The sequence below is a fragment of the Pseudophryne corroboree genome, chromosome 6 (assembly GCF_028390025.1).
Source record: "Pseudophryne corroboree isolate aPseCor3 chromosome 6, aPseCor3.hap2, whole genome shotgun sequence".
Classification (NCBI taxonomy): Eukaryota; Metazoa; Chordata; class Amphibia; order Anura; family Myobatrachidae; genus Pseudophryne; species Pseudophryne corroboree.
The window spans coordinates 682,140,369-682,212,457 of NC_086449.1; the positions used below are offsets into that span (position 1 = coordinate 682,140,369).

The 72,089-nt window shown below is 47.5% G+C and overlaps 1 protein-coding gene and 1 long non-coding RNA gene across 2 annotated transcripts; one reads left to right on the forward strand and one right to left on the reverse strand.

Moving 5' to 3' along the window:
• The first annotated feature begins 6,196 nt into the window (after positions 1 to 6,196).
• On the forward strand, positions 6,197 to 16,231 carry LOC134933234 (uncharacterized). The gene is made up of 2 exons (XM_063928291.1): positions 6,197 to 6,505; positions 8,114 to 16,231. The coding sequence occupies exon 2, from the start codon at positions 8,422 to 8,424 to the stop codon at positions 11,869 to 11,871; it is 3,450 nt and encodes a 1,149-aa protein (XP_063784361.1). The 5' UTR covers positions 6,197 to 6,505; positions 8,114 to 8,421; the 3' UTR covers positions 11,872 to 16,231.
• On the reverse strand, positions 8,107 to 40,665 carry LOC134933235 (uncharacterized). The gene is made up of 3 exons (XR_010179647.1): positions 40,547 to 40,665; positions 16,001 to 16,045; positions 8,107 to 8,152 (listed from the first exon to the last, which is right to left on the reverse strand). It is a non-coding gene; the product is annotated as an uncharacterized LOC134933235 (long non-coding RNA).
• Between the last annotated feature and the right edge of the window lie 31,424 nt (positions 40,666 to 72,089).

Here is a 72,089-nt window from a genome sequence, read left to right on the forward strand (position 1 = left end):
TTTAACCTGGTTGTCATGGTCACACCTTCGGGTAATCTTACCACACTTACATGTCCAGGGGTCTGATTAAACCTCCCAGGTTTAAGGTCATTTCAGCCCCTACAACTGAGGCTTCCTCCTGTCAGCCAAAACCCTCAGTTGTGACATGCTGCATATATCTATGCTCACACTGCTTTATTGTGGGCACTGGGGACCACCAGTATATTATATAGGAGGAGTACAGTGCAGAGTTTTGCTGACAGTGACCACCAGTATATATAGCAGTACGGTCCGGAAGGCCACTGCTCTACCTACCTCTGTGTCGTCAAGTATACTATCCATCCATACCTGTGGCGCATTTCAGTTGTGCGCAGTATATATAGTAGTAGGCCATTGCTATTGATACTGGCATATAATTCCACACATTAAAAAATGGAGAACAAAAATGTGGAGGTTAAAATAGGGAAAGATCAAGATCCACTTCCACCTCGTGCTGAAGCTGCTGCCACTAGTCATGACCAAGACAATGAAATGCCATCAACGTCGTCTGCCAAGGCAGATGCCCAATGTCATAGTAGAGAGCATGTAAAATCCAAAAAACAAAAGATCAGTAAAATGACCCAAAAATCAAAATTGAAAGCGTCTGATGAGAAGCGTAAACTTGCCAATATGCCATTTACGACACGGAGTGGCAAGGAACGGCATATTGGCAAGTGGTTCAGATTCACATGAGGATGGAAGCACTCATCCTCTCGCTAGAAAAATGAAAAGACTTAAGTTGGCAAAAGCACAGCAAACAACTGTGCGTTCTTCTAAATCACAAATCCCCAAGGAGAGTCCAATTGTGTCGGTTGCGATGCCTGACCTTCCCAACACTGGACGGGAACTGCTTGGGCCTTCCACCATTTGCACGACCCCTGCAAGTGCTGGAAGGCGCACCCGCAGTCCAGTTCCTGATAGTCAAATTGAAGATGTCACTGTTGAAGTACACCAGGATGAGTATATGGGTGTTTCTGGCGCTGGGGAGGAAATTGACAAGGAGGATTATGATGGTGAGGTGGTTTGTTTAAGTCAGGCACCCGGGGAGACACCTGTTGTCCATGGGACGAATATGGCCATTGACATGCCTACTCAAAATACAAAAAAAAAAAAATCACCTCTTCGGTGTGGAATTATTTCAACACAAATGCGGACAACAGGTGTCAAGCCGTGTGTTGCCTTTGTCAAGCTGTAATAAGTAGGGGTAAGGACGTTTACCACCTCGGAACATCCTCCCTTATACGTCACCTGCAGCACATTCATCATAAGTCAGTGACAAGTTCAAAAACTTTGGATGACAGCGGAAGCAGTCCACTGACCACTAAATCCCTTCCTCTTGTAACCAAGCTCCTGCAAACCACACCACCAAATCCCTCAGTGTCAATTTCCACCTTACACAGGAAAGCCAATAGTCCTGCAGGCCATGTCACTGGCAATTCTGACGAGTCCTCTCCTGCCTGGGATTCCTCCGATGCATCCTTGAGTGTAACGCCTACTGCTGCTGGCGCTGCTGTTGTTGCTGCTAGGAGTCGATCGGCATCCCAGAGGGGAAGTCGGAAGACCACTTGTACTACTTCCAATAAGCAATTGACTGTCCAACAGTCCTTTGCGAGGAAGATGAAATATCACAGCAGTCATCCTGCTGCAAAGCGGATAACTCAGGTCTTGTCAGCCTGGGTGGTGAGAAACGTTAATTCAGAGGCAACTAGAGACTTGATTGAGGTACTGTGTCCCCGGTACCAAATACCATCTAGGTTCCATTTCTCTAGGAAGGCGATACCAAAAATGTACACAGACCTCAGAAAAAGAGTCACCAGTGTCCTAAAAAATGCAGTTGTACCCAATGTCCACTTAACCACGGACATGTGGACAAGTGGAGCAGGGCAGACTCAGGACTATACGACTGTGACAGCCCACTGGGTAGATGTATTGCCTCCCGCAGCAAGAACAGCAGCGGCGGCACCAGTAGCAGCATCTTGCAAACGCCAACTCGTTCCTAGGCAGGCTACGCTTTGTATCATTGCTTTCCATAAGAGGCACACAGCTGACAACCTCTTACGGAAACTGAGGAACATCATAGCAGAATAGCTTACCCCAATTGGACTCTCCTGGGGATTTGTGGCATCGGACAACGCCAGCAATATTGTGTGTGCATTACATCTGGGCAAATTCCAGCACGTCCCATGTTTTGCACATACCTTGAATTTGGTGGTGCAGAATTATTTAAAAAACGACAGGGGCGTGCAAGAGATGCTGTCGGTGGCCCGAAGAATTGAGGGCCACTTTCGGCATTCAGCCACCGCGTGCCGAAGACTGGAGCACCACCAAACACTCCTGAACCGGCCCTGCCATCATCTGAAGCAAGAGGTGGTAACGAGGTGGAATTCAACCCTCTATATGCATCAGTGGATGGAGGAGCAGCAAAAGACCATTCAAGCCTATACATCTGCCCACGATATAGGCAAAGGAGGGGGAATGCACCTGACTCAAGCGCAGTGGAGAATGATTTACACGTCGTGCAAGGTTCTGCAACCCTTTGAACTTGCCACACGTGAAGTCAGTTCAGACACTGCCAGCCTGAGTCAGGTCATTCCCCTCATCAGGCTTTTGCAGAAGAAGCTGGAGACATTGAAGGAGGAGCTAAAACAGAGCGATTCCGCTAGGCATGTGGGACTTGTGGATGGAGCCCTTAATTCGCTTAACCAGGATTCACGGGTGGTCAATCTGTTGAAATCAGAGCACTACATTTTGGCCACCGTGCTCGATCCTACATTTAAAACCTATGTTGGATATCTCTTTCCGGCAGACACAAGTCTGCAGAGGTTCAAAGACCTGCTGGTTAGAAAATTGTCAAGTCAAGCGGAAAGTGACCCGTCAACAGCCCCTCCTTCACATTCTCCCGCAACTGGGGGTGCGAGGAAAAGGCTAAGAATTCCGAGCCCACCCGCTGGCGGTGATGCAGGGCAGTCTGGAGCGAGTGCTGACATCTGGTCCGGACTGAAGGACCTGCCAACGATTACTGACATGTCGTCTACTGTCACTGCATATGATTCTGTCACCATTGAAAGAATGGTGGAGGATTATATGAGTGACCGCATCTATGTTTATATGTAAGTAGGCATGTCAGACAGTCCATACGTATACTGGCAGGAAAAAGAGGCAATTTGGAGGCCCTTGCAGAAACTGGCTTTATTTTACCTAAGTTTCCCACCCTCCAGTGTGTACTCCGAAAGAGTGTTTAGTGCAGCCGCTTACCTTGTCAGCAATCGGCGTACGAGGTTACTTCCAGAAAATGTGGAGAACATGATGTTCATCAAAATGAATTATAATCAATTCCTCCGTGGAGACATTCACCAGCAATTGCCTCCAGAAAGTACACAGGGACCTGAGATGGTGGATTCCAGTGGGGACGAATTAATAATCTGTGAGGAGGGGGATGTACACAGTGAAAGGGGTGAGGAATCGGAGGATGATGATCAGGTGGACATCTTGCCTCTGTAGAGCCAGTTTGTGCAAGGAGAGATTGATTGCTTCTTTTTTGGTTGGGGCCCAAACCAACCAGTCATTTCAGGCAGTCGTGTGGCAGACCCTGTCGCTGAAATGATGGGTTCGTTAAAGTGTGCATGTCCTGTTTATACAACCTCTTTTTTCTTTCATTTTTCTTTGCATCATGTGCTGTTTGGGGACAATTTTTTTGAAGTGCCATCCTGTCTGACACTGCAGTGCCACTCCTAGATGGGCCAGGTGTTTGTGTCGGCCACTTGTGTCGCTTAGCTTAGTCACACAGCGACCTTGGTGCGCCTCTTTTTTTCTTTGCATCATGTGCTGTTTGGGGACTATTTTTTTGAAGTGCCATCCTGTCTGACACTGCAGTGCCACTCCTAGATGGGCCAGGTGTTTGTGTCGGCCACTTGTGTCGCTTAGCTTAGCCATCCAGCGACCTCGGTGCAAATTTTAGGACTAAAAATAATATTGTGAGGTGTTCAGTGTTCAGAATAGACTGGAAATGAGTGGAAATTATGGTTATGGAGGTTAATAATACTATGGGATCAAAATGACCCCCAAATTCTATGATTTAAGCTGTTTTTGAGGGTTTTTTGTAAAAAAACACCCGAATCCAAAACACACCCGAATCCGACAAAAAATTTTCAGGGAGGTTTTGCCAAAACGCGTCCGAATCCAAAACATGGCCGGGGAACCGAATCCAAAACACAAAACCCGAAAAATGTCCGGTGCACATCACATTGCTAACATTAGAGCTAGAAAGGAATAAACCAGCCGTTGTACTGAGATGTTGAAAAAAAAGAGAAATACAAATATGCATGTTTATTTTACATGTAATCAATGTTGAAGAAGTGACTTTAAATATAGGATAAATACAGTTTCCATAGCTGAAAACCGTAGCATATTGAAACCATCATTTGTTCTAATCTCAAGAACATTATTGCTCCATACATACTGTACATAACACAAATAATAGATTAATGGTACAAGTGGGAATGTAATGAAGAACTAAAACTCATTTGAAGTTTTTCTTTATAATGCTGCCATTTCAGATTGGAATCAGTGTTGTTGTTTTATGCATTTTATCAGCATGAGAAGAATGCTGACTCCAGCTGATTGGTTAGCTGTATTCAGAAAACCACACATTTCTTTCTTTCCATTTTAGATTTAGGGTCTGATTCAGATATTTTGGGAACTCTGATGTTCACATAAATCTTCAATGGTTTTTGGTCTGTGCATGCGCGGAAGCCACATGTGCAAGAGCCAAACTATGCATGTGCATATCAGTTTCTGTAATGCAGTGCCCCCAAAAGCCACAGCATGATTGACATGCTACTGGCATTTGGGGGGAGAGATGGGCAGCATTCCAGAAATGGGGGCATGTAGTCCTATTTTCTGGGCATGTTGAAGCCAGGGCTGTCTTAACAGCAATGTAGGGTAAAGCAATGCACTGGGGCCCCTCACCATTCTCCAGTGGTAGGGGTGGGGGGTGCTTTCAGCAGCAGCCTTGATGGTGGTAGGGGGTGTTCTATCTTCCGTTAAGCATGTAGGACCTGGAGCAGTCATTTTTGCTAATTGTTCCTTTACTGCACAGATAGGAGAAGATGAGGCCGTCGGGAAACACTAAACTGTAGAAGGGGCATTGGGCTGAATGAAGGGGCCCCAGTACATGACTTCCAGGGAGCTAGGGGGTGTTTAATATGCAGGGGCGGGGTCAGTGTCGGACTGAGGCATGAAGGGCCCACCGGGGGGATGCAGTTGTAGGTGCCCATGCTTAGAGGCTTGGCTAACCATTAGAGAGTGTATGGTAAATACTGCTAGTGCATGCATGATAATGTAACAGATTAATAACCTGAATGCACTGTAGAAAATACACCATAGTCTTGTGCAATAAATGTAACATGCATAATCTAGAATCTGATTCCCAGAGGAAAGAGTGGGCCCCTAGGCAGTGGGGCTCACCGGTGGTTTCCCCTGTACTCCTGTGGGCCAGTCCAACTATGGGAGGGGTGCATAGTAGAGTGGGATAAATATTAATCATTTTCCGGTTGGGGGGGCAGATTGCTTGACTGCATATATCTCCAGTTCCTGGAAGTAGATTTCTTAGCTTTCAATGGGATAAAAAAACTAGAGTGTTCCTCCTTTCATGTACTGGGGACTTGGGGATCAGAGTTCAGTAGCAAGAGCAATCCACCAATGAAAATATAAAACTGCGTATCAGGCGTGTGGAGCTGAAGCAGGCACCAACTGCTGGAGGGCTGATATCACTGGGTCTGGGCATAGTAGAGACAAGCTGCTAGTTTCCACCAAAAGGGAAGAGTCCCAGTTTTTGAAGTATACCCTGAGAAAAACTCTAAGTCAGATAAAACCTGACATATGTGGGTGGGAAGAGCAATTAAAAGGCTCTCATGGGGGCCAGTGCTTTGAAGTCGGATATCTCCGGTTCCCCAGTGCAAATGTAGCGCCCTAACATAGGAAGACCATGGGAGTTTATTTAGAGGTATGACAAGTTACTATGACCCATTGAATTATACTATGTAATGGTGTATATAAATGAATTCCTGTATTTTCCATTATATATATATATATTTAACTATGTATGTGGCTGGTAACAATTACATGGTGTACAGGGCTGATACTACTTATAGGACAGCTGGAGAGATTGTTCCAGAAACTGACCCTCACGCTGCTATAACGGTCAAATGGCAGAGACCGCATGAGGAGGAGAGCAGGTGCACAAAAGTCAGTTGGTGCCGGTGACTCAGGAGACTGGATGCAGCTGGGAACTGCTGAACACAGCCAGCCCCGGGAGCAGTGAGAGGAGACAAGTGACAGCCGCTAGGGAGAACCAGCAGATCTTTACAAGGGGGAGCGCGGTGAGAGTGTGACGCAGCCCAGAGAAGATGTGGTCGGGAGCCCGGAGTCTGCACGGTACCTGCCAGCTATCCTTCCAGGCATTGGGAGGAGAGGAGATCACACTGAGGTATTGTGCCGCTGCACGCTGCCCCCGCAGAGTCTTCCAAGCAGGCAGGGGAAGGTGGTGTGACCCGGCGGAGAGCCATCTTAGAGTCCTCTGAGCGGCAGAAGCAGCGGGAGGGGAAGCGGAGGTGGCCAGCGCTATAACAACATAGACGCCAGTAGCAGCCTAGCAACAGCCACACACACCCTAACCCCAGGCCGAGCCACAGAGTGAGGCACCTATAAGCAGTGAAGAAGCGGCCTATGCAAATGGGAGAGGAGGAGTAGGGAGAGCCCCTTACTGCAGCATCAATTGGCGGAGGTGTAAGTGTATTTAAGCAGATATTCATCGTACACTGTACACCAGCAGTACTATCGCTCTAGTCTATGACAGGAGTGGGACTGATTATACTAGCGCTAGACAACAGATATAGAGGAGCCGACTATAGTACAGAGGAATCAAATTTTATTGCATCATTAGTCCAGTGTGGATTGTACAGTATCGGTTCCTGCTCCGTCATAAGAAATTAAGAAAGCTGGAAAGTGCTAGAGGGCTATGTATATGTACCTGTGGAACTGTGCCCAAGGACTATAGTAGCGCTGCATAAATATTTCTAGCAGTGTCAGTTACCAGTGTTTCACAGCATCAAATTAGCACTGGTGCAGGCGAATCGGAACATTAAGCAACCCTGAGGATTAATTTTTGAAGGATAGGACCTGCTAGGTATACAAAGGGTGTCGTTCTGCTTAGGAAACAGTAAGAGCGGAGACCAAGACATTAAGCGCAGCATTTTTTAAAGACAGCAAATAAAAGCAGAGTCAATAGTAAAGAGATAGTCCAAATTAGTCTGCATTTTATAAATAGTTGCTGAACAATTCACCTGTTCCATAAGTACAAGGTGAAGAGACTGGTAGTCAGCATATAAAGAATCTACTGTTATGAGCCAAACTACTTCAAGTACCCCAAGACTGTGATTATATTTCATATATTGCTTCTAACCCGGATATCGCCTAAGGGACAGCTTAAACACTTAAACTCTGCAGGAACATAGAGGACCCCTGTGTTACGAAATACACAGGAATACAGTTGGTTAAGGAGGTACAGCCGCCAGGGATCAGATATACTAACATCCCAAGGAGTACCATGTAAAATACACATCTACTGTGAAGGGAAAAAGCCGATTGTTAGTGTTTGATACATATAAGTTAAGAAGTACCTTCTACTCAGCAGACCACAGAGAAACATTTGTAACATTATATAGGATAGTAACTGTTGCAATAATTTTCCAGACTGAGCCAAGAGGCCTGTCACTAGCTAAAGGGAGAATTGAAGGTTATGGTTTAGTAACGATGTTACATAGTCTGTACTAAATGCTGATGTTTTCATAGGTTTATGGGCCCTATAGTGCACTATCACCCTAAGAGTACCCGGGTCACTCAAACACCTATAGGTGTTATTTCAAAGAGTATTTTTTTTTGTAATGCATGCAGTTGGAAATGTATAGTATAGAGTATATAGGATATTCTATGATATAAAGAGATAAGCTGAGATAAAGATTTATTACAATATAATTGCAAAGTTATAAGTGAGAGAAGTGGTTGTGTTTTATTTGCCATAAATACTTACCAATAGGGTTAATCGAGAATCCAGTTGATGACCGTTGGAGTGAATCTGAAACACAAGGAAGAACAGACAGTTGTGAAGGTACAAGTCAAAGTGCAACCTAGGGGAAGGGTATTAATACATGCTCTTCATTGGCTTTCCCAAGCAAGCCTAAACTACATAAGTGCTTGGGTGGAGGCACGCCTTAGTAGTCACTGATAGTAACCCCCTCACTGCAGGGAAATAGTGGGTAGGAAAGGGTTACATATGGAGGCACTGCTGAGATCCCAGTAGAACGATGCGTTTCGGATCTCTCTGGTCTATAATACAGGTGAACAATGGAAGAGGTAACATTGACCGATCTTTATCGATGGTGTAGGGAGAAGGGGGTGGAGCCCCTCTGTAGTTTCGGCATCAGGGGAGCATTGGCCACTGTAGATGATGACTCTGTGTTACGAGCAGTGGGAAATCTTTACGGTATAAGTGAGCCTTGTATAATTGACCGGTGGAAAGGACAGTATGGTGATACATATGCCATGCTGATCAGTAATCGGAATCTGTTGGATAAGACCTTAATCCCCATTATGTTGGTAGTGGAAGGAGTAGCTGGGCGGAAAGTATATGTATTGTGGCCCGAAGCGGGTGAGACTACGGGAGAAGAGGCCACATCTGGGGGAGAGGATGGCATGGAACCATTTGCCTGTGGGGAGGGACCATGCCACCCCAGTGCCCATGAGGTACCTGGTAATAATGAGTACGACACTAGCACAGGAGTTGACGCAGTTGTGGGGAAGATGGTCAGCCAACTGGAACGTTGGCATTATGAAGGTGGCTATAGACGTCTACGGATATTCTCAGGAATCACCCCAGTACCAGCAGGAGAGGAAACGTATGACACATGGCGGGAAGCCGCCATCCAACATTCGGAGGAATGGCAATGCCCGGAACACATCAAAAAACAGCGTATTGTGGAGAGTTTACGAGGGCCCGCTATGAGAGTAATTCAGGCCACCCGGCGAAGTAAAGTGACAGCTAGCTTGAAAGATTACATTGAGGCTTTGGATTTCTCTTACGGTACTATAGAGGATGTCGGAGATTTACTAGCCCGCTTGAATCGGACTTATCAGGAGCCGGGGGAGACGTTGACCCACTATATATATAGGATGGATCGACTGATCTACAAGATTGTAGACAAGGGAGGAATTGCCAAGGAGGCAGTGGATGAGAATCGCCGGAGACAGATATTAAAAGGGGCCATGACTAATAATCCGGTGGCGCAGAGATTGAGGTGCACCATGACTACAGGACCTCCTCCTACGCTGACTGAACTAGTCAAAGAAGTCAAGCTGGAGGAAGTGCAAATCGAAACTAGGGAAAAGAGTATAAAAAAGGTGAAAGTCGTATTACCAACTCCGACCACTCCCACCATGGATGACCGGTTGCTAAAATTGTTAGAAGAGCAAAATAAAAAAATAGACCAGCTGATTGCGCTGCAGACAAGCTCTCAGTCTAGCCCATACTGGCATCCAAGGGGGAGGAATCAGGGAAGTAGGCCCCGGAATCCAATCATATGCTACAGTTGTGGGCAAGCCGGGCATAGATCATTTGAATGTCCTGGTAATGCAGTCAGAAGGAGGGGAAATAGTAGCAGCCCGCGCAGGAGAACTACTAACCTGGAAAACTCCAATGGGAGTGCTGTGACCCCCCTCACAGGCTACCCAATTATAAATATTAGAGCAATGGGGAGTGCCCAGTGGTCGTCCACCATACCAGATAGCCTAATGGGACCCGCGCCACTGGTTAAAGCCTTGATCAATGGACAAGACTGTACTATTCTAATGGACAGTGGGTCACAGGTATCTATTGTATTTGAATCTTGGTACCGGGAGCACCTGCCGGATGTACCCATCCACCCTCTAAGTGGTCTTACTGTGTGGGGTTTGAGCGAACAGAAGTATCCCTATTTAGGGTATATCATCACCCAAATCACGTTTGAACCCGGACTGATCACCCCTAATGAGACTGTACCCTTGATAGCATTAGTATGCCCTGATTCTCCGGGGGATAATGGACAGCTACCCGCCATAGTGGGAACTAACACCAACATGTTTCGAAATCTCAGTCGATGGTGTGAAAGACAAGAGAAGGAAAGTCGTCTGACGGGGGGTGTTCGCATATGTGAAGGAGGTTATATATGTCCACTGGTAGGAAACCAGTCTGTCCCTGCTGATGCTTCCCTCAGTTTCAAGACCACTATCCAAGGGGACATTGACCTATCACCATGTTTCCGGGGCAGCGATATTGACAATGACAGTAGGCAACGACTGATCGAACAACTGCAGTTGAGGGAATCTGTATTCTCCAGGAGCGACTGGGATCTAGGTACTGCGAGTGGGGTAGAACATCACATCAACTTGTTGGATAACACCCCGTTCAGGGAAAGGTCACGGCGGCTAGCCCCAGCTGATTTCGAAGATGTCAGGGAGCACTTACGCAATTTATTAGAGAACAATGTCATTGCAGACTCAGAAAGTCCCTATGCCTCTCCGATAGTGGTCGCTCGTAAGAAAAGTGGGGAGATCAGGCTATGTATAGACTATCGCACCTTGAATAGTCGGACGGTGCCGGATCAGTACACGGTTCCAAAAGTAGATGAAGCACTCGATTGTTTGCAGGGGAGCCAATGGTTTTCTGTCCTCGATCTTCGATGCGGGTATTACCAGATTCCGATGAGCCCGAGGGACAGAGCCAAGACCGCCTTTATATGCCCCATTGGGTTCTTTGAGTTCATAAAGATGCCCCAAGGTATAAAAGGAGCTCCGGCCACATTCCAACGAACAATGGAAAAGACGGTAGGGGATATGTGCTACCGGGAGGTATTGGTGTACCTCGACGATATTATCGTCTTTGGAAAAGATCTGAACGAACACAATGAGAGGCTACTCAAGGTGTTAGATCGACTGCAGGCTAGAGGATTGAAATTATCCATTGAGAAGTGTCAGTTTTGTCGTTCTTCAGTCAAATACCTAGGGCATATTGTGAGTAGACAAGGCATCGCAACTGATCCAGAGAAGGTGTCAACTGTGAAGAACTGGCCCCGACCAGGCAACCTTAAAGAGTTAAGATCCTTCCTCGGATTCTGCGGTTACTACCGTAAGTTCGTGCCACAGTATGCTGCACTTGCCAAACCTCTGACTGACTTGACCAAAGGCTATCCCCCGGTTAAGATGCGGCTGCCCCAAAATCGATTGGATCGAGAAAGACTCTATTATAAGCCCCAGGAGCCTTTCAGGGAAAGATGGACAGTACAGTGTGTAGAGGCTTTTAACAATCTTAAAGACAGTTTGACAAAATCTCCGGTACTGGCATATGTACAACCCGAACTTCCCTACGAGGTGCATATAGATGCCTCCTTTGATGGCCTTGGGGGAGTACTATACCAAGTACATGATCAACAGTTGCGACCCATTGCATATATTAGCCGGGGACTGTCCAATAGTGAGAAAAATTACCCCGTTCATAAGTTAGAATTTTTGGCCCTTAAATGGGCTGTAAGTGAAAAGTTTCATGATTATTTATATGGGGTCCAGTTCACAGTACAGACAGATAATAACCCCTTGACATATATCCAGTCCTCTGCGAAGCTAGACGCCACTGGACATCGGTGGTTGGCGGCGCTGACCAACTACGACTTCACCATCAAATACCGTCCAGGAGCTAACAATCAGGATGCAGATGCACTGTCACGTTTGCCCAATAAAAATGGTAGTGGGTTAGTGGATGAATAGGTGGAAGTACCTGCAGCGGCTGTTAAAGGGCTATGTCAGCATATAAGTACCAATAGACACAGTGAAACAGCTGCCATTCTGACCACTGGGGCATCATCATCAGCTATTCCACTTTCCTACTGTTGGCTGAGTCGCATAGAGCTGGAGGGGTTAGATATCATAACCAGGGAGCAGATGGCCCAAGCTCAACGGGAGGACTCTGATATCCTTGCCGTTATGAAGTTAGTGGAGAATCCCAAACTCCCAGTTGCTCGGAAACAAATGTCTAAATTGTCGAAAGTCCTCTGGCGTCAGCGACACAGATTGAGAATGATGAAAGGCGTACTGTATAGGACGGTTAAGAAAGATGATGGAGAGGTTAGGCTCCAGTTGATATTGCCCAACATATATAAGTATATAGCATTAGAAGCATTACACGATCGACATGGTCTTTTAGGGTATGATAAGACCCAGGGTTTGGTAGCTGACCGGTTTTTCTGGCCCTTTATGAACCACGACATAGAACAGTTTTGTCGAACCTGTGGAAATTGCATCCTCCGGAAAACCTTACCTGCAAGAGCTGCTTCCCTAGTGAATATCAGCAGCGCTGGTCCAATGGACCTAATCTGCATTGATTTCTTGACGTTTGAAGGCCCAGACGGACAGGATGGGCACATATTGGTTGTGACGGATCATTTCACACGGTATGCCCAAGCCTATATCACTAACAATCAGCGAGCTAGCACCGTTGCTACCACATTGTGGGAAAAGTTTTTTATTCATTATGGACTACCAGCGCGGATACATTCCGATCAAGGGAGGGAATTCTAAAGCCGGTTGATTAAAGAGTTATGCAGGTGTTGTGGCATTCAAAAATCTCGGACCACACCCTACCATCCCCAAGGTGATCTTCAACCCGAGCGATTCAACCGAACCCTGCTTAACATGCTAGGCACCCTGGAGTCCAAGAAAAAGTACCAATGGAAACGTCATGCATCACCCTTGGTTCATGCTTAGAACTGTACGCGAAATGAGGCAACCGGATTCACCCCATATTATCTAATGTTTGGTAGAGAAGCCAGACTACCCATTGATGTATGCTTCAGCACTCAAATTAATTAAACGGCCGCAACATCACATTCACAGTATGTAACACAACTCAGGCGACAGCTGCGGGAAGCATATCAGTTAGCACAAGTGTCTGCTCACAAGATGGGGGAAAAGAACAGAGCTCAAGTTGATCGAGGTGTCAAAGAGCATTGTTTAAAGCCGGGAGATAAAGTTCTGATACGAGCATTAGGGCTGCCCAAGAAACAAAAATTGCATAATAGGTGGAGGATGGAGCCTTACATAGTAGTGAAGCAATTACCTAATATACCGGCCTATCAACTGGTGCGTGCTGATGGACAGGGATCTATTCTAACATACCATAGGCAGCATTTGCTCCCCATTGTTCAAGACATCCGGTGGGAGAATTCTGGAGAAGACAGTCTCCCAGAGGAAAGTATGGCAAAGGGTATGACACCGCCCCGGGGGAGTAGTATCGCGATGGAAGAGGAGAATGGAAACAATGATAATGAATATGCTCCAGGATATTACTATCATGATCGAGGGTTGGAGTCAGAGGAGTCTACGTTGGGGCAGGATCATCAGGCCCAGGAAATACTATCCCCACCCCACCATTGTGACCAGGACGAAAGGGAAGAGGATAGGGAAATGATACCTAATGCGGATTGGGAAGAAGGTGGTGAACCTGAGTCACGCGTTAATGTACAGAGGGGACCTGAGATTGTGTCAGAAAGACAGAGTATGTCTCCTAGGCCTCAAAGGGTTCGAAAACCTCCAAGAATTCTTACTTATGAGCAATTGGGAACTCCCACAGAGATCCCACTGATGTTACATCCTAACATTATGATGGCATGGCCATATTTTGGGTATCAGTCAAGAGGTTAGCGAATGAAATGGTAGGGCGCAAGAGAAGGTGGTGATGTCCACTAGAATCTATGTGTACTCACCAGGGGGAGAATATAGCGCCCTAACATAGGAAGACCATGGGAGTTTATTTAGAGGTATGACAAGTTACTATGACCCATTGAATTATACTATGTAATGGTGTATATAAATGAATTCCTGTATTTTCCATTATATATATATTTAACTATGTAGGTGGCTGGTAACAATTACATGGTGTACAGGGCTGATACTACTTATGGGACAGCTGGAGAGATTGTTCCAGAAACTGACCCTCACGCTGCTATAACGGTCAAATGGCAGAGACCGCATGAGGAGGAGAGCAGGTGCACAAAAGTCAGTTGGTGCCGGTGACTCAGGAGACTGGATGCAGCTGGGAACTGCTGAACACAGCCAGCCCCGGGAGCAGTGAGAGGAGACAAGTGACAGCCGCTAGGGAGAACCAGCAGATCTTTACAAGGGGGAGCGCGGTGAGAGTGTGACGCAGCCCAGAGAAGATGTGGTCGGGAGCCCGGAGTCTGCACGGTACCTGCCAGCTATCCTTCCAGGCATTGGGGGGAGAGGAGATCACACTGAGGTATTGTGCCGCTGCACGCTGCCCCCGCAGAGTCTTACAGGCAGGCAGGGGAAGGTGGTGTGACCCGGCGGAGAGCCATCTTAGAGTCCTCTGAGCGGCAGAAGCAGCGGGAGGGGAAGCGGAGGTGGCCAGCGCTATAACAACATAGATGCCAGTAGCAGCCTAGCAACAGCCACACACACCCTAACCCCAGGCCGAGCCACAGAGTGAGGCACCTATAAGCAGTGAAGAAGCGGCCTATGCAAATGGGAGAGGAGGAGTAGGGAGAGCCCCTTACTGCAGCATCAATGGGCGGAGGTGTAAGTGTATTTAAGCAGATATTCATCGTACACTGTACACCAGCAGTACTATCGCTCTAGTCTATGACAGGAGTGGGACTGATTATACTAGCGCTAGACAACAGATATAGAGGAGCCGACTATAGTACAGAGGAATCAAATTTTATTGCATCATTAGTCCAGTGTGGATTGTACAGTATCGGTTCCTGCTCCGTCATAAGAAATTAAGAAAGCTGGAAAGTGCTAGAGGGCTATGTATATGTACCTGTGGAACTGTGCCCAAGGACTATAGTAGCGCTGCATAAATATTTCTAGCAGTGTCAGTTACCAGTGTTTCACAGCATCAAATTAGCACTGGTGCAGGCGAATCGGAACATTAAGCAACCCTGAGGATTAATTTTTGAAGGATAGGACCTGCTAGGTATACAAAGGGTGTCGTTCTGCTTAGGAAACAGTAAGAGCGGAGACCAAGACATTAAGCGCAGCATTTTTTAAAGACAGCAAATAAAAGCAGAGTCAATAGTAAAGAGATAGTCCAAATTAGTCTGCATTTTATAAATAGTTGCTGAACAATTCACCTGTTCCATAAGTACAAGGTGAAGAGACTGGTAGTCAGCATATAAAGAATCTACTGTTATGAGCCAAACTACTTCAAGTACCCCAAGACTGTGATTATATTTCATATATTGCTTCTAACCCGGATATCGCCTAAGGGACAGCTTAAACACTTAAACTCTGCAGGAACATAGAGGACCCCTGTGTTACGAAATACACAGGAATACAGTTGGTTAAGGAGGTACAGCCGCCAGGGATCAGATATACTAACATCCCAAGGAGTACCATGTAAAATACACATCTACTGTGAAGGGAAAAAGCCGATTGTTAGTGTTTGATACATATAAGTTAAGAAGTACCTTCTACTCAGCAGACCACAGAGAAACATTTGTAACATTATATAGGATAGTAACTGTTGCAATAATTTTCCAGACTGAGCCAAGAGGCCTGTCACTAGCTAAAGGGAGAATTGAAGGTTATGGTTTAGTAACGATGTTACATAGTCTGTACTAAATGCTGATGTTTTCATAGGTTTATGGGCCCTATAGTGCACTATCACCCTAAGAGTACCCGGGTCACTCAAACACCTATAGGTGTTATTTCAAAGAGTATTTTTTTTTGTAATGCATGCAGTTGGAAATGTATAGTATAGAGTATATAGGATATTCTATGATATAAAGAGATAAGCTGAGATAAAGATTTATTACAATATAATTGCAAAGTTATAAGTGAGAGAAGTGGTTGTGTTTTATTTGCCATAAATACTTACCAATAGGGTTAATCGAGAATTCAGTTGATGACCGTTGGAGTGAATCTGAAACACAAGGAAGAACAGACAGTTGTGAAGGTACAGGTCAAAGTGCAACCTAGGGGAAGGGTATTAATACATGCTCTTCATTGGCTTTCCCAAGCAAGCCTAAACTACATAAGTGCTTGGGTGGAGGCACGCCTTAGTAGTCACTGATAGTAACCCCCTCACTGCAGGGAAATAGTGGGTAGGAAAGGGTTACACAAATTTTCAAAAATCTAGTACCCCTGAAAAAAGGGGACCCTCAGCTATCGTCCTAAGACCCATTGTTCAACTCCCCATTGAGATCATATGAAAAGACGGCCCTGGTTGAAGCCAGTGGCTGCTTCCTCAGATACAGCTTCAATTCCCCATGGCAGCATGTTATTTCTGGCCATTTGAGAAACCTGAGGGTTACTCAAATGACCAATGGTAATGCAGTTGCACTGATGCTGCATCCATGGACACACTAGTGGATCACAAAAGCCAGAATTGGACATCTTTTTACTTAAGTTGTTTCCTGTGGCTTTTACATACAGTATTTTAGCACAGCCACTTTGTGCAATGACGCAGCTGCTGTGTTTTTTGCATCCACCTATGAATCTGCCTCTTAGGCCTGTGATTTTCAAAACTGTGCATCGCTGCACTAACCCGGCAGGTCGATCTGGCCGCTGCAGGACCTGGGAACTGTGCTGCCTTCCCTGCTGCCTCCCAGCATGCAACGCACTGGACCCTTCATCACCTCCTGTCACCTGCCACCACTCTGCACCCTGGCTGCTTCATGTGGCCAGGCATGAGCAGGGCCATATTCCCCCACAGCACAGGGAGCCAAACGTAAGTATAAAAGACAAATACACACACTCACTCTCTCTGTCATTGTTAAACAGGGGCATTACCTGGCATAATGTGTATAAGGGGCTCTGCCTGGCATAATGTGAAAAAGGGACCTCTGCCTGGTGTAATGTGTAAAAGGGGGCTCTGCCTGGCATAATGTGTATAAGGGGGCTCTGCCTGGCATAATCTGTAAAAGCGGGCACTACCTAGCATATTATGTAAAAAAGGCTCTGCCTAGCATAATGTGTAAAAGGGGCTCTATCTGGCATAATGTGTAAAAGGGACTCTACCCGGTGTAATGTGTAAAAGAGGGATTTAGCTGCATAATGTGTAAAAGGGGCTCTGACTCACAGAATGTGTAAAAGGGGCTGTGTCTGGTGTAATGCCTAAAAGGGGGCTCTATCTGGCGTAAAGGGTAAAAGGGAGCTCTGCCTGGCATAATGTGTAAAATTGGTCTCTACCTGACATAATGTGTAAAAGGGGATTGAACTGGCATACTGTGTAAAAAGGGGATCTACCTGGCATTGTGTGTGTAAGGGCTCTGCGTGGCGTAATTTGTGTAAAAGTGGACTCTACCTGGCATAATGTGTAACGGGGGACTCTATCTGGTGTACTGTGTAAAAGGGGGCTCTACTTAGAGTAATGTGTAAAAGTGGTTCTGACTGGCGTAATGTGTAAAAGGAGGCTCTGCCTGACTATTTTAAAAAAAAAAAAAAAAAGAGAAAAAGGTTCACTGCACTGGAATAATCAAATTCTGAATAATTACCACCAGATAATATAACCTCTTTGATTGTATGCGTAGGGTATATTCATCTTAACATCTCTTAACATCTCAGCACAAAGTTTCTCAGAAGATTGGAAGAAAATAAAACTGTTAGAAAATAAAACTCAAACTTTTATTAGTATTAATAAAGAACTTTATGTTATATGATGAAAACATAAAATATAACATAATAAATCATCACATAAAATAAAGTGTTTTAATAATACTAATAAAAGTTAGATATTTTTTTCTAACAGATAGCATTATTGTGCACCAAAAACTGAACTTTTTCTTCCAATCTTTTTTGGAAAGTTTCTGCTGTATAAGGGGATCTTCCTGGAGTAATGTGTATACGTGTCACTACTGTGTGGTATAATTTAAATAATGGAGATTACTGTGCAGGGCAATATGAATATTGGTATTATTTTGTGACCATGCCCTTTCCCCATGAAGCCATGCCCCTAATTTTTGCACGTGCCTTAAGCACGCACTGTGCCTTATTTAGATATGGGGGGTCACCAATCCTCTTTCTGGCACAGAGCGCCAAAATGCTTAATTACAGCTCTGGTGCACACACACACACACTGACACAATTTTTTTTGTTACTTTAGGGAAAAATTTTTTTTTCTAATCATACATTTTTTATATGTAGGACCACTGACCAGTTTAACATATGGGCTGATGTATCTGCAACTCCAGGGTCCCTTAGGAAATAGGCAAATGAGGGGAACAGTGAACTTCTTTCACCGCCCCAATTCTAAAGCTAACTGGTTTGGACAGAGACAAAGTATGCAGAGTTCTTTGTTGCAAATGCAAACCTACAATTAAACAGCTCTTCGTCTCTACCCACTAACCCTGCTCAGATGGTTTAGTTGTGTGACAAGAAAAGAAAAAATGTATAACCCACCTCTGCGCTACTTAAACATGGAGTGAGATGGTGAGCAGCGAATCAATGTTCACAAGTCCTTAATACATCTTGGTGTCGATCAAATCTTGTGGAGTGATTGGATCTAAAAGGATAATCTTGGCATGTCCGAGTTCCACAGTCCTCAAAATAATAAAGGGGGGGGGGGGGGGGAAGAGATCAGGAAAATATCCTTATACAGGATCACCATTCATGTAAATAGTCCCACCATGTGATGGGTTCTGAGGTAAGTAATTGGATATCTAGATGTGCGTACCATATTCACGTGAAAAACGTGCTGTGGAACACTCATAAAGGTATCTTTTCCCTTCCGATTTTCATGAAGATTGTCTTATGATCATAGGTCTGGATTGCTTCTAAGCCGATATACCTCATAAAAGGGAAAAAGAGAAGGGACCAATAGTATAGTATGTTTGCAACTATTAAGCAGATTCTCTAACGAGGAAGAGTGTGGTAATCCTCCTCTAGGGGGTAGTGATTAGTGTAGCATACTCACGTAGGTATGTGTCGTGATCCTCATATAAAGGTATCTTTACACGGTGACTGAACTTATATTATATATAGTAGTAGTTCCAAAAAGATTGGGCGTACCCAAACCCCCTTCCTCAAACAAACCATAGCATTATATTTTTGTTTCTGATTTATGCCCCTTACATTATTTGTTGGTTTTCCTCTTTATATTCAACTTCTTAAAGCTTTAAACATTACAGGTAACAATATTGTCTATGATTGGTAAGCAACAGATAAACTAGGAATACGCTTTACACTAGTAAAACTAATATGCAGTACATCTCAGCATTGTTTTTTTTTAAATAGACGTTATGGTAAGAACTTACTGTTGATAACGTGATTTCTCTTATGTCCACGGGTATCCACAGGATAACATTGGGATATGCCGGAGCAACAGCGGAAATGGCACCAACACGGTCACGAGCTTTCTGGCCTTCCAGGATGCATCGGGGCTTCACCATATAATCCCGCCCACTGACTCAGTCAAACCAGTTCTTTCCACAGCGATTAGGCAGGAGCATCAGGTAGAAACCTATTTAGGCGATAAGAACACACGTGCACACCATTCCATGCAAGAGGGAAGAGGTTTAGTGATTGTCAAGATCCTCAAATCAGGTGCGTCAGGGTGGGACCCCTGTGGATACCTGTGGACATAAGAGAAATCACGTTATCAACGGTAAATTCTTACCATAACGTCTATTTCTCTGGCTGGGTCCACAGGATTATCCACAGGATAACATTGGGATTCCCAAAGCCAGTTTTAGTGGTGGGGACGCTCCTGATTACCCAGGAGGACTTTTCGCCCGAAGTCTGCGTCATGAGAGGCAAAAGTATCTAAGGCATAATGTCTGATGAATATGTTTATGGAAGACCATGTGGCTGCCTTACAAATCTGTTCTGCTGAAGCACCCTGTTGTGCTGCCCATGAAGGACCTACCTTACGTGTAGAGTGAGCAGAGACATTAGCTGGAGTAGGGAGATCTGCATGAGAATAAGCTTCTGATATTACCATTCGGAGCCATCTTGCGAGTGTCTGTTTACTAGCAGGCCACATCTTCTATGAAATCCGTAGAGGATGAAGAGAGAATCTGTTTTCCTGATGGCACTAGTACGATCTTAAAGCTCGGACTACGTCCAGCGACGCTTCTCCCGCAGATAGTCCCGATACCTGAAAAGCTGGGACTACAATCTCTTCATTAAGGTGAAACTTTGAAACCACCTTTGGAAGATAACCAGATCTAGTTCTGAGAACTGCTCTGTCTGGAAAAAAAACTTAGGAAAGGAGACTTACTTGATAACGCTCCTAAATCTGACACTCTTCTGGCTGACGCCATTGCCAGTAGAAAAAGTACTTTAGCTGTTAACCATTTAAGATCTGCTCTCTTAAGTGGTTCGAACGGTGGTCCCTGAAGGAATCTAAGAACTAGATTCAAATCCCAAGGAGCAGCAGGAGGAACAAATGGAGGTTGAATATGTACAACTCCCTGAAAGAAAGTACGTATATCCTGTAAATCAGCAATCTTTCGCTAAAACCATACAGTTAATGGTGATACTTGATCTCTCAAGGAAGCTACTTTCAAACCTTTATCCAATCCTGCTTGAAGGAAATCCAAAATCCTGGATACTTTAAAAGATCTTGGATTCAAACTTTTTTCGGTACACCAATGAATATAGGCTTGCCATATTCTATGATACACACGAGCTGAAGAAGGCTTTCTTGCTCTGAGCATAGTTTGGATTACTTGTTTTGAAAATCCTCTAGCCTTTAAGATAGAGGTTTCCACAGCCACGCCGTCAAAGACAGCCGATCCAGATAGCTGTGCCAACAAGGACCCTGCATTAGCAGATCTGGACATTGAGGAAGCAGTATCGGTGCTTCCACGGACATTCTCAGTAGATCTGTGTACCAATGCCTTCATGGCCAAGATGGAGCTATTAGAATTATTGCTCCCTTTGCTTGCTTTATTTTTCTCACTACTCTGGGTAACAGAGATATTGGAGGGAACAGATATGCCAGACGAAATTTCCATTCTACTGACACTGGGTCTACAATGCCCGCTCCGGGATCCTTTGTTCTTGATCCGTACTTCGGAACTTTGTTGTTTAGACGAGACGCCATGAGGTCTATCTCTGGTAGACTCCATCTGTTCACTATTGTCTGAAACACTTCTGGGTGTAATGCCCATTCAGTTTCCAGAATGGTGTGTCGACTGCGAAAATCCATTTCCCAGTTCAGTACACCTGGGACAAACACTGCCGACAATGCTGGGAGATAGAGTTCTGCCCATCTTAGAATGGGAGTTACTTCCTCCATCAATATTTTGCTGTGAGTTCCTCCTTGATTGAGGTACGCTACTGCTGTCGCATTGTCTGAGCGAATCTGGACCGGTCTTCCTTGCAGACTGTCCTTTGCCTGAACTGGAGCCATATAAATGGCCCTTATTTCCAACAGATTTATTGGCAGGCGACTTTCCCTTGTGGTCCATTTTCCCTGGAACCAAAGGCTTCCGAGTACCGCGCCCCAGCCTTGCAGGCTGGCATCTGTTGTCAGGACTTGCCATTCTTTTATCCAAAAGGGTCTCCCCTTGTTTAAATGGTCTGTCTGTAGCCACCATGCTAGAGACCTTTTTACATTTACTGGAAACTTTATCATCTGCTTTTTTATCGTCTGATGATTTCCATTCCATTTAGTCAGAATAAGGTGCTGTCTGGAGTGGAATTGTGCATATTCCACCATGTCGAAGGTTGATACCATCAGACCCAACAGTCGCATTGCTGCATGGAGTGACATTGTCTGGGCGTGCAACGCTTCCTGAATCATGACCTGCACCTTGACCATCTTTTTTATCTGGTAAGAAAACTCTCTGTAGGTCTGAATCCAATATGGCCCCCAAATGAACCATCCGCTGTGACGGATTCAGAGACGACTTTTTCCAATTTATGAGCCACCCGTGTCTCTGTAAACAAACTACTGTCTGTTGAAGATGGCTCAAAAGTAATTCCTGCGAATGTGCTAGGATTAACAGGTCATCGAGAAATGGGAATATTCTTACCCCTTGCTTGCGGAGATAAGATGCCATAACCACCATAATCTTGGTAAACACCCTTGGTGCTGTTGCTAGCCCAAAGGGCAAGGCTTGGAACTGAAAATGTTCCTGGAGGATGGCAAATCTGAGGTAGCACTGATAAGACAGTGCTATAGGCACATGTAGGTAAGCATCCTGTACATCCAGAGATACCATGTAATCTCCCAATTCCATAGCCAACATTATGGAGCGTAATGTCTCCATGTGGAACCTTGGGATCCAAATGTATTTGTTTAACATTTTCAGATTGAGAATTGGTCGAAATGACCCATTTGGCTTCTGGATCAGAAATAGATTGGAGTAAAACCGAGGTACTGGGACAATCACACCTGACTGCAGTAATTTTTGGACTGCTTCTTGCAGGGCATTGGCCTTCGACTCTATACCAGACTGGCTGGTGCAAAAAAAATCTTTGAGGAGGCTGCCTCCTGAATGGGAACCCATACCCCTGAGATATCACCTTCTGCACCCAAGCATCTGTTGTCGACTGTTGCCATATGTGTGCAAAATGAAGGAGTCGGCCACCAACCCTGGAATCCTCCAAGCGGAGGCCCGTCTCTTCAGGCTGATGGTTTCTGATCAGGCTTGGATGCTGGCTTTCTACTAGCCCATTGCCTCCTACCCCTGGCCGATCTATTGGACTGGGGCTGCTTAGACTCCTCTTTAGCTTTCGCTTTGCTTTGCCATAGAAATGAGCGAAACTTTGAACTATTAGATTTAGGGTTATAAGTAGCCGGAAATCTGACCTTCTTTGATTCAGCCTCTGATTCTAGGATATCAGATAATGGTTTCCCAAACAATATATTACCAATGAAAGGCAATGCTTCCAATTCTTTCTTGGATTCCGCATCTGCTTTCCAGGTACGTAGCCAAACTGCTCTACGAGCGGCTATTGTCAAGGCTGAAGCTTTAGAATCAACTGTACCCATATCAATTGCTGCTTCTTTCAAGTATTGGGCAGATTGTCTTAAACAGCTTAAATGATACTCTTGCTCCCTATTAGGAGAAGAGAGGCCATTCTCTAGTTCCTCTATCCATTCACCCATTGCCTTTTCTACCCAGGCCGAAGCCATAGCAGGTCTTACCACTGCTCCTACAAGAGAAAATACATTTTTCAGGAAGCTATCTACCCTTCTGTCTGTGACATCATTTAGTGAGGTAGATGACAGTGGTAAAGCAGATTTATGCACAAGTCACAGTACATGTGCATCTACTTTTGGAGGAACTTCTCTTTTCGAACAATCCACAGCTGGAAATGGATAATAAGAATCCCATCTTTTCGGAATCTTATACTTTCTACTGGGCGTCACCCAAGACTCATCCATCATTTCCGTCAGCTCATCTGACGCTGGGAATTCAGTTTTAACTGACTTTGTTTGTTTAAACACAGGTGCTTTAGACTTTAACACTGTCTTGGCTGGCTCTTCCAAGGAGAGAACAGCCTTCACAGCGTCAATAAGTTCAGCTACATCCTCTGAACTAAAACTCTGCGACTGATCATCATACGGAGTATTTGAATATACTGTATCATCATCTGTAGTATCATCTTGTGTAGTAACCCCTCATAAGTGACCAACCGGTCCATACCAATTAATCCTGTCTTACAAGATAAGCATGTTAGGGATGTAGGAGTGCCTGATAGATTCTCCTCGTCACTTTTGCCGCTCACAGACATGGTAATAATCTGTTAATGACTACACAATTTGTGACTGAAAATCACCTATATATGGATACATAGAAGTGAGATCAATCTGACCACAACCATGCACCTGATTTGAAGGTCAGAACAGGACTGACGACATAGAAAAGTCAGCAAACATACTAGCAGTCAGTCACATGTTAAGGCATTAAAACATTGTCATATGAGAATACAACCCCCATAACAACTTACAAGTAAGTAGGAAAATTGTACTTCTGTTTTTAACTGTTTTTTTTCAAACATAACATGTAGAAACCACAGTAATATACAGATCTCATATGCAATATGTACTAAAATTGACAATTCATACTAACAAGTAGAGAGAATTTTTAGTACTGTATACCCTTCCTCCGTAGATCGGGATACAGGGAGACTCACCACACTTCCATATCCAAGCAAATACGCTCGCAAGACGCTGAGTGGATTCAGACGCTACTGATGTACAATACCACTCCTGATAACTGAGGAAAGACACAGTCGCTCACTAACGACACGGACGCTCAGCGACTTCCACGTGTATGCAGATGCTAAGGCCTCGGTCTAGGCGGGATCTCTAGTGTACACAACCGCAGCGTTTAAGCTGCGACCGAGTACCCTCGTGGTAGCGTCCGAGACAGAAGTGAGGTAATTCAGTTCATGGACGGGAGACGCGCGGAAACTAGTCATGAACTTGGAGGAGGGACGGCCAGGAGAGCGTCTGATTCCCCCCGTTGACTCAAACTTTAAGGATCACGGCCTCACCCTAGTCCTGGCGCCTATGATCTCGAGAGCGTAGCGCTGTTGCACTCAAGGTGTTCGGCACATCAACACACTGTTTGTAGTCTCCACCAATACAGTGTAGCTGTGTCCGGACCCCCTAGTAAGAGGAAATCCATAGACTTACCTTCCCCCCATGCTCCGGCCACAGCCTGGTTACGTCTGCTGGACCTGCTAGAACATCCGACACAGACGCCCATCGAGACAGCACTGTAATGCGAAGGTAAGCGTTGTTGCGACCCGGTGGGGAGTTGTTGGAGCGACTCTTTCCCATATGCGTTTAAGACGCTGTTAGGAAAAGTCGCTCAAAAACCACGGTATGACTATAAAAATAACATAATAAAAGCTTCAGGCTGCTTTATTTACAGCAGCCTTGTGACCATGGTCCGGCTCCTGCCGCACCAAGCAAAAAACTGATCTGACTAAGTCAGTGGGCGGGATTATATGATGAAGCCCCGATGCATCCTGGGAGGCCAGAAAGCTTGTGACCGTGTTGGTACCATTTCCGCTGTCGCCCGGCATATCCCAATGTTATCTTGTGGACCCAGCCAGAGAAATACATTATTTATAATTTCATGGACTAAACAAAGAAGAGCAAATCATCCCATCAGTAAAAAGACTACCAGCTCACAGTCTGCCATGATACTATGACGTACAGTGCCACAATCTGTTGGAGCTTATAAATGGAAGATACAAATCGTATCACCAATAAAAATCACTGTGCATGCGCAGCTTAAGTCACTGGAAGCAATGCGGGTCGGCCACTTTGTCTTACGTTTCTGCAACATAAACTAAGGGTGGTGTCGACTGTTCTCCCCATGCCAGTATGAAAATGTCTAACACGCTCAGGAGCATTTCCTATGTAGTGCGATGGGATTTATATGCTGGGTGCAAAAAGACTGTCTCATACCGTCAGTACAATAATCAGAGCACAAATACATTCCCTTCAGTTTCTGCATCCGCTACTGTATGTGATCATGTAGCCACAGGAAAATGCCTATGAGTGGGTTGCATCTACGTAAGGACTGCTTCACGCACATGTGAATGCCGAGCCAGGATTAGAAAGCCCAAGTCCAGCACTTGTCTCTGTCACACAAATCTGTGCAATGAGCCAGACCAATGTCCACTCCTTACCACTACCCACAACTGCCAGGAACACTGTGCTCTTTGCACACTGGGATTACTCCATAGGGTAATTATAGGATTACCTACCCGGACCAGAACTCTATGGTGATGAGGGCTAGAGGTGGCTCTTGTTTCCCTACATAGAAACATAGAATTTGACAGCAGATAAGAACCAGTTTGCCCATCTAGTCTGCCCTGTAAGGGAGTGGTTATTAGGGTTAGAGTTGGGGTTAGGGCTTAGAGTTGGATTAGAAGCTTGGTTAGGGTATTAGTGTTAGTGTATTAGGATCAGTGGTGTAGCAAAGATCAAAGAGCTCCAAAATCTAAGACATTGCTCTTTAGCCTCAATCCTAATAATTGCAACCCTAGTGACGGGTGTCTATGCATATTAGGCACTTAGGATAAAGCTAACTACAGTGGCCAATCCTTCTCTAGTTCCAAGCAAAACAATATGTTTTAATTTGACTACACATCAGTAGCCAAAATTAATGAAACTCAGCTGTTTGGCTTTTGGGCAGAATCTTTTGAGGTGTCAGTGGAGCTGGCTAACAGGATAAAGAGACAACTACGCACACAGGCTGACAGAAATCATCTTACAGCTGCACGTACCAATGATCTGTAACAAGAAAGGATGGAACCTGAGACAAGACATAATTCTGACGCCCCCTCTGCTTTTCACGTTTTATAAGCCATTTCTCTCTATGGGGTTTATTTACTAAGCCTTGGATGGAGATAAAGTGGATTGAGATAAAGTACCAGCCAATTATCTCCTAACTACCTTGTCACAGGCTGGGTATGAAAATTTAAATTTTATATGGTAGAAACTTGGGGTATACAGAAGACAAAGTGAGAGAAATAAAAGTACAGTAAGCAGTGACAAGTATGATTAAGTGACAAAAGAAAATATAAACATCACCTCTGCGCTCGTCAAATCACTCGAATAAATGTGCACAATATACAAATAAATTAATATATGATATGAATAGTCTAGAATCCACAATCTTTGGATCAGTTGTGGTGCACCTTATCCTTTTCTTAAATCCTTTTCAGATAGCAGTGAAACGGCCCGAAAAATGGATGGAATGCGTACCGTAGTCACGTAATAACGTGGCGTTATCCTCACGTAAAGGTATCTTTAGTTTCTGTGTTCTGTGGTCCTTGGTTCTTCTTCCCTTCTTTGGACGAAAAGGTGATGGATTCTTCTCCTCAAGGATGGGAAAAGAAGGAGGAAGGGGAACAGGGGAACAACTAAGAGAGTGTAGTAGGTTTATCTCATAAATGTGGATTTCAAAAAGGTCAGATTCCTACTCCCCTTATTCTCTTTACATTAAGGTGCGTACCATACTCACATCCATACAGAGGGGTGGACACATATAAAGATACCTTTTGCTCGACTATGGTTCACAATTTTTAATTCTGTGTCTCCCAGCAAGGGTCATCAAACGTGGGTAAGACAGATAGTAAATATGATGGGCATATCCAACTCACACTAGAACGTGTGGAAACCGCTTCATAAAGGTATCTTTAGAAGAATGCATCACCTTTTCGTCCAAAGAAGGGAAGAAGAACCAAGGACCACAGCACAAGGAAACTAAAGATACCTTTACGTGAGGATAATGCCACGTTATTACATGAATAACTCCTATCAGAAAAGGATTTAAGAAAAGGATAAGGTGCACCAGAACTGATCCAAAGATTGTGGATTATAGACTATTCATATCATATATAAATTTATTTGTACATTGTGTACATTTATTCAAGTGATTTGACGAGCGCAGAGGGGATGTTTATATTTTCTTTTGTTGATTGTACCATGGTTGTTGAGTGACTACCCATAAACATCCCCACTGCAGCTCTCAGAGGTGCAACAGTTCTCTATCACCTTTCTTGTAAGTATGATTAAGTGTCAAACAGGAAAATACATAGGAAGTAGAGAGGAGCGGGTTCGGTTCCTAGAGAACCGAACCCCCCCGAACTTCATGCTCCGAGCCCAGATCCGAGTCCGGCTCGGGACTTCCCATCAGACTCGGAAACCAGAACGTCATCATCCCGCTGTCGGAATCTCGCAGGTTTTGGATACCATATAAACAGTCGCACGTTGCCACCATTTTCACTCCGGAATTGGAGAGTGAGGGAGACAGACCTATGTCTCTCTGTGGGTAGTGGCATTGGGTGGGGTTGGTGTGTGCTCTCTCTGTAGGGGTGCTGCTGCAGTCACTGTGGTGTACCTGTGCTGTGTTAGGTGTGCTGTCCTGGCCATCACTGGTGTTTCATGTGCTGCAGCTGTACATGGATGTTGCTTTCCTGGCTGTCAATGTGTTGTACAGGGTGCAGGGGCACTGTCCTCCTGTATGCTGGAAAATATAGGGGTGCTGCTGACCCTGTATGCTATACAAATTCAGGGGTGCAGTTATTAAAAATTAAAAGCACACTGCTCTTGTATGCTTTCAAATATAGGGGTGCTGCTGGCCCTGTAAATTGTAAAAATCCAGAGGTGCAGTTGTTAAAAATAAAAAGCACACTGCTCCTGTATGCTGTAAAATATAGGGGTGCTGCTGGCCCTTTATGTTGTAAAAAGTCAGGGGTGCAGTTGTTAAAAATTAAAAGCACATTGCTGTATGCTGTAAAATATAGGGATGTTGCTGTTCAAATAACATTACACTGGCCCTGTATGTTGTAAAAATTCAGAGGTGCAGTTGTTAAAAATTAAAAGCACACTGCTCCTGTATGCTTTAAAATATAGGGGTGCTGCTGGCCTTGTATGTTGTAAAAATTCGGGGTGCAGTTGTTAAAAATTAAAACTACACTGCTGTATGATGTAAAATATAGGGGTTGTGCTGTTTAAATAACATTACACTGGCCCTGTATGTTGTAAAAATTCAGAGGTGCAGTTGCTAAAAATTAAAAGCACACTGCTGTATGCTGTAAAATATAGGTGTGTTGATGTTCAAATAACATTATGCTGGCCCTGGATGCTATAAAAATTAAGGGGTGCAGTGAAAATCAATGTACACTGGCCCAGACTTGTATGCTGTTATTAATTCTAGGGTGCAGTGAAAATCAATGTACACTGGCCCTGTATTGTATGCTGTAAAATTACAGGGGTGTTTAGAAAATACAGGGGTGCTGGCACTGTCTACGGTTGCGATGTGTAGGCCTGACCTTCACAACGCTGTATGGGAAGACGAGGCTCCTACCACCATTTGCACGCCTCCTGCAAGTGCTGCGAGGAGCACCGCCACTCCAGTTGCTGATATTGAGATTGAGGATATCACTGTAGAAATACACAAGGATGAGGAGGACATGGGTGTATTTGGCCCTTGCGAAGGAAGTTGACTATGAGGATTCTGATGGTGATGTGGTTTGTTTGAATGAGGCACCAGTAGAGACAGTTGTTGGCCACGGGATGAAAAAACCCATTGTCATGCCTGGGCAAAATACCAAAAAAGCCACCTCTTCGGGGTGGAAATATTTCTCCACAAATCTGGATAACAGGTGTCAAGCCATCTGTTGCCTTTGTCAGTCCATAATAAGTAGGGGTAAGGACGTTAACCACCTTGGAACATCCTCTTTTATACGTCACCAACAGCACATTCATCATAAGTCATTGTCAAGTTCAGAAACTTTGGGTAATAACGTAAGTAGTCCACTGACACCTAAATGATGTGGTTTTGTTTGTTTGAATGCTATCTCTCTGTGAGGATGAGGATGTAAACACTGAAGGGGGGATCTGAGGATGAGGACGATATCTTGCCACTGTAGAGCCAGTTTATGTAAGAAGAGAGTTATTGCTTCTTTTTTGGTGGGGGCCCAAACAAACCAATCATTCCAGCCACAATCGTGTGGCAGACCCTGTCGTTGAAAGGATTGGTTTGTTAAAGTGTGCATGTCCTGTTTATACAACATAAGGGTGGTGGGAGGACCCAAAGACAATTCCATCTTGCACTTCTTTTCTTTGTCTGCCACATCTTTCCAGGGGCGCTGTCCCTCTGCACTATCAGTCCTGGGGTGCTGCCCTACTGCCATTTAAGTCCAGGGGTGCTGTTGCCTGTCTGCTGTGCTGTGTAATTCAATGCTGTAATTGATCCTAGGTTTAAATGAAAGCCTAGAGCAGATATGAAACAAGCTTTAACACCACAAACAGATTTGTGAAAACTACCGGCAAAGGTGGAAATGGAAAGTGTTTTTAAAAAAAGTGGGGAGAGACCACATTTGTAGCCAAAGTCAGTGTGACTCAGAAAAGACTGAATCATAATCCAGCGCAACTGCCAGAGAGGTAAACGTAATGTTTTCTGCTGGAGAATTAGAGAGAGGTTCTTCTCAATTATTTCATGTTAGGGACTCACTGAAATGAATGGCTCCAATTAGTCAACCTTACTTTTGATTTATTATTGATGTTCCACATTTTAGGATTATTTATTTAGAAGATGCACATTTGTTGTACAACGATCTTCTTTTCCTAAGGGCTGCGCAGGGTTAACGCTAGACCTCGCGGTGTTAGAAGAACATAATTTCAGTGATCTTGCATTGCATCAGCTTTCCATTGCACTGCAGCACTAGATGGGCCAGGAGCTCCTGTGAGGCACAAACAGTTACTGAATAAGGCCCAGTATGGAGTCCCATGGTGGCTTACAGCCAGGAAGATGTCTGGCTTTCCAGACTGAGGCATGCTGTGTGCACGGCGGTTAGCACTGCTTCCTCCCACAGTCCTACTTATAGTATGAAATGAGTTTGGACTGTAGAGTGGTAAGCTCCACTAGGGCAGGGGCCAGGGGCATCAGAACAATTATAGGTTGGGGGGGCAAGATAAATCTTCAATTTGGCACCATTGGGGGTGGAGCCACCAGGGAGGAGTCAAAAATAAGAATTTACTCACCGGTAATTCTATTTCTCGTAGTCCGTAGTGGATGCTGGGAACTCCGTAAAGACCATGGGGAATAGACGGGCTCCGAAGGAGACTGGGCACTCTAAAAGAAAGATTAGGTACCATCTGGTGTGCACTGGCTCCTCCCTCTATGCCCCTCCTCCAGATCTCAGTTAAGGAAACTGTGCCCGGAAGAGCTGACATTACAAGGAAAGGATTTGGAATCCAGGGTAAGACTCATACCAGCCACACCAATCACACCGTACAACTCGTGATAACTATACCCAGTTAACAGTATGAACAAAAAACTGAGCCTCATTCAAAAGATGGCTCATAACAATAACCCTTAAGTTAAGCAATAACTATATACATGTATTGCAGAGAGTCCGCACTTTGGACGGGCGCCCAGCATCCACTACGGACTACGAGAAATAGAATTACCGGTGAGTAAATTCTTATTTTCTCTGACGTCCTAGTGGATGCTGGGAACTCCGTAAGGACCATGGGGATTATACCAAAGCTCCCAAATGGGCGGGAGAGTGCGGATGACTCTGCAGCACCGAATGAGCAAACTCAAGGTCCTCCTCAGCCAGGGTATCAAACTTGTAGAATTTTGCAAATGTGTTTGAACCCGACCAAGTAGCAGCTCGGCAAAGCTGTAAAGCCGAGACCCCTCGGGCAGCCGCCCAAGAAGAGCCCACCTTCCTTTGGCGAATGGGCTTTTACTGATTTAGGATGCGGCAGTCCAGCCGCAGAATGTGCCAGCTGAATCGTGCTACAGATCCAGCGAGCAATAGTCTGCTTTGAAGCAGGAGCACCCAGCTTGTTAGGTGCATGCAGGATAAATAGCGAGTCAGTTTTTCTGACTCTAGCCGTCCTGGAAACAAATTTTCAGGGCCCAAACTACGTCCAGCAACTTGGGGTCCTCCAAGTCCCGAGTAGCCGCAGACACCACAATAGGTTGGTTCAAATGAAACGCTGATACCACCTTTGGGAGAAATTGGGGACGAGTTCTCAATTCCGCCCTGTCCATATGGAAAATCAGATATGGGCTTTTACATGACAAAGCCGCCAATTCTGACACACGCCTAGCCGAAGCTAAGGCTAACAGCATGATCACCTTCCACGTGAGATACTTTAACTCCACGGTCTTAAGTGGCTCAAACCAATGTGATTTCAGGAAATCCAACACAACGTTGAGATCCCAAGGTGCCACTGGAGGCACAAAAGGGGGCTGAATATGCAGCACTCCCTTAACAAACGTCTGAACTTCAGGTAGTGAAGCCAGTTCTTTTTGAAAGAAAATAGAGAGGGCCGAAATCTGGACCTTTATGGACCCCAATTTTAGGCCCATAGTCACCCCTGACTGTAGGAAGTGCAGAAACCGACCCAGCTGGAATTCCTCTGTTGGGGCCTTCCTGGCCTCACACCAAGCAACATATTTCCGCCATATGCGGTGATAATGTTTTGCTGTCACATCCTTCCTAGCTTTTATCAGCGTAGGAATCACTTCATCTGGAATGCCCTTTTCCGTTAGGATCCGGCGTTCAACCGCCACGCCGTCAAACGCAGCCACGGTAAGTCTTGGAACAGACAGGGCCCCTGCTGTAGCAGGTCCTGTCGGAGAGGCAGAGGCCATGGGTCCTCTGAGATAATTTCTTGTAGTTCTGGGTACCAAGTTCTTCTTGGCCAATCCGGAACGATGAGTATAGTTCTTACTCCTCTCTTTCTTATTATCCTCAGTACCTTGGGTATGAGAGGAAGAGGAGGGAACACATAAACCGACTGGTACACCCACGGTGTCACTAGGGCGTCCACAGCTATCGCCTGAGGGTCCCTTGACCTGGCGCAATATCTTTTTTAGCTTTTTGTTGAGGCGGGACGCCATCATGTCCACCTGTGGCCGTTCCCAACGATTTACAATCAGCGTGAAGACTTCTGGATGAAGTCCCCACTCTCCCGGGTGGAGGTCGTGCCTGCTGAGGAAGTCTGCTTCCCAGTTGTCCACTCCCAGAATGAACACTGCTGACAGTGCTAGGACGTGATTCTCCGCCCATCGAAGAATCCTTGTGGCTTCTGCCATCGCCATCCTGCTTCTTGTGCCGCCCTGGCGGTTTACATGGGCGACCGCCGTGATGTTGTCTGACTGAATCAGCACCGGTTGGTTTTGAAGCAGGGGCTCTGCTTGACTCAGGGCGTTGTAAATGGCCCTTAGTTCCAGTATATTTATGTGTAGTGAAGTCTCCTGACTTGACCACTGTCATTGGAAGTTCCTTCCCTGAGTGACTGCCCCCCATCCTCGGAGGCTTGCATCCGTGGTCACCAGGACCAAGTCCTGTATGCCGAATCTGCGGCCCTCGAGAAGATGAGCACTCTGCAGCCACCACAGCAGAGACACCCTGGCCCTCGGGGACAGGGTGATCAACCGATGCATCTGAAGATGCGATCCGGACCATTTGTCTAACAGATCCCACTGAAAGATCCTTGCATGGAATCTGCATAAGGGAATTGCTTCGTAAGAAGCCACCATCTTTCCCAGGACCCGCGTGCACTGATGCACCGACACCTGTTTTGGTTTCAGGAGGTCCCTGACCAGAGATGACAATTCCTGGGCCTTCTCTCCGGGGAGAAACACCTTCTTCTGTTCTGTGTCCAGAATCATGCCCAAGAACAGCAGAAGCGTCGCAGGAATCAGCTGCGACTTTGGGATATTCAGAATCCAGCCGTGCTGTTGCAACACTTCCTGAGATAGTGCTACGCTGACTAACAACTGCTCCTTGGACCTCGCCTTTATAAGGAGATCGTCCAAGTACGGGATAATTATAACTCCCTTCTTTCGAAGGAGTATCATCATTTCGGCCATTTCCTTGGTAAATACTCTCGGTGCCGTGGACAGACCAAACGGCAACGTCTGGAATTGGTAATGACAGTCCTGTACCACAAACCTGAGGTACTCCTGGTGAGGAGGGTAAATGGGGACATGCAGGTAAGCATCCTTGATGTCCAGCGACACCATAAAATCCCCCTCTTCCAGGCTTGCAATAACCGCCCTGAGTGATTCCATTTTGAACTTGAACTTCCTTATATAAGTGTTCAAGGATTTCAAATTTAGAATGGGTCTCACCGAACCGTCTGGTTTCGGTACCACAAACATTGTGGAATAGTAACCCCGTCCCTGTTGAAGGAGGGGAACCTTGATTATCACCTGCTGGAGGTACAGCTTGTGAATAGCCGCCAGTACTATCTCCCTTTCCCTGGGAGCAGCTGGCAAGGCTGATTTGAGGTAACGACGAGGGGGAGTCGCCTCGAACTCCAGCTTGTATCCCTGAGATACAACTTGTACAACCCAGAGATCCACCTGTGAGCGAACCCACTGGTTGCTGAAGTTCCGGAGACGCGCCCCCACCGCACCTGGCTCCACCTGTGGAGCCCCAGCGTCATGCGGTGGACTTAGTGGAAGCAGGGGAGGATTTTTGTTTCTGGGAACTGGCTGCCTGATGCAGCTTCTTTCCTCTACCCCTGCCTCTGGGCAGAAAGGATGCGCCTCTGACCCGCTTGCCTTTCTGAGGCCGAAAGGACTGTACTTGATAATACGGTGCTTTCTTAGGCTGTGAGGGAACCTGAGGTAAAAAAGTAGACTTCCCAGCTGTTGCTGTGGATACGAGCCCTGAGAGACCGTCCCCAAACAATTCCTCACCCTTATAAGGCAAAACCTCCATATGCCGTTTAGAATCAGCATCACCTGTCCACTGCCGAGTCCATAATACTCTCCTGGCAGAAATGGACATTGCATTAATTCTAGATGCCAGCCGGCAAATGTCCCTCTGTGCATCCCTCATATATAAGACGACGTCCTTTATATGCTCTATGGTTAGCAAAATAGTATCCCTGTCGAGGGAATCAATGTTGTCTGACAGGGTATCACACCATGCTGCTGCAGCACTACACATCCATGCTGAAGCAATTGCAGGTCTCAGTATAGTACCTGAGTGTGTATATACAGACTACAGGATAGCTTCCTGCTTTCTATCCGCAGGCTCCTTTAGGGCGGCCGTCTCCTGAGACGGCAGTGCCACCTTTTTTGATAAGCATGCGAGTGCCTTGTCCACCCTAGGGGATGTTTCCCAACGTAGCCTATCCCTTGCCGGGAAAGGGTACGCCATCAGTAACCTCTTAGAAATCACTAGTTTCTTATCAGGGGAACACCACGCTTGTTCACACAATTCATTTAACTCATTAGATGGGGGGAAAGTCACTGGCAGCTTTTTCTCCCCAAACATAATACCCTTTTTGGTGGTAACCGGGTTAATGTCAGACATGTGCAATACATTTTTCATTGCAGTAATCATGCATCGGATGGCTCTTGTGGACTGTACATTTGTCTCATCCTCATCTACACTGGAGTCAGACTCCGTGTCGACATCTGTGTCTGCCATCTGAGCTAGCGGGCGTTTATGAGCCCCTGATGGTCTCTGAGACGCCTGGGCAGGCGCAGGCTGAGATGCCGGCTGTCCCAAGGCTGCTGCGTCATCAAACCTTTTATGTAAGAAGTTGACACTGTCGGTTAATACCTTCCACATATCCATCCACTCCGGTGTCAGCCCCGTCGGGGGCAACACCACACTTATCGGCTCCTGCTCCGCCTCCACGTAACCCTCCTCATCAAACATGTCGACACAGCCGTACCGACACACCGCACACACACAGGGAATGCTCTGACTGAGGACAGTACCCCACAGAAGTCCTTTGGGGAGACAGAGAGAGAGTATGCCAGCACACACCACAGCGCTATATAACACAGGGATTTACACTTAAAAGAGTGATTTTTCCCAATAGCTGCTTATTATCACAATTGCGCCTAAATTTATGTGCCCCCCCCTCTCTTTTTTACCCTTGTTGTATTGGATACTGCAGGGGAGAGCCTGGGGAGCGTCCTTCCAGTGGAGCTGTGAAGAGAAAATGGCGCTGGTGTGCTGAGGAAGAAGGCCCCGCCCCCTCAGCGGCGGGCTTCTCCCGCATTTTGTATAATATTAATGGCGGGGGTTTTTGCACATATACAGCTTTATACACTGTATTATGTGCATTTTTGCCAAAAAGGTAATCTAATTGCTGCCCAGGGCGCCCCCCCCCCCCAACCCTCCCCCCTCCCCCCGCCCCCACCCCCCCAGCACCCTGCACCCAACAGTGACCGGAGTGTGTGGTGTGCTGTGGGAGCAATGGCGCACAGCTGCAGTGCTGTGCGCTACCTTAATGAAGACCGGAGTCTTCAGCCGCCGATTTCGTCGCTTCTTCTGTCTTCTGGCTCTGCAAGGGGGACGGCGGCGCAGCTCCGGGAACGGACGATCGAGGACGGGCCCTGTGTTCGAATCCTCTGGAGCTAATGGTGTCCAGTAGCCTTAGAAGCACAAGCTAGCTGCAAGCAGGTAGGTTTGCTTCTCTCCCCTCAGTCCCTCGTAGCAGTGAGTCTGTTGCCAGCAGATCTCACTGAAAATAAAAAACCTAACAAATACTTTCTTTCTAGCAAGCTCAGGAGAGCCCACTAGGAGCACCCAGCTCTGGCCGGGCACAGATTCTAACTGAGGTCTGGAGGAGGGGCATAGAGGGAGGAGCCAGTGCACACCAGATAGTACCTAATCTTTCTTTTAGAGTGCCCAGTCTCCTTCGGAGTCCGTGTATTCCCCATGGTCCTTACGGAGTTCCCAGCATCCACTAGGACGTCAGAGAAACTATGGTGACGAAAAGGAGGCAGCACCACGGTGAGAAGGAGGCGGCATCATGTAGATGGAGGCCGGGAGTCCCACTGACGGAGGTGCTGCGATAGGGGAAGGAGAATCCTGGGATTGCAGTATTGCGCCGGCAAGCACCATTGTGTAGGTGAGGCTGGCCCCTGGGACCTCCGGGGAAGCAGGCAGGAATGGCAACAGAAATATTGGGGCCCAGTACACAGATATCTCTGGGCCCCCTTCCCCACCTCAACCGCATACATCCGCATCCTCTGTCACTACAATTCCCCTTAGGGGAGCAGGAGAGACAGGGGAGTGAGAGAGAAACAAAGAGGGTGTCGGCGAGAGAGAGGATCAAGAGGAGATAGTGTTAGGGAGAGAGGTGCAAGAGGAGAGAGTGTTAGGGAGAGAGAGAGAGGAGCAAGGGAGATAGTGTCAGGGTGAGATGAGCAGTAGGAGATAGTGTTAGGGAGAGAGAGAGAGAGAGAGAGAGAGAGAGGAGCAAGAGGAGAGAGTGTTAGGGAGAGAGAGAGAGAGAGAGCAGCAAGCGGAGAGAGTGTTAGGGAGAGAGAGAGAGAGAGAGAGGAGCAAGCGGAGAGACAGTGTTAGGGAGAATGAGCATACGTGCACGCGGGTGGGGGGGGGGGGATAGTTCGGAGTACCTAGAATCCCCCCTGGCCGCCGATCATTGTGCAGCAGCATACTGATTATTATTCTTTTTGTATACTTTGCGTCTGCCGGAGCTCTGAGCCTCAAGCAGTGTGATGCTCCCTGTGCTGTTGCAGCAGCTGCCTCACGTACACGCTGAGAGGCCTGCTGCTGGCATGTGGGGGGACTCCAAGCAGCTCCTCTCAGGCTGATCTCCCGTGGTGGAGCTGAGAGGTGAGAGCCTGGCGCATGGTATTGGCGCAGTCTTCCGTATCTTCACTCCCTGCCTCATCACTGACTTCAGAGCAGCAAGGTGATGTGTCTATGCCAGTGACGGGTGGGCGCCGGTATTTAATAATTAATTAAGCTCACCTTGACCAGCATCAGTGCAGGGACCGTGGCGGGGGAGGGGGGAATAGCGAGGCAGGGGTGTATCTAGGGGTCCGAGCGCCGCTGGCAAAGTAAAGGACTGGCGCCCCCCATATTTGAAATAGCGAAGGTGCATATGCAAAAAAGGGACATGGGGCATGACCATACAATAGTTCCCCAATTCAAATTACGCTACACAGTTGTAACCCTTATACACATCATGCCAGACAGTAGCAGTTCCCTTTACACATTATGCCCACACAGTAATTCTTATAACACTGAGGAGACATCAGCAGTGCCTGGCCTGGCTGAGGATGCAATGCCACCCAAGGCCAGGTAGTATAATGAAATAGTAGTGCAAAGAAGTGAAGTGCAGCGCACTACCCAGTGGTGCAAGTAGAAATTTTTTTTTTAGTGGTACTGCATGCGTGCGTCGATGGCGCGTGCACACTCAAAAAAGGGTGTGGCCACATGCCAATGAAAATGGGGTCTAGAAATGCCCCCACAGTGCCAGATAAGCCCCACAGTGCCAGATATGCCCCCACAGTCATAGAGTCATAGTCCCCATCCCCCTCCCAACACATAGCCATAGTCCCCTCCCAGTAAATAGCCATAGCCCCCACCTCCCCAAACAATAGCCGTGGTCCCCCCAGCACATAGCCGTAGTCTCCACCTCTCCCAACACAATCATACAGTAGTCCCCCTCCCATCACATAACAATAGTTCCATGCCAGCATAGATAGCCATAGTCCCCCTCCCTGCACATAGCCGCTCACCTCCCCAAGCACATAGCCATAGTCCCCATCCCCCTCCCAGCACATAGCTGTAGTCTGCCCTTAGGACATAGTAGTAGTCTCTCCCACTCCCAGCACATACATAGCCTCCCCACACAGCACATAGCCCTAGTCCCCACCCCACAACATCCCAGCAGATAGCCATAGTGTCTGGCAATACCTGCTGTGCCGAGCTGCCTGCGATGGAGGGCGGAGGATCGCTCTGCAGACAGGAGTCGGTGCCAGTGTCTGGCACCGCATTAAAATACATGAAGAAACTGAATAAAAACCTACAGCTTCCAGCAGTCCTTGCTGCTGGGATCTCCCGACAGCAAGGGTTGCTGGGAGTTGTCGTTTATTTTCAGTTTCTTTCCTGTAGTGCATTGCGGTGCCGGACACCAGCGCCAGCTCCTGCCCGCTAAGTGATCCTCCACGCTCCATCCCAGGCAATGCACAGGCAGCTCGGCACAGCAGGTATTGCCAAGCACTACAGCTTAAGGGATTCCACCCATTGGCTGAGGGTAGCACCGTCGGGTGGCGCCCCCTGCTCGGCTGGCGCCCCTGGCGAGTGCCATCCTGGCCAATGGGTAGATACACCCCTGTAGTGAGGAATGATCATGGTGCCAGTCTGTGTACTGTCTATGTGGTGGGGTGGCGGTTGTGATGCCTGTGTGCTATCAGTCCCTGGAGGGGAGGGGGGATTGTCACGGTGCCTGTGTGTTGTTTATATATGTGAGGGGGATGGTCTTGGTGACTTAGCTTAATTAGTACTTAATTACTCTGCTTCCTGCCAGCTGTCGGGAACCAGATACTGACGCCGGAATCCTGAGAGCAAACTATGCTGACAGTCGGAATACCGGCTCACAGGGGCTATTCCCACTAGTTGGTGTCCACGACACCCATAGGGTGGGAATAGAACCTGTGGCGAGCGCAGCGAGCCAGCAAGAGGCTTCATTGCACTCCCACCTGCTAGCATTCTGAGAATATATATATATATATATATATATATATATATAGAGAGAGAGAGAGAGAGAAAGAGAGAGAGAGAGAGAGAGAGAGAGAGAGAGAGAGAGAGATAGTTAGATAGACATATATATATACACACACACACACACACACACACACACACACACACACACACACACACACACACAGAGGTTGAGTATCCCATATCCAAATATTCTGAAATACAGAATTTTTTGAGTGAGACTAAGATAGTGAAACCTTTGTTTTCTGATGGCTTAATGTACACAAACTTTGTTTAATACACAAAGTTATTAAGAATATTGTATTAAATGATCTTCGGGCTGTGTGTATAAGGTGTATATGAAACATAAATGCATTCTGTGCTTAGACTTGGCTCCCATCGCCATGATATCTCATTATGGTATGCAATTGTTCAATAATGCTGAAGAATCCGATATCCAAAATACTTCTGGTCCCAAGCATTTTGGATAAGGTATACTCAACCTGTATATGTATATATATATATATATATATATATATATATATATGTATATATATAGAGAAACAAGGGGGGAGGTATAGCGCCACTTGTGAAGTATGATCTCAGTAAAATAATCTAAATTAAGATTATAATTGTTTAAACATTACCATAGTAAAACACACATAACCTCATTAAAGGTGTCTGCCGAGCCCTAAGTATGCAGTGCCGGTATCGCACTGCTGGGCGTATGGAAAAATGGAGAGATAGGGTTCGGCGCTCAGTGTTGTTAAAAAAATGGTAAATTTAAAAGCCAAAAAATATATACATGTATAAAATTTATAAAAAAGGTTTGAAGTCTGATGAGACGAAACGCGTTGGGTTTCCTGCACTAATCCCTTGCTGCTTTTGAGTTAAGTTAAACTCCTTATCCTTTTAATACTTGGTCCTGATTTTTATGTTTGTATGTTTTTATGCTTTTTATGCTTTTTTTCAAAAGAACTTGTTTTACTCTCATATATATTAAAAAACCTTTTTTATAAATTTTATACATGTATATATTTTTTGGCTTTTAAATTTACCATTTTTTTAACAACACTGAGCGCCGAACCCTATCTCTCCATTTTTCCATGTGTGTATATATATATATATATATATATATATACTTTATATTACACACACACAATATTTGCAGGGGTTCAGGGGTTTCCCATATATGTACAGTATATGTGTGTATATATATATATATATATATATATATATATATATATATACCCTTTTGTGGCTGGTACTCAAAAAATCTCCAAGGGTTAACTGGCTCTGGTGCCCTCCAATGAGGTTTGCACCTCCATGTATATAGCAGATATAAAAGGCGGCACTCAGAGACTTGTGCAAAACAAACTTTTAGTGCAAAAACTGCAGGTTACAGCATCAACGTTTCGGGGCGCGTAGCCCCTTCATCAGGATAACCCCAAAGTGAACAGTTACCAACAGATATAGGTGCACTCACCCCTATAGTCTCCCCCATGCTGGTCACTGCTGCCCACACATCCCGGGCCCGGCATCCGTCCCCCTGGGCTGTCTACTTCCCCCGGAAGTGACGTCACGGGTCCCGGCTGTGTTGCCACGGTAACCCTATGCAACAGACAAAACCTGTCATGGAGCTGGACTGCCTGGTATCACATCAGTGTGCTTGAATGAGAGCCAATAAAGTTTTACTTATTTCAATATTCTGATTACTCACAAAAGTGCCTAGTACATATTTACATATTACTCGGTGGATAAATAAAATAAAATAAAGTAGAAATGTGCTTATAGCTCTCCACACCACAGTGCTGTTATAAAACAGTCAATTAAAATCTAAAAAAATCTCAAAATGCTACGTTGCTGTAAAAAATGTCTGTGACCCTAAAAACACTGCACACACAAAAAATATATGTTAAAAAATACACCACTACTGCACACAACTGTAAAACTAATCTCTACATTCGTGACATTATCCCAACCAATATCTTGTTTATCCATATATAAACAACCACCTCCATAGTGTTATTACTACTATGGGGTATATGCAATTGCGGTCGAATTCCCGAAATTGTCGAATTTCGGGACTTTTTCGCCAAAAAAAAAAAAAAATCGACAATGCAATTCAGTACTTTCCGTCAAAAAAACGGACTTTCAAAATTCTACTTTTTGAAATTCGACTTTTGTCAAATTCGACTTTTCTGCAATGATACAAGTGCTGCAATTCGACCAAAGTATATTCAATTGAAGTTTGGAAATTCGACAACAGTGCTTTTAGACAGTAAATTCGTCATTTTCAATCCGCCACACTTTGGTGGGTGAAACTAATAAAAAAAATTTAAAACATGTTTTTTTTATGGTTTTTTTCTTCTTGGTAATAGCGTATCTATTTATATTAGAAGGGATTAGGTACTTGGTTTGTCTTTTTTGGAGGCACAAGTATTATTTATATATTTTTAAAAATAATATATATATATATATTTTTAGATGGAATGGTAAAATCCCAGAAAAAAATGGCGTGGGGTCCCCCCTCCAAAGCATAACCAGCCTCGGGCTCTTCGAGCCGGTCCTGGTTCTAAAAATCCGGGGGGAAAATGGACAGGGGATCCCCCGTATTTTTAAAACCAGCACCGGGCTCTGCGCCTGGTGCAAAAAATACGGGGGACAAAAAGAGTAGGGGTCCCCCGTATTTTATACACCAGCATCGGGCTCCACTAGCTGGACAGATAATGCCACAGCCGGGGGTCACTTTTATACAGTGCCCTGCGGCCGTGGCATTAAATATCCAACTAGTCACCCCTGGCTGGGGTACCCTGGGGGAGTGGGGACCCCTTCAATCAAGGGGTCCCCCTCCCCCAGCCACCCAAGGGCCAGGGGTGAAGCCCGAGGCTGTCCCCCCCATCCAAGGGCTGCGGATGGGAAGCTGATAGCCTTGAGGAAAATGACATTAATATTGTTTTTCCCAGTAGTACTATAAGTCCCAGCAAGCCTCCCCCGCAAGCTGGTACTTGGAGAACCACAAGTACCAGCATGCGGGAGAAAAACGGGCCCGCTGGTACCTGTAGTACTACTGGGAAAAAAATACCCAAATAAAAACAGGAGACACACACCTTGATAGTAAAACTTTATTGCACACCTGCCGACACACACATACTTACCTATGTTGACACGAAGCAGTCGGTCCTCTTCTCCAAGTAGAATCCACGGGTACCTGAAAATAAAAGATAATTATACTCACCTGATCCAGGGTCCAGAGATAAATCCTCGTACTAGTCAAAACAACAAAACGAACACCCGACCAGCGGACTGAAAGGGGTCCCATGTTGACACATGAGACCCCTTTCCACGAATGCAGACACCCCCGTGACAGCTGTCACTGAAGTGTCTCTTCAGCCAATCAGCGAGTGCAACGTCCTTGCACTCTGCTGATTGGCTCTGTGCGCGTCTGAGCTGTCAGACAGCGCATCGCAAAGCCTCTCCATTATATTCAATGGTGGGAACTTTGCGGTTAGTGGTGGGGTCACCCGCGGTCAGCGGCTGACCGCGGGTAACCCCGCCGCTGACGGCAAAGTTCCCACCATTGAAAGTAATGGAGGGAGCTGTGCGATGCGCTGTCTGAGCTCAGACGCACACAGCCAATCAGGTGAGCGCTACGGCGTGGCACTTCCTGATTTGCTGAAGGGACCTCAGTGACAGCAGTCACGTGGGGTCCCGGCATTCGGGGAAAGGGGTCTCATGTGTCAACATGGGACCCCTTTCAGTCCCGTGGTCGGGTGTTCGTGTTTTTTTTTTTGCCAAGTACGAGGATTTTATCTCTGGACGTGGATTTATCTCTGGACACTGGCAGGTGAGTATAATTTTTTTCACAGGTACCCTCGGATCGTCGGAGACTGTGGCAGTCGGCGTGTCAACATAGGTAAGTATGTGTGTGTCGGCAGTGTGTAATAAAGTTGTACTTGTCACGGTGTGTGTCTCCTGTTTTTATTTGGGTATTTTTTTCCAGTAGTACTACAGGTACCAGCGGGCCCGTTTTTCTCCCGCATGCTGGTACTTGTGGTTCTCCAAGTACCAGCTTGCGGGGGAGGCTTGCTGGGACTTGTAGTACTACTGGGAAAAACAATATTCATGTAATTTTCCTCAAGGCTATCAGCCTCCCATCCGCAGCCTTTGGATGGGGGGACAGCCTCGGGCTTCACCCCTGACCCTTGGGTGGCTGGGGGGGGACCCCTTGATTGAAGGGGTCCCCACACCCCCAGGGTACCCCGGACAGGGGTGACTAATTGGATATTTAATGCCACGGCCGCAGGGCACTGTATAAAAGTGACCCCCGGCTGTGGCATTATCTGTCCAGCTAGTGGAGCCCGATGCTGGTGTAAAAAATACGGGGGACCCCTACTCTTTTTGTCCCCCGTATTTTTTGCACCAGCACCAGGCGCAGAGCCCGGTGCTGGTTTTAAAAATACGGGGGATCCCCTGTCCAATTTCCCCCTGGATTTTTAGAACCAGGACCAGCTCGAAGAGCCCGAGGCTGGTTATGCTTTGGAGGGGGGACCCCACGCCATTTTTTTTCGGGTTTTTCCCGTTTTTCCCCGTTTTTTTTAAATCGCGGCAAAATCCGTCAAATCGGCCGTTTTTCGCCCGCGGGACTGTCAAATCCGTTTCCATTGAATATGGTGAATTTCGGCAACCACTTGCCGAAATTGGACGGTCGAATTGTGTCGAATTTAAAAACGGCGATAATTTGCCGCGATTCGCCACTAATTGCATATACCCCAATAAGTGCTCATCTCCAAAAGCTACACCTGTTGTCCCTTTTGCAGCCCGCTCCTAAGCAGGAAAACCTCCCACATATCACATATTTAACATCCCACGTGCTAACATATAATTTACCCCCTAATCAAAAACAAATAGTTGCACAGTATACAATAACATAAAACAATAACATTTAAAAACAATAATCCATATAGGGCACATCAAAACTCTACACAGATGGAAAACAGAAAAATAATGTAAACAGTAAAAGATTCAAAATTACGTTAGTAAAAGATTCAAAATTAAACCGTCTAGATGTACAAGGTCCCTGTTATTCACTCTTTTTAACTGTGCATATAAATCACTAGGCTATGGGGACACACATCTTATCCACAGGGATCTTTGGACCACATGTTTCCCTCCACTGTATTATAAGAAATTGCTTAAACCCAATGTCTCATTGAGACCTCTGGGTCGAATGGTATTTAATCTGAACATCCATCGGGTCTCCAATTGGAGAAACTTCTGTGCCCTATTGCCCCCCCTGATGGACTCAGGTATGTGGTCAATAATGCAGTATTTCAGTGTAGCCATTCCATGCTTGAGCTGTGCAAAATGTCATGCCACAGGCTTATCACTAGTGCCAGATGACAATGCAGTTCTAATCGCTTGTCTGTGCTGTGCCATCCTAACTTTAAAAGGACATTCTGTTTTGCCCACATAGTATAGGCCGCATGGGCACATAATCACATATATAACAAATTTGGAATGGCACGACAGTGGCCAGTTGATGGTATATTTTTTTGCAGAATGTGGGTGTGTAATGCTTCCTCCGGGTGACATATAGCTGCACGTTGTGCACCTGATGCACCTGTAGCATCCATTAGGCCTGCTCAGGAAATGTTGTGGAACGGCCTTCTTGAATTTGCTTAAATTGGTTTTAACCACAAGGTCCTTAATATTTTTACCCCTCCTGTAACTCGGCATAATTTGTGTATTTTTCAATACCTTAAGGTCTGGGTCCGTGGTAATAATTGGCCAAAGTGCTTTGGCTTTTTTACTGGTATGACAGCTATTGGTGTCATATGTATTTACCCAAGGTAATTTATTTTGTTTCTTTTTGATCCTAGTTTTGGACAGTAGGTCTGATCTATTTTGGGCACACTCTTTACTTCTGGCACACTCAGGGGCGTCGGAATAGGGCGGGCAAGGGGGCAGCTCGCTCCCCCCAAACATGAGAGAGGCGCCCAGGTCCGGCGCTACCCGCTCAGAGTCGGCAAAGCAAGGAGGCGCTCTCCGTGCTTTGCTACTCTGCTGCTGCAGGCTGCCACTGCGCCTGTCACACTGCATGACAGGCAGCAGCCAGAGCCGGATTAAGGGGGGGGTCCCGGGGATACGTACCCCGGGCCCCCCTTTCCAAAAGGGCCCCCTGCCACACCACAGATCGGATCTTTCTTCAATCCGATCTGCGGTGCAGCGCTCACGAGCCCCGGCTCCCCGTTGCCCTGTCCCTCCTCCTCCTTCAGTACAGCGTGCGGCCAGTGCCGTTTAGCGGCGGGCGAGCCGTGCAACCGCACGGGCCGCCCGCCGCGGCACTTTGTGACTACTTATCTCCTCCCTCTCACTCCCCCCGAGCGCTCCTGCTCGGGGGGCGGGGCTTCGCGGAATGACGCGTTTGCGTCGTGACGTCACGACGCAAACGCGTCATTCCGCGAAGCCCCGCCCCCCGAGCAGGAGCGCTCGGGGGGAGAAAGAGGGAGGAGAGGAGATAAGCATCTAAGGAGGAGGCGGCCGGCGCGAGGGACGTGAGTTGGCGGGACCCGAAGAGCGGGAAGATGTAAGTATTTTTTCTTTTTCTCTCTTTCTCTCTCTCTCTTCCTCCCTTCCTCCCCCCCACTTGACACCTGCCTGCCGCACTATGTAAAATGAGGATACCTTCCGCACTGTGTAAAATGGGGATACCTGCCGCACTGTGTAAAATGGGGACACCTGCCTGCGTACTGTGTAAAATGGGGTCACCTGCCTGCGTACTGTGTAAAATGGGGACACCTGCCTGCGTACTGTGTAAAATGGGGTCACCTGCCTGCGTACTGTGTAAAATGGGGACACCTGCCTGCGTACTGTGTAAAATGGGGACACCTGCCTGCGTACTGTGTAAAATGGGGACACCTGCCTGCGTACTGTGTAAAATGGGGACACCTGCCTGCGTACTGTGTAAAATGGGGACACCTGCCTGCGTACTGTGTAAAATGGGGATATCTGCCTGCGTACTGTGTAATATGGGGACACTTGCCTGGTGTAATGTGTAAAAAGGGGACTATTTTTATTTTTCCCCCCTGTGGTGGGTGTGATGATATCAGACGAGGCCACGCCCACTTTAATGATACCACGCCCATTTTAATCAGGCCACACACCCTTGTCGGGAGCGCGCGCGCGCATGCTTTTTCTTTTTCTGGCTATATGGGGGGGGGGGCACGCAAATTTTTTTTATAGCAAGGGGGGGGGGGGGGCGCATTTTGAAATCTCGCACTGGGAGCCAAATTGTCTAGAAACGGCCCTGCGTGCGGCGCACTAATGACGGAGCCGCAGGCTTGCTGAGCCGGACAGCAATTGGACAACTGAGCCGTCGCTCAGCTGCACTGACTACAGCTCTAAGAAGAGTGCTCTAACAGCTGTAGTCAGGGCAGCTGAGCGACGGCTCAGCTGTCCAATTGCTGTCCGGCTCAGCAAGACTGCGGCTCAGTCATTGGCGCGCCGCACGCTGAACTGAAGGAGGAGGGATTCTTAGATAAATTATTTATATACAGGTTGAGTATCCCTTATCCAAAATGCTTGGGACCAGAGGTATTTTGGATATCGGATTTTTCTGTATTTTGGAATAATTGCTTACCATAATGAGATATCATGGTGATGGGACCTAAATCTAAGCACAGGATGCATTTATGTTTCATATACACCTTATACACACAGCCTGAAGGTAATTTTAGCCAATATTTTTAGTAAGTTTGTGCATTGAACAAAGTGTGTGTATATTTGCACAATTCATTTATGTTTCATATACACCTTATATACACAGCCTGAAGGTCATTTAATACAATATTTTTAATAACTGTGTGTATTAAACAAAGTTTGTGTACATTGAGCCATCAGAAAACAAAGGTTTCACTATCTCACTCTCACGCAAAAAAGTCCGTATTTCGGAATATTCCGTATTTCGGAATATTTGGATATGGGATACTCAACCTGTGTGTATATATATATATATATATATATATATATATATAAATCCCTCCTCCTTCAGTGGACTAAAAAACGAATTAAAAAAAAAAAAAATAAGAATTTACTTACCGATAATTCTATTTCTCGTAGTCCGTAGTGGATGCTGGGGACTCAGTCAGGACCATGGGGATTAGCGGCTCCGCAGGAGACAGGGCACAAAAGTAAAAGCTTCAGGATCAGGTGGTGTGCACTGGCTCCTCCCCCTATGACCCTCCTCCAAGCCTCAGTTAGGATACTGTGCCCGGACGAGCGTACACAATAAGGAAGGATTTTGAATCCCAGGTAAGACTCATACCAGCCACACCAATCACACTGTACAACCTGTGATCTGAACCCAGTTAACAGCATGATAACAGCGGAGCCTCTGAAAAGACGGCTCACAACAATAATAACCCGATTTTTGTAACAATAACTATGTACAAGTATTGCAGACAATCCGCACTTGGGATGGGCGCCCAGCATCCACTACGGACTACGAGAAATAGAATTATCGGTAAGTAAATTCTTATTTTCTCTGACGTCCTAAGTGGATGCTGGGGACTCCGTCAGGACCATGGGGATTATACCAAAGCTCCCAAACGGGCGGGAGAGTGCGGATGACTCTGCAGCACCGAATGAGAGAACTCCAGGTCCTCCTCAGCCAGGATATCAAATTTGTAGAATTTTGCAAACGTGTTTGCCCCTGACCAAGTAGCAGCTCGGCAAAGTTGTAAAACCGAGACCCCTCGGGCAGCCGCCCAAGATGAGCCCACCTTCCTTGTGAAATGGGCATTTACATATTTTGGCTGTGGCAGGCCTGCCACAGAATGTGCAAGCTGAATTGTACTACACATCCAACTAGTAATCGTCTGCTTAGAAGCAAGAGCACCCAGTTTTTTGGGTGCATACAGGATAACAGCAAGTCAGTTTTCCTGACTCCAGCCGTCCTGGAAACCTATATTTTCAGGGCCCTGACAACATCTAGCAACTTGGAGTCCTCCAAGTCCCTAGTAGCCGCAGGTACCACAATAAGCTGGTTCAGGTGAAACGCTGACACCACCTTAGGGAGAAACTGGGGACGAGTCCGCAGCTCTGCCCTGTCCGAATGGACAATCAGATATGGCTTTTGTGAGACAAAGCCGCCAATTCTGACACTCGCCTGGCCGAGGCCAGGGCCAACAGCATGGTCACTTTTCATGTGAGATATTTCAAATCCACAGATTTGAGCGGTTTAAAATGTGATTTGAGGAATCCCAGAACTACGTTGAGATCCCACAGTGCCACTGGAGGCACAAAAAGGGGGTTGTATATGCAATACTCCCTTGACAAACTTCTGGACTTCAGGAACTGAAGCCAATTCTTTCTGGAAGAAAATTGACAGGGCCGAAATTTGAACCTTAATGGACCCCAATTTGAGGCCCATAGACACTCCTGTTTGCAGGAAATGCAGGAATCGACCGAGTTGAAATTTCTTCGTGGGGCCTTCCTGGCCTCATACCACGCAACATATTTTCGCCACATGTGGTGATAATGTTGTGCGGTCACCTCCTTCCTGGCTTTGACCAGGGTAGGAATGACCTCTTCCGGAATGCCTTTTTCCCTTAGGATCCGGCGTTCCACCGCCATGCCGTCAAACGCAGCCGCGGTAAGTCTTGGAACAGACCTGGTACTTGCTGAAGCAAGTCCCTTCTTAGCGGCAGAGGCCATGAGTCCTCTGTGAGCATTTCTTGAAGTTCCGGGTGCCACGTCCTTCTTGGCCAATCCGGAGCCACGAGTATAGTTCTTACTCCTCTACGTCTTATAATTCTCAGTACCTTGGGTATGAGAAGCAGAGGAGGGAACACATACACCGACTGGAACACCCACGGTGTTACCAGAACGTCCACAGCTATTGCTTGAGGGTCTCTTGACCTGGCGCAATACCTGTCCAGTTTTTTGTTCAGGCGGGACGCCATCATGTCCACCTTTGGTCTTTCCCAACGGTTCACAATCATGTGGAATACTTCCCGATGAAGTCCCCACTCTCCCGGGTGGAGGTCGTGCCTGCTGAGGAAGTCTGCTTCCCAGTTGTCCACTCCCGGAATGAAACACTGCTGACAGTGCTATCACATGATTTTTCGCCCAGCGAAGAATCCTTGCAGTTTCTGCCATTGCCCTCCTGCTTCTTGTGCCGCCCTGTCTGTTTACGTGGGCGACTGCCGTGATGTTGTCCCACTGGATCAATACCGGCTGACCTTGAAGCAGAGGTCTTGCTAAGCTTAGAACATCGTAAATTGCCCTTAGCTCCAGTATATTTATGTGGAGAGAAGTCTCCAGACTTGATCACACTCCCTGGAAATTTTTTCCCTGTGTGACTGCTCCCCAGCCTCTCAGGCTGGCATCCGTGGTCACCAGGACCCAGTCCTGAATGCCGAATCTGCGGCCCTTTAGTAGATGAGCACTCTGCAGCCACCGCAGAAGAAACACCCTTGTCCTTGGAGACAGGGTTATCCGCTGATGCATCTGAAGATGCGATCCGGACCATTTTTCCAGCAGATCCCACTGAAAAGTTCTTGCGTGAAATCTGCCGAATGGAATCGCTTCGTAAGAAGCCACCATTTTTCCCAGGACCCTTGTGCAATGATGCACTGACACTTTTCCTGGTTTTAGGAGGTTCCTGACTAGCTCGGATAACTCCCTGGCTTTCTTCTCCGGGAGAAACACCTTTTTCTGGACTGTGTCCAGAATCATCCCTAGGAACAGCAGACGTGTCGTCGGAAACAGCTGCGGTTTTGGAATATTTAGGATCCACCCGTGCTGTCGTAGAACTACTTGAGATAGTGCTACTCCGACCTCCAACTGTTCTCTGGACCTTGCCCTTATCAGGAGATCGTCCATTTTCTTTGAAGAAGAATCATCATTTCGCCCATTACCTTGGTAAGGACCCGGGGTGCCGTGGACAATCCAACCGGCAGCGTCTGAAACTGATAGTGACAGTTCTGTACCACGAACCTGAGGTACCCTTGGTGAGAAGGGCAAATTGGGACATGGAGGTAAGCATCCCTGATGTCCCGGGACACCATATAGTCCCCTTCTTCCTGGTTCGCTATCACTGCTCTGAGTGACTCCATCTTGATTTGAACCTTTGTATGTAAGTGTTCAAATATTTCAGATTTAGAATAGGTCTCACCGAGCCGTCTGGCTTCAGTACCACAATATAGTGTGGAATAATACCCCTTTCCTTGTTGTAGGAGGGGTACTTTGATTATCACCTGCTGGGAATACAGCTTGTGAATTGTTTCCACTACTGCCTCCCTGTCGGAGGGAGACGTTGGTAAAACAGACTTCAGGAACCTGCGAGGGGGAGACGTCTCGAATTTCCAATCTGTACCCCTGGGATACTACTTGTAGGATCCAGGGGTCCACTTGCGAGTGAGCCCACTGCGTGCTGAAACTCTTGAGACGCTTGTACGGCCCCAGCGTCATGCTGAGGACTTGGCAGAAGCGGTGGAGGGCTTCTGTTCCTGGGAATGGGCTGCCTGCTGCAGTCTTCTTCCCTTTCCTCTATCCCATGGCAGATATGACTGGCCTTTTGCCCGCTTGCCCTTATGGGGACGAAAGGACTGAGGCTGAAAAGACGTTGTCTTTTTCTCCTTTATACGGCAATACTTCCATGTGCCGTTTGGAATCTGCATCACCTGACCACTGTCGTGTCCAGAAACAACTTCTGGCAGATATGGATATCGCACTTACTCTTGATGCCAGAGTGCAAATATCCCTCTGTGCATCTCGCATATATAGAAATGCATCCTCTATAGTCCATAAAATACTGTCCCTGTCAAGGGTATCAATATTTTCAGTCAGGGAATCCGACCAAGCCCCCCCAGCGCTGCACATCCAGGCTGAGGCGATCGCTGGTCGCAGTATAACACCAGTATGTGTGTATATACTTTTTAGGATATTTTCCAGCCTCCTATCAGCTGGCTCCTTGAGGGCGGCCCTATCTGGAGACGGTACCGCCACTTGTTTTGATAAGCGTGTGAGCGCCTTATCCACCCTAAGGGGTGTTTCCCAACGCGCCCTAACTTCTGGCGGGAAAGGGTATACCGCCAATAATTTTCTATCGGGGGAAACCCACGCATCATCACACACTTCATTTAATTTATCTGATTCAGGAAAAACTACAGGTAGTTTTTTCACACTCCACATAATACCCTTTTTTGTGGTACTTGTAGTATCAGAAATATGTAACACCTCCTTCATTGCCCTTAACAAGTAACGTGTGGCCCTAAAGGAAAATACGTTTGTTTCTTCACCGTCGACACTGGAGTCAGTGTCCGTGTCTGTGTCGACCGACTGAGGTAACAGGACGTTTTAACGCCCCTGACGGTGTTTGAGACGCCTGGACAGGTACTAATTGGTTTGCTGGCCGTCTCATGTCGTCAACCGACCTTGCAGCGTGTTGACATTATCACGTAATTCCTTAAATAAGCCATCCATTCCGGTGTCGACTCCCTAGAGAGTGACATCACCATTACAGGCAATTGCTCCGCCTCCTCACCAACATCGTCCTCATACATGTCGACACACACGTACCGACACACAGCACACACACAGGGAATGCTCTGATAGAGGACAGGACCCCACTAGCCCTTTGGAGAGACAGAGGGAGAGTTTGCCAGCACACACCAAAACGCTATAATTATACAGGGACAACATTTATATAAGTGTTTTTCCCTTATAGCATCTTAATATATATAATCATATCGCCAAATAAGTGCCCCCCCTCTCTGTTTTAACCCTGTTTCTGTAGTGCAGTGCAGGGGAGAGCCTGGGAGCCTTCCCACCAGCATTTCTGTGAGGGAAAATGGCGCTGTGTGCTGAGAAGAATAGGCCCCGCCCCCTTTTCGGCGGGCTTCTTCTCCCGTTTTTCTGAGACCTGGCAGGGGTTAAATACATCCATATAGCCCCAGGGGCTATATGTGATGTATCTTTTAGCCAGTATAGGTATTTCATTGCTGCCCAGGGCGCCCCCCCCAGCGCCCTGCACCCTCAGTGACCGCTGGTGTGAAGTGTGCTGACAACAATGGCGCACAGCTGCAGTGCTGTGCGCTACCTCATGAAGACTGAAAAGTCTTCTGCCGCCGGTTTCTGGACCTCTTCACTCTTCGGCATCTGCAAGGGGGTCGGCGGCGCGGCTCTGGGACCGGACTCCATGGCTGGGCCTGTGTTCGATCCCTCTGGAGCTAATGGTGTCCAGTAGCCTAAGAAGCCAATCCATCCTGCACGCAGGTGAGTTCACTTCTTCTCCCCTAAGTCCCTCGTAGCAGTGAGCCTGTTGCCAGCAGGACTCACTGAAAATAAAAAACCTAACAAAACTTTTACTCTAAGCAGCTCTTTAGGAGAGCCACCTAGATTGCACCCTTCTCGGCCGGGCACAAAAATCTAACTGAGGCTTGGAGGAGGGTCATAGGTGAGGAGCCAGTGCACACCACCTGATCCTAAAGCTTTTACTTTTGTGCCCTGTCTCCTGCGGAGCCGCTAATCCCCATGGTCCTGACGGAGTCCCCAGCATCCACTTAGGACGTCAGAGAAATATATATATATATATATATATATATATATATAATTATTTTTTTATTAGTTTTTTAGTCCATGGGGGCCCCCTGCAATTTAGTACCCCAGGCCTCCCGGGGCCTTAATCCGGCTCTGGCAGCAGCGCTAACAGCACAGGGATGGGAGGAGGGGTTAGAGCGTACTCACTGTGACAGCAGCAGCAGGGGAAGTCCCTGCATCTCACTGCGGTGCGTCTCATCTCCTCCCCTCCCTGGTATCAGCAATGGGGGTCAGAAGAACATGTGCCGAGCAGTGATTGGAGGAGCTCGGCACATGCTGATTAGAAGAGCCCCTGATTGGAGGAGCTGTCACATGCTCCTCTGTGAGCTCTCACATGCTCCTCTGACCCTTGGAACACGGAGGATCTCCCAGCATGGCCCTTGTCTAAATGTGAGTAATGTATTCAACCTGACTTCTCTGTCTCCATTGCTCCTGCCTGTCTCTGCCACCCTTTCTATGCAGCTGCTGTCTCTCTCTCTGACTGCTACATGGTTTTCTTTCTGTCAAGCATCTGCCACCCCTTCTGTCTCTCTGCCCAGCATCTGCCTCCCCTCTCCGCAGCATCTTCCCCCCCTCAGCCCATCATTTGCCCCCCTCTCTGCAGCATCTGTCCCCCCCTTCTCTCTGCCCAGCATCTGCTCCCCCTCTTTCTGCCCATCATCTGCCCCCGCTCTCCGCAGCATCTGTCCCCCCTTCTCTCTGCCCAGCATCTGCTCCCCCTCTTTCTGCCTATCATCTGCCCCCCTCTCCGCAGCATCTGTCCCCCTCTCCGCAGCATCTGTCCCCCCTCCCTCTGACCAGCATCTGCCTACCCTCTCTCTGCCCATCATCTGCCCCCCCTCTCCGCAGCATCTGTCCCCCCTCTCTCTGCCCAGCATCTGTCCCCCCCTTCTCTCTGCCCAGAATTTGCTCCCCCTCTTTCTGCCCATCATCTGCTCCCCCTCTCTCTGCCCAGCATCTGCTCCCCCTCTTTCTGCCCAGCATCTGCCCCCTTCTCCGCAGCATCTGTCCCCCCTCTCTCTGCCCAGCATCTGCTCCCCCTCTTTCTGCCCATCATCTGCCCCCCTCTCCACAGCATCTGTCCCCCCTCTCTCTGCCCAATATCTGCCTCCCCTCCTCTCTCTCTGCCTGGCATCTGCCTCCCGCTGATGGTGCTCCTGTATACCAGCGCCTCTGCCCCTGCTCACGCCGGCACTGGGAGCACTGTGGTTGGATACCTGCCGTGCAGCGGCGGAACTACTGCACCGGGGCCCAAAGCAACAAAGGGGCCCACAGCAGTAGTATGAGCAGTACTAATAATGAGTCAAACTGACTCATTATAGTACTCCAAGTACGCAGCCGGCTGCAGGACATGACAAAGAGGAAGGAGGCAGTCCGGAGGCTTCTGTTTCCTTCCATCCCCTCTTCTCTCCTCTGACCTCCTCCGCTGGCGCTGACACACTGCTGCTTCTGGCTGGGGTCTGACCGTGACGTCTGATCTCATGACGTTCCCAGTGCAAAAACTGGGGAGAGGACGCCCACTGCAAGGTACCTGCTTTTGCAATACACCAGAAAGCAGCCAGTGCTTACCTAATTTATGTACTGTATGTGGGGCTGAACAGTCAAGCTGACATAGAGACCAGCCAGGGGGGTGGTCTTCTGTATGCCGAATGTCGGGATCCCGGCGCACAGTATACCGGCGCCGGAATCCCGACACCCGGCATACCGACAACTATTCTCCCTCGTGGGGGTCCACGACCCCCCTGGAGGGAGAATAAAATAGTGTGGCGCGCGTAGTGCGCCACCGTGCCCGCAAGGGGCTCCTTTGCGCTCGCCACGCTGTCGGTATGCCGGCGGTCGGGCTCCCGGCACCGGTATGCTGGGCGCCGGGAGCCCGAGCGCCGGCATACCGTACGACACCCCAGCCAGGGTACAGTATATATTATTCAACTGCCTGCACACTGTCAGAACACCTAAAGCTGTATCCCCATGCACAGAATCCGACACCTGGGAGTTAAGTGTTCTAACCCTCCCCCTCTAACCCTCCCTACCTGCAGCCTCACCCTAACCCTCCAATCCCCGCAGCCTAAACCTAACCCTCCCTCACCGCAGTCGAACCCTAACCCCCCAGCCCCTCTTTAGTGCCTAACCCTCCCCCCTTAGTGCCTAACCTTCCCTCCCCGCAGCCTAACCCTGACCCTTCCCCTTAGAGCCTAACCCTCCCTGGGGGTGCATAACCCAAATCCCTTTCCCACGACCTAAACCTAACCCCCCCCCGGCTTACCTCTTCGGTTGCCCAGCACACAGACGTCCAGGATCCGGCGCTGGGATTGTGATCCTATTTGGTATGGCAACGCCAGCATTCCGTGCAGTGTCAGGATTCCGACGTAGGTATTTCGACTGCTGGGATACAAACCAGATCCCATGCTTACCATGTTGCTGGTAATGCTAATAATCATAATGATGCCCCGACACATATCCCTTTCATGTCACCCACTGTCACAATGTGCTGGGAAGATAGGGGCGCCAAACTCAGATTATATCTTGCCCCCCCCCACCTAAAAACGCTCTGACGCCCCTGGGCACACTTCAATAAAAATTTGGGGTATCCCCTTTCACAAAACTTCTTTTCTCTGACGTCCTAGTGGATGCTGGGAACTCCGTAAGGACCAGGGGGATTAGCGGCTCCGCAGGAGACTGGGCACATCTAAAGAAAGCTTTAGGACTAACTGGTGTGCACTGGCTCCTCCCCCTATGACCCTCCTCCAAGCCTCAGTTAGATTTCTGTGCCCGACGAGAAGGGTGCACACTAGGGGCTCTCCTGAGCTCTTTGTGAAAGTTTTAGTTTAGGTTTATTATTTTCAGTGAGACCTGCTGGCAACAGGCTCACTGCATCGAGGGACTAAGGGGAGAAGAAGCGAACTCACCTGCGTGCAGAGTGGATTGGGCTTCTTGGCTACTGGACATTAGCTCCAGAGGGACGATCACAGGTTCAGCCTGGATGGGTCCCGGAGCCGCGCCGCCGGCCCCCTTACAGAGCCAGAAGAGCGAAGAGGTCCGGAAAATCGGCGGCAGAAGACGATCCTGTCTTCAGATAAGGTAGCGCACAGCACCGCAGCTGTGCGCCATTGCTCTCAGCACACTTCACACTCCGGTCACTGAGGGTGCAGGGCGCTGGGGGGGCAGCGCCCTGAGACGCAATAAATCGATAAAAACCTTATATGGCTAAAATAAATGCATCACATATAACTCCTGGGCTATATGGATGCATTTAACCCCTGCCAAAACATACAGAAAAACGGATGATAAGGACGCCGAGAAAGGGGCGGAGCCTATCTCCTCAGCACACTGGCGCCATTTTCCCTCACAGCTCAGTTGGAGGGAAGCTCCCTGGCTCTCCCCTGCAGTCACTACACTACAGAAAGGGGTTAAAAAAGAGAGGGGGGCACAAATTAGGCGCAGTATAAACAATACAGCAGCTATAAAGGGAAAAACACTTATATAAGGTTATCCCTGTATATATATAGCGCTCTGGTGTGTGCTGGCAAACTCTCCCTCTGTCTCCCCAAAGGGCTAGTGGGGTCCTGTCCTCTATCAGAGCATTCCCTGTGTGTGTGCTGTGTGTCGGTACGTTTGTGTCGACATGTATGAGGAGAAAAATGATGTGGAGACGGAGTAGAGTGTCTGTAATAGTGTTGTCACCCCCTAGGGGGTCGACACCTGAGTGGATGTACTGTTGAAATTGCGTGACAGTGTCAACTTTGTATTAAAGACAGTGGTTGACATGAGACAGCCGGCTACTCAGCTTGTGCATGTCCAGACGTCTCATACAGGGGCTCTAAAGCGCCCGTTACCTCAGATACAGACGCCGACACGGATACTGACTCCTGTGTCGACGGTGAAGAGACAACCGTGATTTCCAATAGGGCCACACATTGCATGATTGAGGCAATGGAAAATGTTTACACTTTTCTGATAATATGAATACCACCAAAAAAAGGGGTATTATGTTTGGTGAGGAAAAACTTCCTGTAGTTTTCCTGAATCTGAGAAATAAAATGAGGTGTGTGATGATGCGTGGGTTTCCCCCCGATAACAATTGATAATTTCTAAAAAGTTATTGGCAGTATACCTTTTCCCGCCAGAGGTTAGGGTGCGTTGGGAAACACCCCCTAGGGGGGATAAGGCGCTCACACGCTTGTAAGAACAAGGGCTCTATCCTCTCCTGAGATGGCCGCCCTTAAGGATCCTGCTGATAGAAAGCAGGAGGGTATCCTAAAATGTATTTACACACATACTGGTGTTATACTGCGACCAGCAATCGCCTCAGCCTGGATGTGCAGTGCTGGGTTGGCGTGGTCGGATTCCCTGACTGGAAATATTGATATCCTAGATAAGGACAGTATATTATTGCCTATAGAGCAATTAAAAGATGCATTTCTATATATGCATGATGCACAGCGGAATATTTGCCGACTGGCATCAAGTATAAGTGCGTTGTCCAATTCTACCAGTAAAATGGTCAGGTGATGCGGATTCCAAACGGCATTTGGAAGTATTGCCTTACAAAAAAAGGAGATGTACCCCTGGTCGCCTCTCAAAATAAGACGCCGTATTATCAGGCGCAGTCCTGGTTGGCAAGCGGACAAAAGGGTTCCTCTTTTCTGCACGTGACAGAGGGAGAGGAAAATGGCTGCAGAGATCAGCCAGTTCCCAGGAACAGAAACCCTTTTCTGCCTCTGCCAAGCCCTCAGTATGACGCTAGGGCTTTACAAGTTCAGGCACGGTGGGGGCCCGTTCTCAATGAATTTCAGTGCGCAGTGGGCTCACTCGCAAGTAGACCCCTGGATCCTTCAGGTAATATTTTCAGGGGTACAAATTGGAATTCGAGACGTATTCCCCTCGCCGTTTCCAAAAGTCTGTTTTACCGACGTCTCCCGCTGACAGGGAGGCAGTTTTGGAAGCCATTCACAAGCTGTATTCCCAGCAGGTGATAATTAAGGTACCCCTCCTGCAACAGGGAACGGGGTATTATTCCACACTATTGTGGTACCGAAGCCAGACGGCTCGGTGAGACCGATTTTAAAATCTAAAATCTTTGAACACTTACATACAGAGGTTCAAATTCAAAATTGAGTCACTCAGAGCAGTGATTGCAAACCTGGAAGAAGGGGACTACATGAGGTCTCGGGACATCAAGGATGCTTACCTTCATGTCAAAATTTACCCTTCTCACCAAGGGTATCTCAGGTTATGGTACAGAACTGTCACTATCAGTTCAGACGCTGCCGTAGGGATGGGCCACGGCACCCCGGGTCTTTACTGAAGTAATGACCGATATGATGATATTCCTTCGAAGGAAGGGAATTTTAGTTATCCTTTACTTGGACGATTCCCTGATAAGGGTAAGATCCAGGGAACAGCTGGAGATCGGTGTAGCACTATCTCAGGTAGTGTTGCGGCAGCACGATTGGATTCTCAATAATCCAAAATCGCAGCTGGTTCCGACGACTTGTCTTCTGTTCCTAGGGATGATCCTGGACACAGTCCAGAAAGAAGGTGTTTCTCCCGGAGGAGAAAGCCAGGGAGTTATCCGAGCTAGTCAGGAACCTCCTAAAACCGAACCAAGTCTCAGTGCATCAATGCACAAGGGTTCTGGGTAAAAATGGTGGCTTCCTACGAAGCAATCCCATTCGGCAGATTCCACGCAAGACTTTCCAGTGGAACCTACTGGACAAATGGTCCGGGTCGCATCTTCAGATGCATCAGCGGATAACCCTGTCACCAGGGACAAGGGTATCCCTCCTGTGGTGGTTGCAGAGTGCTCATCTTCTAGAGGGCCGCAGATTCGGCATTTAGGACTGGGTCCTGGTGACCACGGATGCCAGCCTGCGAGGCTGGGGAGCAGTCACACAGGGAAGGAATATCCAGGGCTTATGGTCAAGCCTGGAGACATCACTTCACATAAATATCCTGAAGCTAAGGGCCATTTACAATGCTCTAAGCTTAGCAAGACCTCTGCTTCAAGGTCAGCCGGTGTTGATCCAGTCGGACAACATTACGGCAGTCACCCACGTAAACAGGCAGGGTGCCACAAGAAGCAGGAGGGCAATGGCAAAAGCTGCAAGGATTCTCCGCTGGGCGGAAAATCATGTAATAGCACTGTCAACAGTATTCATTCCGGGAGTGGACAACTGGGAAGCAGACTTCCTCAGCACGACCTCCACCCGGGAGAGTGGGGACTTCACCCAGAAGTCGTCCACATGATTAAAAAACTCGACAGGTATTGCGCCAGGTCAAGAGACCCTCAGGCAATAGTTGTAGACGCTCTGGTAACACCGTGGGTGTACCAGTCAGTATATGTGTTCCCTCATCTGCCTCTCATACCCAAGGTACTGAGATTGATAAGATGGAGAGGAGTAAGCACTATATTCGTGGCTCCGGATGGGCCAAAAAGGACTTGGTAACCGGAACTTCAAGAGAGGCTCACGGAGGATCCGTGGCCTCTACCTCTAAGAAGGGACCTGCTCCAGCAAGGACCCTGTCTGTTCCAAGACTTACCGCGGCTGCGTTTGACGGCATGGCGGTTGAACACCGGATCCTGAAGGAAAAAAGGCATTCCGGATGAAGTCATCCCTATCCTGATCAAAAGCCAGGAAGGATGTAACCGCAAAAACATTATCACCGCAATTGGCGAAAATATGTTGCGTAGTGCGAGGCCAGTAAGGCCCGACGGAGGAAATTCAACTGGGTCGATTCCTACATTTCCTGCAAACAGGAGTGTCTATGGGCCTGAAATTGGGGTCCATTAAGGTTCAGATTTCGGCCCTGTCAATTTTCTTCCAAAAAAGAACTAGCTTCAGTCCCTGAAGTTTAGACGTTTGTAAAAGGGGTACTGCATATACAGCCTCCTTTTGTGCCTCCAGTGGCAATTTGGGATCTCAATGTAGTTTGGGTTCCAAAAGTCACATTGGTTTGAACCACTTAAATCTGTGGAGTTAAAATATCTCACATGGAAAGTGGTCATGCTGTTGGCCCTGGCCTAGGCCAGGCGCGTGTCAGGATTGGCGGCTTTATCCTGTAAAAGCCCTTATCTGATTTTCCATTCGGACAGGGCGGAATTGAGGACTCGTCCTCAGTTTCTCCCTAAGGTGGTTCCAGCGTTTTCACCTGAACCAACCTATTGTGGTGCCTGCGGCTACTAGGGACTTGGAGGAATCCAAGTTGCTGGATGTTGTCAGGGCCCTGAAAATATGTTCCAGGACGGCTGGAGTCAGGAAATCTGACTCGCTGTTTATCCTGTATGCACCCAACATGCTGGGTGCTCCTGCTTCTAAGCAGACTATTGCTCGTTGGATTTGTAGTACAATTCAGCTTGCACATTCTGTGGCAGGCCTGCCACAGCTAAAATCTGTAAAAGCCCGTTCCACAAGGAAAGTGGGCTCATCTTGGGCGGCTGCCCGAGGGATCTCGGCTTTACAACTTTGCCGAGCAGCTACTTGGTCAGGGGCAAACACGTTTGCTAAATTCTACAAATTTGATACCCTGGCTGAGGAGGACCTGGAGTTCTCTCATTCGGTGCTGCAGAGTCATCCGCACTCTCCCGCCCGTTTGGGAGCTTTGGTATAATCCCCATGGTCCTTACGGAGTTCCCAGCATCCACTAGGACGTCAGAGAAAATAAGAATTTACTTACCGATAATTCTATTTCTCGTAGTCCGTAGTGGATGCTGGGCGCCCATCCCAAGTGCGGATTGTCTGCAATACTTGTACATAGTTATTGTTACAAAAATCGGGTTATTATTGATGTGAGCCATCTTTTCAGAGGCTCCTCTGTTATCATACTGTTAACTGGGTTCAGATCACAAGTTATACGGTGTGATTGGTGTGGCTGGTATGAGTCTTACCCGGGATTCAAAATCCTTCCTTATTGTGTACGCTCGTCCGGGCACAGTTTCCTAACTGAGGCTTGGAGGAGGGTCATAGGGGGAGGAGCCAGTGCACACCAGTTAGTCCTAAAGCTTTCTTTAGATGTGCCCAGTCTCCTGCGGAGCCGCTAATCCCCCTGGTCCTTACGGAGTTCCCAGCATCCACTACGGACTACGAGAAATAGAATTATCGGTAAGTAAATTCTTATTTTCCATAATATCAAGTTGTGCTTCTAGGTCTGTAGCCGTATTCATGATTTTACAGACCCGAAAAAACTGGGAATACAGTAGGCCTTGTATAGTTGGAGTGGGATGGAAACTGCTATAGCTTAGCAGCATGTTCCTATCCGTAGGCTTAGAGAATAGGTTAGTAATGATCTTATCTTCAATGATTCCGATGGAGATATCCAGAAAATCAATGTGGCTATGACTGCATTTCATCGTGAGCCTAATGGTGCTTTCGGAATCATTATGTTTTGTAATGATGTCACGTAGAGCCTGCTTCTCCCTGTCCAGAAGATGAGCAGGTCATCTATGTACCGGTAGTATAAAAAAATATGCTTAGAAATGCTGGGATTCTCAAAAAACAGTCCCTTCTCAGTTTCCCACATAAAAGTGTTAGCAAAGGCCGGTGCCACTGCTGACCCCATCTAGAAGTCTCAATGAGACATTAGGCTTAAGCAATTTCTTATAATACAGTGGAGGGAAACATGTGGTCCAAAGATCCCTGTGGATAAGATGTGGGTCCCCATAGCCTAGTGATTTATATGCACAGTTAAAAAGAGTGAATAACAGGGACCTTGTACATCTAGCCGGTTTAATTTTGAATCTTTTACTAATGTAATTTTGAATATTTTACTGTTTGAATTTTTTCTGTTTTCCATCTGTGTAGAGTTTTGATGTGCTCTATATGGATTATTGTTTTTAAATGTTTTATGTTATTGTATACTGTGCAACTATTTGTTTTTGATTAGGGGGTAAAGTATATGTTAGCACGGGGGATGTTAAATATGTGATATGTGGGAGGTTTTCCTGCTTAGGAGCGGGCGGCAGCAGGGACAACAGGTGTAACTTTTGGTGATGAGCACTTATAGTAGTAATAACACTATGGAGGTGGTTGTTTATATATGGATAAACGAGATATTGGTTGGGATAATGTCACGAATGTAGAGATTAGTTTTACAGTTGTGTGCAGTATTAACACATTAAGGTGTGGTGTATTTTTTAACATACATTTTCTCTAACGTCCTAAGTGGATGCTGGGGACTCCGTAAGGACCATGGGGAATAGCGGCTCCGCAGGAGACTGGGCACAAAAGTAAAGCTTTAGAACTACCTGGTGTGCACTGGCTCCTCCCCCTATGACCCTCCTCCAAGCCTCAGTTAGATTTTTGTGCCCGAACGAGAAGGGTGCACACTAGGTGGCTCTCCTGAGCTGCTTAGTGAAAAGTTTAGTTTTAGGTTTTTTATTTTCAGTGAGACCTGCTGGCAACAGGCTCACTGCATCGAGGGACTAAGGGGAGAAGAAGCGAACTCACCTGCGTGCAGAGTGGATTGGGCTTCTTAGGCTACTGGACATTAGCTCCAGAGGGACGATCACAGGCCCAGCCATGGATGGGTCCCAGAGCCGCGCCGCCGGCCCCCTTACAGAGCCAGAAGACAGAAGAGGTCCGGAAAATCGGTGGCAGAAGACGTCCTGTCTTCAACAAGGTAGCGCACAGCACTGCAGCTGTGCGCCATTGCTCTCAGCACACTTCACACTCCGGTCACTGAGGGTGCAGGGCGCTGGGGGGGGGGCGCCCTGAGACGCAATAAAAACACCTTGGATGGCAAAAAATGCATCACATATAGCTCCTGGGCTATATGGATGAATTTAACCCCTGCCAGAATACATAAAAAAACGGGAGATAAGGCCGCCGATAAGGGGGTGGAGCCTATCTCCTCAGCACACTGGCGCCATTTTCCCTCAAAGCTCCGTTGGAGGGAAGCTCCCTGGCTCTCCCCTGCAGTCACTACACTACAGAAAGGGTTAAAAAAGAGAAGGGGGGCACTAATTACGCGCAGTATTAAAGATACAGCAGCTATAAGGGGAAAAACACTTATATAAGGTTATCCCTGTATATATATAGCGCTCTGGTGTGTGCTGGCAAACTCTCCCTCTGTCTCCCCAAAGGGCTAGTGGGGTCCTGTCCTCTATCAGAGCATTCCCGGTGTGTGTGCTGTATGTCGGTACGTTTGTGTCGACATGTATGAGGAGAAAAATGATGTGGAGACGGAGCAGATTGCCTGTAATAGTGATGTCACCCCCTAGGGGGTCGACACCTGAGTGGATGAACTGTTGGAAGGAATTACGTAACAGTGTCAGCTCTGTATAAAAGACAGTGGTTGACATGAGACAGCCGGCTACTCAGCTTGTGCCTGTCCAGACGTCTCATAGGCCGTCAGGGGCTCTAAAGCGCCCGTTACCTCAGATGGCAGATATAGACGCCGACACGGATACTGACTCCAGTGTCGACGGTGAAGAGACAAATGTGACTTCCAGTAGGGCCACACGTTACATGATTGAGGCAATGAAAAATGTTTTACACATTTCTGATAATACGAGTACCACCAAAAAGGGGTATTATGTTCGGTGAGGAAAAACTACCTGTAGTTTTCCTGAATCTGAGAAATTAAATGAGGTGTGTGATGATGCGTGGTTTTCCCCCGATAACAACTGATAATTTCTAAAATGTTATTGGCATTATATCCTTTCCCGCCAGAGGTTAGGGTGCGTTGGGAAACACCCCCTAGGGTGGATAAAGCACTCACACGCTTGTAAGAACAAGGGGACTCAGGCACGGTGGGGGCCCGTCTCAATGAATTTCAGCGCGCAGTGGGCTCACTCGCAAGTAGACCCCTGGATCCTTCAGGTGATATCTCAGGGGTACAAATTGGAATTCGAGATGTCTCCCCCTCGCCGTTTCCTAAAGTCGGCTTTACCGATGTCTCCTTCTGACAGGGAGACAGTTTTGGAAGCCATTCACAAGCTGTATTCCCAGCAGGTGATAATCAAGGTACCCCTCCTGCAACAGGGAACGGGGTATTATTCCACACTGTTGTGGTACCGAAGCCGGACGGCTCGGTGAGACCGATACAAAATCTAAAATCTTTGAACACTTACATACAGAGGTTCAAATTCAAGATTGAGTCACTCAGAGCAGTGATTGCGAACCTGGAAGAAGAGGACTACATGATGTCTCGGTACATCAAGGATGCTTACCTTCATGTCCCAATTTACCCTTCTCACCAAGGGTACCTCAGGTTTATGGTACAGAACTGTCACTATCAGTTTCAGACGCTGCCGTATGGATGGTCCACGGCACCCCGAGTCTTTACCAAGGTAATGGCCGAAATGATGATACTCCTTCGAAGGAAGGGAATTTTAGTTATCCCTTACTTGGACGATTCCCTGATAAGGGTAAGATCCAGGGAACAGTTGGAGGTCGGTGTAGCACTATCTCAGGTAGTGTTGCGGCAGCACGATTGGATTCTCAATATTCCAAAATCGCAGCTGATTCCGACGACTCGTCTTCTGTTCTTAGGGATGATCCTGGACACAGTTCAGAAAAAGGTGTTTCTCCCGGAGGAGAAAGTCAGGGAGTTATCCGAGCTAGTCGGGAACCTCCTATAACCGAGCCAAGTCTCAGTACATCAATGAGATGGTTCTGGAAAAAATGGTGGCTTCCTATGAAGCAATCCCATGCGGCAGATTCCACGCAAGAACTTTCCAGTGGGACCTGCTGGACAAATGGTCTGGGTCGCATCTTCAGATGCATCAGCGGATAACCCTGTCACCAAGCACAAGGGTGTCTCTCCTGTGGTGGTTGCAGAGTGCTCATCTTCTAGAGGGCTGCACATTCAGGACTGGGTCCTGGTGACCACGGATGCCAGCCTGCGAGGCTGGGGAGCAGTCACACAGGGAAGGAATTTCCAGAGCTTATGGTCAAGCCTGGAGACATCACTTCACATAAATATCCTGAAGCTAAGGGCCATTTACAATGCTCTAAGCTCAGCAAGACCTCTGCTTCAAGGTCACCCGGAGTTGATCCATTCGGACAACATCACGGCAGTCACCCACGTAAACAGACAGGGTGACACAAGAAGCAGAAGGGCAATGGCAGAAGCTGCAAGGATTCTTCGCTGGGCGGAAAATCATGTGATAGCACTGTCAGCAGTATTCATTCCGGGAGTGGACAACTGGGAAGCAGACTTCCTCAGCGGACACGACCTCCACCCGGGAGAGTGGGGACTTCACCCAGAAGTCTTCCACATGTTTATAAAACTCGACAAGTATTGCGCCAGGTCAAGGGACCCTCAGGCAATAGCTGTAGACGCTCTGGTAACACAGTGGGTGTACCAGTCAGTGTATGTGTTCCCTCCTCTGCCTCTCATAACCAAGGTACTGAGAATTATAAGATGGAGAGGAGTAAGCACTATATTCGTGGCTCCGGATTGGCCAAGAAGGACTTGGTAACCGGAACTTCAAGAGATGCTCACGGAGGATCCGTGGCCTCTACCTCTAAGAAGGGACCTGCTCCAGCAAGGACCCTGTCTGTTCCAAGACTTACCGCGGCTGCGTTTAACGGCAGGGCGGTTGAACGCCGGATCCTGAAGGAAAAAGGCATTCCGGATGAAGTCATCCCTATCCTGATCAAAGCCAGGAAAGATATAACCGCAAAACATTATCACCGCATTTGGCGAAAATATGTTGTGTGGTGCGAGGCCAGTAAGGCCCCGACGGAGGAATTTTCAACTAGGTCGATTCCTACATTTCCTGCAAACAGGAGTGTCTATGGGCCTGAAATGGGGGTCCATTAAGGTTCAAATTTCGGCCCTGTCAATTTTCTTCCAAAAAGAACTAGCTTCAGTCTCTGAAGTTCAGACGTTTGTGAAAGGGGTACTGTATATACAGCCTCCTTTTGTGCCTCCAGTGGCACCTTGGGATCAAAATGTAGTTTTTGGGTTCCAAAAGTCACATTGGTTTGAACCACTTAAATATGTGGAGTTAAAATATCTCACATGGAAAGTGGTCATGCTGTTGGCCCTGGCCTGGGCCAGGTGCGTGTCAGAATTGGCGGCTTTATCCTGTAAAAGCCCTCATCTGATTTTCCATTCGGACAGGGCGGAATTGAGGACTTGTCCTCAGTTTCTCCCTAAGGTGGTTTTCAGCGTTTCACCTGAATCAACCTATTGTGGTGCCTGCGGCTACTAGGGACTTGGAGGACTCCAAGTTGCTAGACGTTGTCAGAGCCCTGGAAATATAGGTTTCCAGGACGGCTGGAGTCAGAAAATCTGACTCGTTGTTTATTCTGTATGCACCCAACAAGCTGGGTGCTCCTGCTTCTAAGCAGACTATTGCTCGTTGGATTTGTAGTACAATTCAGCTTGCACATTCTGTGGCAGGCCTGCCACAGCCAAAATCTGTAAAAGCCCATTCCACAAGGAAGGTGGGCTCATCTTGGGCGGCTGCCCGAGGGGTCTCGGCTTTACAACTTTGCCGAGCAGCTACTTGGTCAGGAGCAAATACGTTTGTAAAATTCTACAAATTTGATACCCTGGCTGAGGAGGACCGGGAGTTCTCTCATTTGGTGCTGCAGAGTCATCCGCACTCTCCCGCCCGTTTGGGAGCTTTGGTATAATCCCCATGGTCCTTACGGAGTCCCCAGCATCCACTTAGGACGTTAGAGAAAATAAGAATTTACTTACCGATAATTCTATTTCTCGTAGTCCGTAGTGGATGCTGGGCGCCCATCCCAAGTGCGGATTGTCTGCAATACTGGTACATAGTTATTGTTACCAAAAAATCGGGTTATTGCTGTAGTGAGCCATCTTTTCTAGAGGCTCCTCTGTTATCATGCTGTTAACTGGGTTTAGATCACAAGTTATATGGTGTGATTGGTGTGGCTGGTATGAGTCTTACCCGGGATTCAAAATCCTTCCTTATTGTGTACGCTCGTCCGGGCACAGTATCCTAACTGAGGCTTGGAGGAGGGTCATAGGGGGAGGAGCCAGTGCACACCAGGTAGTTCTAAAGCTTTACTTTTGTGCCCAGTCTCCTGCGGAGCTGCTATTCCCCATGGTCCTTACGGAGTCCCCAGCATCCACTACGGACTACGAGAAATAGAATTATCGGTAAGTAAATTCTTATTTCTCTATCGTCCTAAGTGGATGCTGGGGTTCCTGAAAGGACCATGGGGAATAGCGGCTCCGCAGGAGACAGGGCACAAAAAAAAGTAAAGCTTTACTAGGTCAGGTGGTGTGCACTGGCTCCTCCCCCCATGACCCCCCTCCAGACTCCAGTTAGATTTTGTGCCCGAACGAGAAGGGTGCAATCTAGGTGGCTCTCCTAAAGAGCTGCTTAGAGAAAGTTTAGTTTAGGTTTTTTTCTTTACAGTGAGTCCTGCTGGCAACAGGATCACTGCAACGTGGGACTTAGGGGGAAAGTAGTAAACTCACCTGCATGCAGAGTGGATTTGCTGCTTGGCTACTGGACACCATTAGCTCCAGAGGGATCGAACACAGGCCCAGCCGTGGAGTCCGGTCCCGGAGCCGCGCCGCCGACCCCCTTGCAGATGCTGAAGCGTGAAGAGGTCCGGAAACCGGCGGCTGAAGACTCCTCAGTCTTCATAAGGTAGCGCACAGCACTGCAGCTGTGCGCCATTTTCCTCTCAGCACACTTCACTGGGCAGTCACTGAGGGTGCAGAGCGCTGGGGGGGGGCGCTCTGAGAGGCAAATATAAACCTTATACAAGGCTAAAAATACCTCACATATAGCCCATAGGGGCTATATGGAGATATTTAACCCCTGCCTGACTGGAAAAATAGCGGGAGAAGAACCCGCCGAAAAAGGGGCGGGGCCTATCTCCTCAGCACACGGCGCCATTTTCTGTCACAGCTCCGCTGGTCAGAACGGCTCCCAGGTCTCTCCCCTGCACTGCACTACAGAAACAGGGTAAAACAGAGAGGGGGGGCACATTAATGGCTATATATATATATATTAAAGCAGCTATAAGGGAGCACTTAATATAAGGATATCCCTTGTATATATAGCGCTTTGTGGTGTGTGCTGGCAGACTCTCCCTCTGTCTCCCCAAAAGGGCTAGTGGGTCCTGTCTTCATTAGAGCATTCCCTGTGAGTTTGCGGTGTGTGTCGGTACGTGGTGTCGACATGTATGAGGACGATATTGGTGTGGAGGCGGAGCAATTGCCAAATATGCAGATGTCACCCCCCAGGGGGTCGACACCAGAATGGATGCCTTTATTTGTGGAATTACGTGATGGTTTATCTTCCCTTAAACAGTCAGTTGAGGACATGAGGCGGCCGGACAATCAATTAATGCCTGTCCAGGCGCCTCAAACACCGTCAGGGGCTGTAAAACGCCCTTTGCCTCAGTCGGTCGACACAGACCCAGACACGGGCACTGATTCCAGTGACGACGGTAGAAATTCAAACGTATTTTCCAGTAGGGCCACACGTTATATGATTTTGGCAATGAAGGAGACGTTACATTTAGCTGATACTACAGATACCGTAAAACAGGGTATTATGTATGGTGTGAAAAAACTACAAACAGTTTTTCCTGAATCAGAAGAATTAAATGACGTGTGTGATGAAGCGTGGGTTGCTCCTGATAAAAAGTTGATAATTTCAAAAAAGTTATTGGCATTATACCCTTTCCCGCCAGAGGTTAGGGCGCGCTGGGAAACACCCCCTAAGGTGGACAAGGCGCTCACACGCTTATCCAAACAAGTGGCGTTACCCTCTCCTGAGACGGCCGCACTTAAGGATCCATCAGATAGAAAGATGGAAGTTATTCAAAAGAATATATACACACATGCAGGTGTTATACTACGACCAGCTATAGCAACTGCCTGGATGTGCAGTGCTGGAGTAGTTTGGTCAGAATCCCTGATTGAAAATATTGATACCCTAGATAGGGACAATGTTTTACTGTCGTTAGAACAAATAAAGGATGCATTTATCTATATGCGTGATGCACAGAGGGATATTTGCACACTGGCATCTCGGGTGAGTGCTATGTCCATTTCAGCCAGAAGAGCCTTATGGACACGACAGTGGACAGGCGATGCGGATTCAAAACGTCACATGGAGGTTTTGCCGTATAAAGGGGAGGAGTTATTTGGAGTTGGTCTATCAGACTTGGTGGCCACGGCTACTGCCGGGAAATCCACTTTTTTACCTCAAGTCACTCCCCAACAGAGAAAGGCACCGACCTTTCAACCGCAGCCTTTTCGCTCCTACAAAAATAAGAGAGCAAAGGGCTTGTCGTACCTGCCACGAGGCAGAGGAAGAGGGAAGAGACACCAACAGGCAGCTCCTTCCCAGGAACAGAAGCCCTCCCCGGCTCCTGCAAAAACCTCAGCATGACGCTGGGGCCTCTCAAGCGGACTCGGGGACAGTGGGGGGCCGTCTCAAAAATTACAGCGCGCAGTGGGCTCACTCGCAGGTAGACCCCTGGATCCTGCAGATAATATCTCAGGGGTACAGGTTGGAATTAGAGACGGATCCTCCTCATCGTTTCCTGAAGTCTGCCTTACCAACCGTCTCTTCCGAAAGGGAGAGGGTGTTGGAAGCCATTCACAAGCTGTACGCTCAGCAGGTGATAGTCAAAGTACCCCTATTACAACAAGGAAAGGGGTATTATTCCACTCTATTTGTGGTACCGAAGCCGGATGGCTCGGTAAGGCCTATTCTAAATCTGAAGTCCTTGAACCTCTACATAAAAAAGTTCAAGTTCAAGATGGAGTCACTCAGAGCAGTGATAGCGAACCTGGAAGAAGGGGACTTTATGGTATCCTTGGACATCAAGGATGCGTATCTACACGTTCCGATTTACCCCGCACACCAGGGGTACCTCAGGTTCATTGTTCAAAACTGTCACTATCAGTTTCAGACGCTGCCGTTCGGATTGTCCACGGCGCCTCGGGTCTTGACCAAGGTAATGGCCGAGATGATGATTCTTCTTCAAAGAAAAGGCGTATTAGTTATCCCATACTTGGACGATCTCCTAATAAGGGCAAGGTCCAGAGAACAGCTGGAGACAGCTTTAGCACTATCTCAAGAGGTGCTAAGACAACACGGGTGGATTCTGAATATTCCAAAATCCCATTTAATCCCGACAACTCGTCTGCTGTTCCTAGGAATGATTCTGGACACGGTTCAGAAAAAGGTTTTCCTTCCAGAGGAAAAAGCCAAGGAGTTATCCGATCTGGTCAGGAACCTCCTAAAACCAGGAAAAGTGTTAGTACATCAATGCACAAGAGTCCTGGGAAAAATGGTGGCTTCTTACGAAGCAATTCCATTCGGCAGATTCCATGCAAGAATATTCCAAAGGGATCTGTTGGACAAATGGTCAGGGTCGCATCTGCAGATGCACCTGCGAATAACCCTGTCACCAAAGACAAGGGTGTCACTTCTGTGGTGGTTGCAGAAGGCTCACCTATTAGAAGGCCGCAGATTCGGCATTCAGGATTGGATCCTGGTGACCACGGACGCCAGCCTGAGAGGCTGGGGAGCAGTCACACAAGGAAGAAACTTCCAGGGAGTATGGACGAGTCTGGAAAAGTCTCTTCACATAAACATTCTGGAACTAAGAGCAATCTACAATGCTCTAAGCCAGGCGGAACTTCTCCTGCAAGGAAAGCCGGTGTTGATTCAGTCGGACAACATCACGGCGGTCGCCCATGTAAACAGGCAGGGCGGCACAAGAAGCAGGAGTGCAATGGCAGAAGCTGCCAAGATTCTTCGCTGGGCGGAGAATCACGTGATAGCACTGTCAGCAGTGTTCATCCCGGGCGTGGACAACTGGGAAGCAGACTTCCTCAGCAGACACGATCTTCATCCGGGAGAGTGGGGTCTACATCCAGAAGTCTTCAACATGTTAATAGACCGTTGGGAAAGACCAATTGTAGACATGATGGCGTCTCGCCTCAACAAGAAACTGGACAAATATTGCGCCAGGTCAAGAGATCCACAGGCAATAGCTGTGGACGCACTGGTAACTCCTTGGGTGTACCAGTCAGTGTATGTGTTTCCTCCTCTGCCGCTCATACCAAAGGTATTGAAGATCATACGGCAAAGAAGAGTAAGAACAATACTAGTGGTTCCGGATTGGCCGAGAAGGACTTGGTATCCGGAACTTCAAGAGATGCTCACGGACGAACCGTGGCCTCTACCTCTGAGAAGGGACCTGCTACAGCAGGGTCCCTGTCTTTTTCAAGACTTACCGCGGCTGCGTTTGACGGCATGGCGGTTGAACGCCAGATCCTAAAAGGGAAAGGCATTCCAGAAGAAGTCATTCCTACCTTGATTAAGGCACGGAAGGAAGTCACCGTGAAACATTATCACCGCATTTGGCGAAAATATGTAGCGTGGTGCGAGGATCGGAGGGTTCCGACGGAGGAATTCCAACTGGGTCGTTTCCTACATTTCCTGCAATCAGGATTATCTATGGGTCTCAAATTGGGATCCATTAAGGTTCAAATTTCGGCCCTGTCAATATTCTTCCAAAAAGAATTGGCCTCTGTCCCTGAGGTCCAGACTTTTGTCAAGGGAGTACTGCATATACAGCCTCCTGTGGTGCCTCCGGTGGCACCGTGGGATCTAAATGTAGTTTTAGATTTCCTCAAATCCCATTGGTTTGAACCATTGAAAAAGGTGGATTTGAAATATCTCACATTGAAAGTGACTATGTTACTAGCCCTGGCCTCTGCCAGGAGAGTATCTGAATTGGCGGCTTTATCTTATAAAAGTCCTTATCTAATCTTCCATTCGGATAGGGCAGAACTGCGGACTCGTCCGCATTTTCTCCCTAAAGTGGTATCAGCATTTCATCTGAACCAACCTATTGTGGTGCCTGCGGCCACTAGCGACTTGGAGGACTCCAAGTTGTTGGACGTTGTCAGAGCCTTAAAAATATACATTGCAAGGACGGCTGGAGTCAGAAAATCTGACTCGCTGTTTATATTGTATGCACCCAACAAGTTGGGCGCACCTGCTTCTAAGCAGTCGATTGCTCGTTGGATTTGTAACACAATTCAACTTGCACATTCTGTGGCAGGCCTGCCACAGCCTAAGACTGTAAAAGCCCACTCCACAAGGAAGGTGGGCTCATCTTGGGCGGCTGCCCGAGGGGTCTCGGCATTACAACTCTGCCGAGCAGCTACGTGGTCGGGGGAGAACACGTTTGTAAAATTTTACAAATTTGATACCCTGGCAAAGGAGGACCTGGAGTTCTCTCATTCGGTGCTGCAGAGTCATCCGCACTCTCCCGCCCGTTTGGGAGCTTTGGTATAATCCCCATGGTCCTTTCAGGAACCCCAGCATCCACTTAGGACGATAGAGAAAATAAGAATTTACTTACCGATAATTCTATTTCTCGGAGTCCGTAGTGGATGCTGGGCGCCCATCCCAAGTGCGGATTATCTGCAATACTTGTACATAGTTATTGTTAACT

Coding starts and splice junctions, on each gene's coding strand:
- LOC134933234 (XM_063928291.1), top strand. CDS start 8,422: ATGGAAGAGGTAACATTGACCGATCTTTATCGATGGTGTAGGGAGAAG.